Source organism: Callorhinus ursinus, unplaced genomic scaffold, assembly GCF_003265705.2.
Source record: "Callorhinus ursinus isolate GAN/ISIS: 27379988/994484 unplaced genomic scaffold, GSC_fseal_2.0 scaffold10, whole genome shotgun sequence".
In the NCBI taxonomy this organism is placed as follows: domain Eukaryota; kingdom Metazoa; phylum Chordata; class Mammalia; order Carnivora; family Otariidae; genus Callorhinus; species Callorhinus ursinus.
The window spans coordinates 76,660,565-76,730,548 of NW_027397072.1; the positions used below are offsets into that span (position 1 = coordinate 76,660,565).

The 69,984-nt window shown below is 53.8% G+C and overlaps 2 long non-coding RNA genes across 5 annotated transcripts; both read right to left on the minus strand.

Annotated features, from left to right (window-relative positions):
• Positions 1-23,951: 23,951 nt before the first annotated feature.
• On the minus strand, positions 23,952-39,501 carry LOC141373526 (uncharacterized). Its single transcript, XR_012379592.1, has 4 exons — positions 39,438-39,501; positions 38,833-38,921; positions 37,361-37,450; positions 23,952-24,311 (listed from the first exon to the last, which is right to left on the minus strand). It is a non-coding gene; the product is annotated as an uncharacterized lncRNA (long non-coding RNA).
• A 10,188-nt stretch (positions 39,502-49,689) lies between these two features.
• Positions 49,690-60,448, minus strand: LOC112821636 (uncharacterized). Of its 4 annotated transcripts, XR_003207501.2 has the most exons (5): positions 60,158-60,448; positions 58,181-58,367; positions 53,269-57,101; positions 52,474-52,598; positions 49,690-50,361 (listed from the first exon to the last, which is right to left on the minus strand). It is a non-coding gene; the product is annotated as an uncharacterized lncRNA (long non-coding RNA). The 4 variants fall into 4 exon arrangements; XR_003207500.2 differs by lacking the exon at positions 60,158-60,448 and having other exon boundaries at positions 58,181-58,387; XR_003207502.2 differs by lacking the exons at positions 58,181-58,367; positions 60,158-60,448 and having other exon boundaries at positions 53,273-58,095.
• Positions 60,449-69,984: the final 9,536 nt, after the last annotated feature.

Here is a 69,984-nt window from a genome sequence, read left to right on the forward strand (position 1 = left end):
CAAAGCAATCGCTGTTCACCTGCTATTCCCGAGCACAGCCTCTGGAGCCAGACTGACTCTCCCCAACCGTTTTCCCTCTTACCAGCTGTGTGACCTGGGGCAAGTCCCTCAATCCCTCTGTGCCTCTGTTTCCTTGTCTATTATTCTCCTGTCCCCTGGAGGTCCTAGGGGAAGTTTTGTCTCATCAAATAGCGCCCATATTCCAGAAGGGCCTATACGAAGCCCATTCTTCAGACCATACCACCTTTTAAAAATCTCCACCTCCACTTTAAGAGAGGGTCACCCCATGTTAGAGAGACAAAAATTGAGGTTCAGAGAAAGCACATGCCTTTCCCAGGGCCATTTGGCCTCCCTGTCTCCAGGAGCTTCTCTGCCTCCATTGGGTTCATTGCAACTCTGATTTCTGGGTTCTGAGACGGGCCACAGAGGTTCTGGCCCAGGGGTGATTAGGAAAGAGGTGAGTGAACATTCCAGATGCGCTAACAAGAAACTGGACACTGCATAGAGGCCTATTCACAGGGGAACTCCCCCCTACCCCCAGCTCATCTGTGGGGTGGTAAATTCCACATGGCCCAAGGATATGCCTGGTCTGCGGGTGCTGATCAGAGATGTTGAGCTGTGAAGTTAAGTTAAAAGAGCAAGTGAAGATCTGTGTTGACAGCTCAACCTTCTTTCCTGTACGTTCTCTTTAACGGACACACATGCTTATATGTGCTAGTGTGCACGTAACATTTTCATCTGTTACCTGGTTGCTATCAGACAGAGGTTGGGGAAAGGATGAAGGGAGGGCATGTTTTATTTTAAGTGTTTCTCTTTTGTTTGACTTTCCTACCATGTGCATATATTATTTTTTTAATTAGTTTTTTTAATTCAACAGATGCTTTCGGAGCACTTGGGATATGAGCCATTCTGCTCTTTTTCTGTAGTGTCAAAAAAAAATATGTAATTAAAGTTGGGAGAGGGGGTAAAGTTGTATGGGGTCTTGCTGTTGAGGGCAGGGCCTGGCTGGGAGCAAGAGGCTGAAGAGCCCATGGACCCCAGAAAGAGTAGAGGGGAGGGAGTTCTGCTTAGTGATTCTCCCTCCCCACTCCCAACTGGCTCAGGAGGACTTTGAGGGGCCCAGGCCAGCGCTTGAGGCTTTGGAGCCCTCTCTCCCATTGTTTGAGCTAAAGCTTGCAGAGCATAGGCTCCTTTTCCATGGGGACAAGAACCAGGACCTCTGTCTGTTTGCCTGAGTTTTGCCTGCAATTTGCATGACCCACCGCTGCCCGTCCTGCTTTCTGAACCTCTGCTCCTAGTTCCCCCACGCCGACCCCACCCCGAAGTTGCAGGGAGCATAGCCAGTGCAGAGTGCTCTGTGACCAGGGGCTCTCTGTCGAGCCCCGCCCTCCTGTGTTCTCGCTGGGAGCCTCCTAGGGCCCTGCTGCAGATGCCCCTGACCCCTCAGTCCTGGCCTGCAGGCCACCCTAGTTTGCAGTCACATTTGGCTCAGCACCTGGCTTCCCTCACCACTGACCACCATGCCAAGCCATTACCCACATCCTAGCGGACAGAGACCCCCCCCATACCTCCCTCAAGTGGGAAGAGTGCTGTGAGCTCCATTTCATAGCCTGAGAAACTGAGGTCCAGGTTGGTAAGTGACTTTCCAAGGCCGATGGCAAGCTAGTGACATAACAGAGCCTGGGATTCAGGCCTGTCTCCAGTCCTGGGTGCTCGACCCTTTAGGGTGAGCTGATAAAAAAATGAATTTAGGGGTGCCTGGGTGGCTCAGTTGTTAAGCGGCTGCCTTCAGCTCAGGTCATGATCCCAGGGTCCTGGGATCGAGCCCCACATCGGGCTCCCTGCTCAGCGGGAAGCCTGCTTCTCCCTCTCCCACTCCCCCTGCTTGTGTTCCCTCTCTCGCTGTCTCTCTCTCTCAAACAAATAAATAAAATCTTTTAAAAAAATGAATTTAGTATGAGCTCAGGATTATTTTTTAAAAAACCCATCTTCGGGGCACCTGGGTGGCTCAGTCGTTAAGCGTCTGCCTTCGGCTCAGGTCCGTCTGATCCCGGCGTCCTGGGATCGAGCCCCGCATTGGGCTCCCTGCTCCACGGGAAGCCTGCTTCTCCCTCTCCTGCTCCCCCTGCTTGTGTGCCCTCTCTCTCTATTTCTCTCTGTGTCAAATAAATAAAATCTTTAAAACAACAACAAAAAAAACCCATCTTTAAAGTAACCCATCTCAACATCGTATGTCATTAGAGAATTGTGGATTAAAACAAGACATCACTGCACACCTGTTAGAAGGGCGAAAATCCAAAATACTGACAACACCAAATGCTGGCGAGGATATAGAGAAACAATAACTCTCATTCATTGCTGGTGGGAATGCAAAATGGTACAGCCACTTTGGAACGCAGTTTGGCCGCTTTTTACCAAACTAAACAAACACACTGTTTATGATCTAGCAGTTGCATTCCTTGGTATTTACCCAAATGAGTTGAAAACTTATGTCCACACAAAAATCTGCACATGGATGTTTATAGCAGCTTGCCGCAACTTGGAAGCAACCGAGATGTCCTTCAGTAGGTGAATGGATAAATAAACTGTGGTACATCTAGACAATGACATATTTAGCCCTTAAAAGAAGATCTATCAAGCCATAAAAGGCATGGAGGAACCTTAAATGCATATTACTAAGTGACAGAAGCCCATCTGAAAAGCCCACATACCATTTAATTCCAACTATATGACATTCTGGAAAAGGCAAAACTATGGCAACAGTAAAAAAATCAGTGGTTGCCTGGGTATAAGGAAGACAGAAAGATGAATAGGCAGAGCACAGAGGATTGGGGTGGGGGGCAGCAAAACTACTCTGTATGACACTATTGTAGTGGATACATGTCATTATACATTTTCCCAAACAGATAGAATGTACAACACCAAGAATGAGCACTCATGTGTACTATGGACTCCGGGTGATAATGATGTGTCAGTCAGTGTACGTTCATGCCTTGTAACAAATGTACCACTCTGGTGGGGGATACTGATAGTGGGGGAGGCAGGGGTAGATGGGAAATCTCTGTACTTTCTGCTCAATTTTGCTGTGAACGTAAGACTGCTCTAAAAAAGTCTAGGGATGCCTGGGTGGCTCAGTAGGGTAAGCGTCTGCCTTCAGCTCAGGTCATGATCCCAGGGTCCTGGGATCGAGTCCCGCGGTGGGCTCCTTCCTCAGTGGGGAGTCTGCTTCTCCTTCTCCCTCTGCCGCTCCTCCTGCTTGTGCACGCTCTCTCTCTCTCTCTCTCTGACAAATAAATAAATAAAATATTTAAAAAATAATAAAAAATAAAGTCTATTAAAAAAGGAAAAAAGTGACCCAGGAGTGAGAGGTGCAAAAGACCCTCTGCACAGTGTCTCCCATAAGAGGATACTGAGGCAGGTGGATTGGGGGTGCTCAGGGCCTGTGGGGGGGCTCCAGCGCCAGGCTGTGGGGTGAGCTGGCCTGTCTCTGCCCCTCCCCCCTCCCCACATGTTTCCTGGAGGAGCCTCAGAGATCCCCGGCCGTTGGCCCTCTTCTCCTCAGCTTCCTGTTTGGGTTCCAGAGAGACGTTTGGGCCGTTTGTGCAGCTGAAGTGGGAGCTGGTTGGGCTGGTGGGAGGGAAGACATTTGTCTTTTGTCTTGCCAGGGTGCGGGTCAGGGGGCGGCGGGTTCTGGGTGGGGTGCTGCGTCGGTTGGAGCCTCAGCCTGTGGTCCCTTGGATACTAAAATCGTGACCCCAAGGCCCTTGAGAGGTCAATTAGTTCAGCCCCCTGCCTTGGTACAGGACATAGCTGGGCGAGACAGCTGAGGTCTCCAACATCACTGGGTCCAAATCCAGCCCACGCAGGCCGACCTTCTCACCGTGTGACTCAAGCAGGCCACTTACCTAGACGAGCCCCACCTTCGTCACCTGTGAATGCCTACTCCACAGGTACATTCGTTCAGAAGTTGCAACGCCCACGTTGGAAGGGAATAAATCCCACTTTGTCCCAAGCTCCCACCTGCCCCTCACCTTCTGCCCCAGGCTGGCTGCCCTGCCACATTCATGAGCGTGACTTCAGCGGCAGACCTGCCGGAGGCCACAGCCCTGTCCCCAGGAAGCCACCCACCCCCCCCCGCCCAGCAGGTCAAGCTAGAGGCAAGTACTTTCTGAGAGAACAGCATGGGAAAGACCAGGGGATCCTGTGGGTCAGGGATCCTGCGGTTTCCTGGGGAAAGACGCTCGAGAGCCAGATGTTCAAGGATGAATGGAGTTGCCAAGCAAAGAAAGGCGGGAAGGTGTTCCACGAGCAGAGGCCCAGATGCAGGCAGCTACCTGATGCGGGCAAGGCTGTGATTAAAGATGGTGCTGGGAGGAGAGGCCAGAGCCCACTCATGCCACCTCCCCTCCTCCAGTCTCTGGGGCCTAGGACTGCAGGGCCCACCTGCAAGGGCCTGGTGGCCCCACCTCCACACACATGACAATCAGGCTCCTCCTGGCCCTGCTGGGGGTGGGGGGGCCCAGGGTGGGGATGGGGCTTGACTCTTAAGGCCCTGGGGAGGTCAGACCACAGGTCCTTAGGCCAGGGAGAGGGAGCAGGGAGGACTGCCGGTCTAGGCCCCTTCAGCCAGAGGGTCCTGCCCACCCCATTCAGTGAGACGGCAGACGGAAAAGGCACAGCCCCAGGCCCCTCAGTGTAGGTAGAGGCTTCTCTTTGGAGATGCAAGGAGAGATGCCTTTGGAGAGGGAGCTCTGCAGGGTGGGGCCTGGGGGCCTGGGGGGGCCTTTGACCAGAGGAGAAGATGGGCACCCCTCCACCCCCCGAAGCATCCCACATCTCCTCCTCTCTTGTTCCCAGCAAGGGTCGAAAAAGTGAGATTCAAAATGTGGCCTTCCCCTCCCCCACTCTGCCCTGACAACCAGCTCCCCGGTGAGATTAAGGTCTTCCTGAGCCAGAGGCTTGGGCTTCCCCATCAGATTAGGGCCTTCTGAAATAGAAACCAGGTTTCCTTCTAAAACAGAGCCAAGGGCTCTGCCTCTTTCTGGTCTCTATGCTCCCAGCCAGTTCCTGAGCCACCTTCCCAGGCGACATAAGGCCTGGGCCCGTGAGGTGCCAGGGGTCTCCTCTGCTTCCTCAGGAGCCAGCAGTTCCCACCATCAGAGGCCAGACCTTCTCCAGGGTCAGAGAGGGCTCCCTGAGAGGCAGGAGGGAGGAGGGACCAGTGAGAGCACAGGAGGACAGGGCCGGGTACCTCACCTGGGAAACCCAGTGTAGAACGAAAATTCAGAGCTCCCTGCTTAAACGTTTAAGTTTCAGGATGACATTGACAGAGCATTCAAGCCCCCAAGCACGGGGCCCTTCTAAGTGCAGGGTCTTGCCCTGGACAGAACGTGTGTCCATGAAGCCGGCCTATGGGAGGACCGGATGTTCCAGGAGGGAGCACTTCGTGGGGAAAGGACAGGAGGCTGGAGCAAGCACCCAAGGGACAGGGAGGAACTGGGCCTGCTGGTGTGCTGAAAAACAGGGAAAGAGGAGGCTGATTAGATGAGATGGCCCCAGATCAGATCAAGAGGAGGCTGATTAGATGAGATAGTACCAGATCCAGAAGGATCCTGAATACTCGAATTTGAACTTGGTCCTAGAGGTAGATGTTTCCTGAGCCGCAGGGAACCAGGAGAGGCTGGGCCAGGGTGGAAGAGAATATTAGACCTGGGTGGGTCCCTGGAAATCATCTGCTCATGGATGACTTACTGAAGAGGAAAACTAAAGCCCAGAGAGGAGCGGAGGCTCGCCCAAGGTCACCCAGCCAGGGTTGCAGAGTCAGCCCAGAGCTCTGGCTCACCTAGAACCTTGTCTTGGGTTCCGTGGGGAGTACATCTGATGTGCAGGGTGGAAGGGCAGATCGTGGCAGGCCACCAAGGTCTGTTTCACCTAAAAGGCAGGACCCACCTTCCCCAACACCCTCCGTCCTGGGGCCATACTCTCCCGGGTACCCTTTTCCGCTGGTCCTGCCTCAGTATCTCTTACATACTTCCCCACTCTCAGGGCCCGTCCTCTCGTTTCCCCACTACCTACCATATCTGGCCCCCCGGAGTAGGCCTCACCACGCACGTGGACTTTTGTAAAACTCATACCTGCTACCCCCAGCCTGGCCAAGCAGCGCCTGCAAGTGGAAGGATGCAGAGAGCGGGGGGGGGGTTCCCCGCCACAGGAAAGCAGCCAAGGCCCATGAGGTCTTCTAGGCCCCCCCCCCACAGCTGCTGCTTCTCCCCTACTGCCTCTACGCTGCCCTCTCCCCACTCAACTCAGTGCTCTGCCCTCTCTCTACTCCCCTGCACTCAGGACCCAAACCCTGAGACCCACCCAAGGCATTTGGGAACCTCACTGAGGCCTTTGTGCTCCCTGGGCCCACAAATCCGTTACTTTTCTGTGTTCATTGGGAAAATGGAGACCTTCCAAAGCAGCCCATGCAAATATGTGCAAAAGAGATGCAAATAAAAATGGGGTGCCGCCCCCTTTAACACCAGGGTGGGCACTGGGTTCTGCTGGCCTCCTCCCTGCACTGCCTGATAGTCTACGTTTGTGAGTGTGTGTCTGTGATGGGGCTGTGTAGGTGAGAGAGAGAGTCAGAATGCAGAGCCAAAAGGCATTGTGGGAGGCGCAGCCTGGGGACCATGGGCTGGGGATCTGTGTCTCTGAGCCTGAGTGAAGGTGCAAGGCCTGGACTACACTCCCCTCCCCACAGGGAGGCCGGGATCAAAGGGTGGGTTTTTTTTATGGCTACGATGTGCATGTTCCCCGGGCTTCTGAGCCTTTGGGAAAACCTCAGGGTCACTGTCAAAGGTAGAGGAAGGCAGACTCTGAGGAGCAGTGGCCTAGGGAGGGGCACTACGGCAAAGGGGAAGAGCTTGCAGCTGCGGGGTGAGCCAGGGGTGGTTCTGCTCTGAGCCTAAGACAGAGGCTGCTGACCCCAAAGGAAACCTCCCAGGTGTTGGCCTGCAAGTCCCCATTGGTGCAAACTTGAGGCCATCCCGGCACTCAGCACCACCACTGTCCTGAGGAACTCATGTGGGAGCCACACGGCCAACAAGGCACTTGACCTCTGGGGGCCTGGGTTTCCTCATCTGTAAACACCAGTGATGGGGTGAGGAAACCATTGTGCAATGCTGATTCTAAGCAGTCCGGGTCTGGTAAGATGATTTATAACCTGCAGAAAGAAGGCAGGCTGTGGGTCCTTCTAGAAGTCTCTGCGAGAAGCATTAACAAAACAGCTTAAAGGGGTGAGCCCCGTTTTAGAACGGACTTGGAAATCCCCATCCAGAGCTCCTGAGTCCCCATGTGGAGGCTCCTTGGGCCACATCCTCAACACTGAGGAGCCCAGGAGCCCCTTTGCTTGGGAGAGTCCCACACAGAAGTGTCCCTGTGAGATTAAGAATATGAGTATTGATGTAGGTGAGAGAAAGTTAAAAGGAGAAAGGAAACACACCATCCGTAAATGGTTTGAAGAGCTGAATATGGGGTTCTGGCAGCTGTGAGAAGAGCAGCGTGTCAGGTTCTGTTAAATTTTATTTGGCTTTGGAGTCATGCAGGCCAGCCTCTGCCATTTTCTGGCGGTCTGAGCCTGGCCGAGTCGCTTCACCTTACCTGGCCTCAGTTTGGCCATCTGTATGTAAAATGGGGATGGTAATGCCTGTCCCCACGCTTGCAGTCGGAAAGCAGTTCCGCAGGACACACAGGGAGGGTAGTTCAAGCCCATGTGGGTGCTTGGCAGGCATGCTCGCTCAGGGCTTCCCCGTGAGCAGAAACTGAGAGCTTTTCAGTAGAGTTGTTACTTGAACCAAGAATTCAGTTTTTCTAGAAGACTGAGTGAGCTGTGTGTCATAGGTCTGTGGTTCTTGCAGTGGGGAAGCTGACCACGGGCTTGCTCACCAGAGGGCAGGCCTCAGGCTTGGGTGTGATAGAGCTGTCCCTGCCCCCAGCCCTGGGAGGGCCACACGGGCTACACGTTGAACTTCAAAGGATCGTTCTAACAGATGCAGCCAGCTTCCTGCAGCTGTGTAACAGCCCACACCAGTCTGAATCACCCAGGGCTGAGGGAAGCTAGCTCCGGGAGCAGGGCTGGGCAGTGCTTAGGGCCAGGTTAGTCTGAGAGGCTTCCTGGAGGCGGCACCCAGATCCTGACGGCTCAGAGAAAAAAAAATGGGTTGGCTGGGGAAGGTGCCACTCCTTTGTGATTCTTCCGTGAACTAAATCCCTGTAGCCCCGGGTGTTGGGGCCTGGTATCCGTAGATCCAGAGAAGTCTTTAGGTGGAGGAAGGAGTTGGGAGAGGAGATAAGAACACTGATAAACTAGATCACCTGTAGGAATGTAAACTACTGACCCAGGCCGTCCTCCAAGCCCCAGGAACACACAGCAGTTAGTGGCAGGCAGATCTTCCTCCTCCAGAAAGCCCACCAGGAGTGCTCCCAGTGGTGTGGTTTGCAGATGCCAAGCTACAGAAAAACTTCTTGGGTCCGTGCCGTGGGTATGGGAGGGTGTAATCGGGTGGGCACGGGTGGGGAAAAGGCGGGCTGGGGCCCAGGCAGGGGGCCGGGGCAGGGGTGGGTGCACGGGGAGGTGGAGGCCAGAAGCAAGGGGCTTAGAGGCCTGCACGGGGCTGGCCCACAGCAGGTGGGAGGTATTTTTAGGCCGGCTCCGGTGCAGACAGAGACATTACGCCATGGCCCGACAGGTGGTTAATATTTAATCCCTTCCTTAATCATTAACTCTGCGACTGGCTGAAGGGAACGAGACTGTTGTCAAATCAGTAACCATGGGCCGGGAACAATGTCCACAGATCTCCTGGCCTCCCCTCTGCTGGGAGTGCTGGCTGGGTGGGGTCACCCCTGGCCCTGGGGGCCCTGGTTCATCTCGTGCCCATGGTGACCTCAGGACACGGAGAGGGTATGAGAAGGTCAGGAGGAAGACCCCCTCCGGCCCAGAGCGCCCCCGGACCCTGAAGGCGCTTCCTGGTGGGGAGCGGTGTGCGTTCGTGCGTGAGGGTGGCAGGCCCCGCGTCCCGGCTGTGTGACCTTGAGTGCATCATGCCGCCGCGCTGAGCCTCAGTTTCCTCATCTGTGCCAGGAGGCAAAGTATTCTTATCTTGAAAAGATTAGAATGAGATACGGGTAGACAGGGAAGTGTTTTATAAGGGGAAGATTGGGAGCGCGAACAAATTGGGAAAGTACAGGCAGAAAGACGTAGAGTAAAAGAATTTAAAGGTGGGACCCTGGGTGGCTCAGTCCGGTAAGCGTCGGCCTCGGTCCTGGGATCGAGCCCCGCTTCGGACTCCCTGCTCAATGGGGAGCCTGCTTCTCCCTCTCCCTCTGCCTCTCCCCACCACCCATGCTCTCTCTTTCTCGCTCACACACTCTCTCTCTCAAATAAATAATAAGGTCTTTAAAAAATTTTTTTTAAAGACGACAGTGCTGTGGCTTCCGTGCACTTAAGTGCAGCTCCTTTCACCGCAGTGGTTTTAATCCAGGTCAGTGAATGTGTATCGGCAAAGCCTGGGGCCTCAGTCCCAACCTGGGCTGCTGGGGTGATTTGAAGAAGGAGTTAGCCTTGCCCTCAGGGAGCAAGGGTGACCAAACTCCAGGCCTGAACCAGAACAAGATGGGGAGTGTTTGCGATGTAGGTCAGCAGGTCAGGGTTGCAGGGCGCGCAGGGAGGGGCTGGGGAGAGGACAGTATGAGCTGGAGGGCCAGAGCAGGCTTTAGGAGTGAGGCAGGGCAGGGAGCACCCTGAGAGATGAGCAAGAGCCGGGGTTGCTGGGGGTTGGGGGCGCCACTGCATGGGTGCTCGCACGTAGCCAGGAGCGTTCAAGCACATTAGCAGACTGTGGGAGGGTGTACCTGAATCCCACTCACGCACACGTGCTCACACATGCATGCACAGTCCCCCACGGGCACGGGGACACGCACACGCGTGCACCCTCGGGCCGGAATGTGCCTCCTCTGCCCGCCCCAGCCCTGAGCCCAGCTGACACCCAGCTCGTCAAGAAGCCAGTGGGTCCTCTCCAAAGCAGAGCTGCTGTTCCCTGTTCCCTCCTTCAGCGGAGGCGCAGCGGTAGCCCCGTGTGTGTGTGTGTGTGTGTGTGTGTGTGTGTGTGTGTGTGTGTGTGTGAGTGAGGGTCGGCATGGGCATCTAGACGCTTCCCCCAGAGGGACAGGAAACAGGCGGGAAGGGGACAGAAGGGCCTGGGAGCAGGCAGGGCTTCTTAGGCGGGTGGGAATGGAGCTGGCCTTCAGGAGCGAGGGACTAGAGGGGTAGAGAGAGGTCCTGGGGGGGTCTCCCAGCACCCCCTCTGGCTGCCCCACCGTATCCCACACTCAGGCTGGGCCCAGGCCCCTGGAGCCAAAAATAAACCAGGCAGAGACTCCTGAGAAATTAGGCTGAGAGTTAACAGAAAGGGAATTCTGTCCATCCTTGTGCTTCTCCCGGAGCGGCCGCTAGGGCTGGGTAGGGGCCTGAGGTCAGGGTCCTATGTGCTCTCTAAGCACATAGTAAGACTTCCATAGGAAGCCAATCCTCATCCATGGTCTCTGCCCCAGTGTAGCTGGAACAGGACATAAAAGACTCCGTTACCACCCTGTGTAGGAGGGAACCCTAATGGAGGTACAAACACCACTAGGGGCAAGCCGTTGGTGGTGTAGAGCTCAGGCTGTGTATCCAAACCGCCACATCCTGCCTCTGTCCTTTCCCAGCTGTGTGACCTTGGGCCTGTTAGCCAACCTCTCTGTGCTTCAGCTTCTTGTCTATGGCAGGGGGATAATAATAGTAAAGTACTTGCTGCTTGTTGTTGTTGGGAGGGTTAAGTGAGACAGGGCCCGGTACAGTGGCTGGCACAGGGTAAACACTAAAGCCATTTGAAGAAGGAGAATGTGTTTTTGACTCACACGTTCAGGGAAGCTTCCTGGAGGAGGAGACAGGTAAGCAGGCTCTTGAAGGACCAGCTTCCACAGATCCAGGTGAAGGAGAGGTGTACGTTCCCCGCGGAGGCAAACATGTTTGGGGACTTCCACGTGGAAGGAGTTCCATGTGGCCCCAGCCACTGTCTGAGGAGGGAAATGGGGGTTGGGGTCCGGGAGTAGTGGGGGAAGGTTTGGAACGTCAGGACGCCGTGGAATGATGGGAACCGCTACACCAAGGCTGAGCTTTGTCAGGAAAGAGCCGGTCTCGGCGGTGAGGGAAGCCCAGGCAGAGGGCCTTCTGAGGGACAGGGGCCCTGTGGGAGGCAGGGCCCCGGACCCTGGGCTTGGATGGTCTGGGAGGCTGGCCTGAGGCCGGCCGGGAAGTAGAAGTGCTAAATCTTCATCCGCGGGTCTTTCTTCCCCCGGAAGAGACTCGAAACACAGCCTCCATGGGGTTGTAGCACAGGAGCCTTTGGGCATGCTCTCTGAGGCCTCTCCCAGCTCTTACATTCTGTGGGTCTGGCCCAGAGACCTTGCGCAGGTCACTTCATTTCTCTTGCCACCATTTTTTGTTCATCTGCAAGTGAGCCTGGGAACTCGTGCCCATGATAGAGTATGTGACCCCAAGGAGAGGCCTGCTGCTCTTCGGGCCAAGGTTAGGCCACAGATCAGGCAGGGAGGTTGGGCAGGGAAGGACCCAGGCCACGGCTTCACCTCTGTCTTTCTGGGGTGGCCCCTCGGTTTATCTGAGGCAGGGCAGGGCAGGGGTGGGCGAGGAGGAGATACTCCTTCAGTGTCCAGATAGTGTGAGGGAGTGATAGAGGGGGCAAGGCCAGCAACTGGCTTAGAGAGGGTGGGACAAGCAAGGCTGTCACTCGCCCGCCCTCTTCTCTCACCCCCATTGCTCCCTCCGGTCCAGTTGGGTTTGGCCCCGGCCTTCTGCCATCCCTACCACCACCCCAGTGGGGCGACAGGAGGGAGGAGAGGACACAGGAACTGGCGTTTGAAGGTCGGCGGTGGCCTTTGTACGTGTTTCATGGGACTGATGGGGACAGAGGGCAGGCTGTGGGGGGCGGGGGACAAGGTCGGGTGACTAACTTGTCCGGTCTGCCCAGGGCCTTTCCGGTGTTAGCACTGAAAGCCTGTCCTGGGAAATCCCTCAGTCTGGATGGTTTGCCTGGGACTGTCTTAAACTGAAAGTTCCTTATTCCGGGAAACCCCTGAGTCCCAGGGGCACCCTGGGAGAGAATGAGTGAGTCAGGTGAGTGGCTAGGATGGGAGAGCAGACAGCTCTTTCCCCGGTTCCCAGAGGCCTGTTTCTGAGCCGCGTCTCCTCATGCTCAGCACGCACCCCTGTGAGGACGCCGCTCGGGTTGGGCCTTGAGTCCACGAATCTGGAAGTTCAGGACCGCTTCACCTGACAGCTTCTTTGCCCGGCCGAGGGTGAACTGGGAAGAGAGTTCCCAGGACAGTCTTTGAGGTCTGCGGCTCTGCCAGGAGCTTCAGAGGTGGAGGCAGGGCTCGGAATGGGCTCTGGGCCCCACCACTCACTGCTCGGTGACTGAGCTGGTACAGGCGTCGGGTCTCTGAGATCAGAAATTGCTGAAAACCAAAGACGGTGCACCTACCTGGTTTTGGGGTCCAATTGGAAGGCTCTGCTCAGGGCCTCGGCCCTCTCCCCGCCCCACCCCCCTTAGTGCCCCGGCTAACTTGGCCTGCCCTGCATGGGCTTCCGAGGGACAGAGCACATTCTGGGCCCAGGACAGGAACACTGTCAGGTGTGGGGGGAATAGTTAGAGACACCCCCCACAGAGAGGTTTCAAAGCAGGACAGGGATATCCCGAAAGCATGCAGTTCAGGCCTAGGCCTCCCTGCCTCCTAGCCTCTGGGCTTGGTTTTATCCCACACTCACCCTGGAAAAAGGAAGAACTTTCCTCACCTGGGATATGGAAATCCCAAAGAACCTTAGGCCCAGCATTCCGGTCCTCAGAAGGGCTCTGGCCAGTCAAAATGGAAATGAGAGCAGAGCCTGGGGGGATGAAACAGAGCACCCTGAAGGGAAAGGCCTTGGACCTTGGGGGATGGGCCTAAAGGGGTAAGAGAGGAAAATGGCATACAAAGCATCCCTTAACACAGCTCCCTAAAGGTTGACTCAGCCAAAGAAGGCAATTGGGAGACTCCACTGGACTCCGGGGAAGTGTCTGTACCAGATGCCCACAGAGCAACTATTTCTAGACTTGAAGTAAAGTCTACCCCGCTTCCCCTTTCAAGGACCACTGGGTTGGTTGTGGGGCAAAGTCTGTTGGTGGAACCAGCTGTGTTCTCGCGATTAACATCAGGATAAATGGGCTAAATCAGCTGACCACGTTCTAACTCTAGGCTCCTGCCTCATTTTACCTCATATCACGCCAGATCGCTTTGGATGTTCACTTATGCAGTGCCCCCCCTGCCCCCCGCCCCACCGCATCCCTGTCGTGGTCCCTGTCTGTTCACCTCTAAACCACCGATGCTTCCCAGGTAGCGCACTGGGCAGATGTCTGGAAGATGAATGTGTGGTAGGCCCGGGAAACCCCCAACGGTGACAGTGAAGTTCCAGACAGGCGGGGGCCCTGGGGAGAGGGGCTGGTGAGGGAGCTCGAGGAGGGGCCCAGAGGCCAGTCTAGGTGTCCCAGGGGGAGAGACAGCAACGGTACACCGAGTGGGCCGATTCGGAGCCCTTTGTGTCTCTTAACTCAGCCCTCCCCACCCTCCCACATCAGACTCAGCCACGAGACCAAACTGTGTGAGCAAATGGTGCTGATGGTCCCGGGGCTGGGACGGAATCTTCCCAGACAGGCTGGCCAAAGGGGCCAGTCGCTGACTTGCCAGGTCTGCAGGGAGCCACAGGGAAGTGGGGGGCCGAGGCGGGGGAGGGAAGAGGCTGGGGCAGGGCTACCATGAGGGGGCGTGGCCAAGGGGAAAGGTGCTGAGGGCAGGGGAGCCAGGCCTGGTTGGCCTTTGAAGGGCAGGTCTTCCTGGGGAGGACACTTTAATCGCCCCCAATTAAACCATTGCCGGAAGCTTTTAACAGCCCCATACGGCCTTTCAAGGACCGCCCTTTTGTTAGGCAGCCAAGCTGTTATGCAAAAAGAGAGGGGGCTGGGGCCTCTGACCACTCACCCCAGGCCCCAAGGCCAGCCAGCCCCAAACTCCAGTCAGCCTCCAAAGAGGCTGCTTGTTTGCGAATCAAAGGCTGGAGAACCTGCTTTGATCTGGGGAAACTCAGCCCTTCCCGGCCTCCTCAGTTTCAGTCCCCCCGCTGAGGGTGTGGGGCCTTCAGTCCCACTTTCCAGATCTTTGGCTAGCCGAGCTGATCCCTGGGGTCCTGGGAGCCTGCCCTTGCCTCTCACTTCCAGAAGCAGGTCTGCTGGGATGGTAGAAACTCTCACTGCTCCCACTGCGCCCTTGGAGCAAAGAAACCTTGGCTCCACCTTTGCAGGATGCTCTAGGGTCTTCTAGGCCCTAGTGACCGAGTGTAGTCCCCAGATGGGCATCATCTGGGAGCTCGTTAGAGCTGCAGACTCTCGGGCCCCATCCCAGACCTACTGGATCAGAACCTGCTCTTTAACCTCCCAGGTGAAGTTTGAGAAGAACTGCTCTAGTATCTTCTCCTTTTCGGATCTCCCCTCCCCCCCAAAAAGCAAGATAAAGTGTAGAAATGATATTAACCATGGTAGCTTCTGGGCAATATAGCCCTCTGCTTTCCAAACTTTATACAACATACAATTTCTAAAAACGTCAACAAACAAAGCCCCTTCTGTAAATAGCAGCTTCTAGAGGACCCCAAATGGCAGGTTTCCATTTGGTCATTTGGTTAACATCAAAACCCTCCACCCTTGATTTCCACATCTGCTCCCTCATTTCATCCTCAGAATTGCCAGAGGAAGACAGGACAAGCATCCTCATTATACAAAAGAGGAAACTGAAGCCCAGGAGGGTTTGTGGAGGTAGTGACCACAGTTATGGGGGGAGGAGGAAGAATTCAGGAAACTCCATTCAGGGCCTCCCTACTCTAGGTCCGGCAGGGCTGTCACAGACAGTTGCAAAGTATGTGCACTGCATAAAGGCACCTGGCCTGAGGTGGGAGTGAGGGCTGAAGTGTAGCTCACTCCACTCACCAAGGGTGTCCTGGTGTGGGCAGAGCCCCATGCGCTGGAGGAAGGGGAGCCTTTTTCTAATTTACATGAAAGCCCCACACAGGACAGCAAAAGCTGGAAGCTTCCAGAATTCCCCATTTCCCTCCTCCTCCTCCTCCTCCTCCTCCTAAGAGCTGCAGATCATCAAGCACATGCCAGCCTTCAGGGTTAGTGGTTTCTTTCGTGATCCCACTTAGTCCCCAGGACAACTCTTGGACTCATTCTTCTGGGGATAAGACCCATTCCTTCTGCTTCTTTCCTTGAAGCTGGTTCCTTGAAAATCAAACAAGACTAGAGCATACTCCAGATGAGTCAGATCCTGTCGGAACAAAGGTCTCCTGCGGCCCACCCAGGGATAGACAGCCTGGCTCAGCCAGGGGGATACCAGTAGAGGTTCAATGAGGGGGATTTTCTGGATGTTCTCAGGTCTTGAAACTTGAATCCCATCTGGGGCAAGTCTTGGGTGCCTGGGGGTAGAGAGAGGGCTAAAACCCACCTTGTTTTCCCTCCAAGATTCCACTGCAGGCTCAACCTTACAGAAAGACGACAACCCCTAGAGGCAGGCAGGGCATTTAGGACTCCTGGAGCTGTAAGGTAAGGCAGGCTGATGGTGCCTTTTAGGGGCAGGGGTCGGCAAAACTTCTGCCAAGGGCCAAATAGTAAAAATTTTAGGCTGGTCTCGTTCACAGCTACTCAGCTCTGCAACTGCCTCAAGAAAACAGCCATAGACTGCCGTCTCCCCTAAACAAATGGGTGTGACGGTGTTCCAATAAAACTTTATTAATGGATGATGAAATTTTAATTTCGTGTGGTTTTCCCACGTGCCCAAATTTTCCCCTCTTCTTATTTTTTTTCCCCAGCCGTGTAAAAACCATCGTAGCCCTGGGGCTGCACAAAAGCAGACGGTTGGCAGAATTTGACCGGCGGGGGCCACAAGGTTGCTGGCCCCCGGTGTAGAGCAAAGGTTTTGAGGTGGGTCATCAGTGAGAGTCAAACCCTGGTTATCTCTCCAACCAACGGTGTAATTCGGGGCAAGTCACTGAATCTGGCTGAGCCTGCTTCCTCTGTATAATGGGGGTGGTGGTGCCTGTCATTCAGGGAGGAAGCGCGATGAAGCATCTAAGAGCACTTCCTAATCTCAGTGACTGGCAGGCGGCAGGCACTCTTGAAATGTCAGCAGTGAACACTGCAATAGGCCCCTGGAGGTCAGTGGGAGGGAGCACGAGGCTGGAGAGGTCAGGGACCCTTCCTGGAGGAGGTCTGGCATTAGCTGGGCCTTGGCTGATCCAAGAAATGTGGTCATAGAAGGAGGGGAAAGGTTGAGAGGTCAGGCCTGGGAAACTGGCCCCAACCCTAGGGTCCAGGATGGCCACTGAAGGCTCTAAAGAGGGGACCCCTCAAAGTGGGGTGGTCCACCTGCAAGGCCTGCCTAACTGGGGGGGACCTGTGGGCAAACACCTGGGCATGGGAGGCATGTGATGAGGTGACTGGTGAGTGGGTGTGGAGTGTGGGTGTGGGCAGGGAGAGGGGTGCTTATCAAGGGAATGTCAGATCAATAGGTGGAAACATAGCCAGGTGTTGTGTTTTGTTTTTAATCACCTGTAGGAATCAAATTAGCCCCTTTCTTTTTCTTTTTTTTTAAGCTTTTATTTATTTGAGAGAGAGAGAGAGAGAGAGAGCACAAGCAGGGGGAGGGGCAGAGGGAGAGGGAGAAGCAGACTCCCTGCCGAGCAGGGAGCCTGACATGGCGCTTGATCCAAGGACCCCAAAATCATGACCCGAGCCAAAGGCAGACGCTTAATCGACTGAGCCACCAGGTGCCCCCAATTAGTCCCTTTCTTGACTCCAAGTGCATTTCCAGGTTAATTTGAGGGGGCGACCTACTGATTTGCTGGTAGCAGGCCCCCCCCATACGGCCCCCTCATATCACTGTAGGTGCCAGTCCTTTGCTGCCTCATGCTGAGTGGTGTGGGGAGGTTCCCCAACAAAGCTGAGCAGCTGAGGGCTCTCCCCTGAGATGCTGTTAATTTGGGATCACAGAGAAGATGAGTAAGTCCCTCTGTGGTGGAGGGAACATCTGGACGTGGGGCGCAGAGCTGTGTCCCCTGTCACGTCCGGGAAGTCAGAGGATCCGTGAAAAAAGAAGTTATCTTAACAGGAAGCCGAGAGGAGAGGCTCAGTGAGTCCCCCAAAGGACTGCATCCTGGGCTTTTGTGCGGGGCTGAGGGCGGCGGAGATATCCTGAATCCTTTTGAATAAACTCCTCTTTTTCTAAGCCTGGTCTGAGTTTCTATCACTTGCAAATGAAGAAAATCGCCACTGAATGTGTCCTCACAGCTTTCCCACCCATCATTTATTGTGCGCTTACTGTGTGCGGGTGCTGGCTGTTAAGCGCGGCCATCCATTGCTTATTATAATCCTCAGCCCCGCTGCGAGCCACGGCCGCTGTTAACTCCATGTTGGAAGTGATAAAACTGAGTTTCCCGTGACACTTAAATGGGGTGCTCCTCAGGCCTTGGGCTTGGTCCTCTTTGATTAGCATAGACAGATTCCTCTCCCCTAGGCAATCCTGTCCATTCCTGTGTTGGAATGATTCCATGTCCACAACTTCCAATTCTCAGTCTAGACCTCTTTTTGGAACTTAAGACTGACATATCCAGCTGCCTACTGGATATCGATATTTCTATTTTTTCTTTTTTTAAGTAATCTCTACACCCAACGTGGGGCTCGAATTCATAACCCCGAGTTTAAGAGTCGCACGTTCTACTGACTGACTCAGTCAGGCGCCCCTTTTAAAAATTTTTTACATTTAGGGGTGCCTGGGTGTCACACAAGCATGTGACCTTGGCTCAAGTCATGATCTCAGAATCCTGGGATAGATGGAGCCCAGTGTCGGGCTCCCCTCAGCAAGGAGTCTGCTTCTCCCTCTCCCTCTGCCCTTACCCCCACTCATGCTCGCGTGCTCTCTCTCTCAAATAAATAAAAACTTAAAAATCTTAAAAAAGTTTTTAATTAAAAAAACTTAAATGTATTTTAGACATAGATGTCTAAAATTAAACTCCTGCTATCTTCCCTCCCATCAAATCTACCTCTCCCCTGGGGTCTCCTCTCTCTGGAACTAGCCCTATCTTCCACCCAGCTTCCCACAGCAGAAACCTGAGTGTCCTTTTTGACACATTTTCCTTCAACCTCCACACCTCCCCTATCACCAATTCCTTTCGTACCTACTCCATAAGCATGGGCTGTGCCCCCTTCTCTCCGCCTCTGCTGTCTCTCATGCAGCTCTTCCTTGAAAGACAGCCTCCTCCTTGATCTCCCAGAATCCACCCCAGCCATTATCCATTCAGCTGCTGGAGACATTTTTGAAGGAGCTCTTACCACATTCCCCCACTCCTTAAAACTACTCAGTGGTTCTAGTCCAAAACCTTCCCCAAGGTCTATGTGGTCCCATCAGACCTGGTTGTTTCTACCCTCCAACCTCAGCTTGAGTCTCTCTTTTGCTCACTCACTAGACTCCTTTCAGGTACCAAAGTCTTGTGACCTCAGGGCCTTTGTATGTGCTATTTGTTGTCTACACTGTTCCCTCCCTCTACTTCCCCAGCTCTTTTCATTCTTAGGTATCCTTCATGTCCTGGCTTAAATCTCAGGAATACCTTCTCTTGAGCCCTCCAGAAAATATTAGCTCATAGCGCCCTTCACTCTCTGTAGCACTCAATAAGTATGTTTTGGATATACATTTAATAGTTGTCTCCCTTGCTAGACTATGACTCTCTATTCCATTAACTGTTGTACCTGTGGCACCCTCTACAGTGTCAGGCACAGAGCAGGTGCTCAGGGGTATTTGCCGAGTGAGTGACCGAACGACAGAGGCTTGGAGAAGACCCATGACTTGTGACCAAGGGTCCTAGTGCTGGTGAGGGAGGAGAGTGGACGTCAGCCCCAATCTCTTGGGCACTATTAACACTGTGCAACATTGGCAGCGCTGGGGAACCAGGAAGGAAGAGGCTGAGAAGCCAGCCTCAGGCCCTCAGACTCATGGGAAAGGATGCAGGAAGCAGGGTGGGGTCGAGGGTGGAGATGGGCATCCACTGCCAAATGGAGTCGGGCTGGAGGTGAGGAGATTCCCAGGTCCCAGAGAAGGACAGGGGTGGGTTACAGGTTCTCCACTGATGGGGCCCTGGTCCTGCACCCAGGCACCTCACTCTGAGCTTGGCCTGTGTTGCCTGGTTCGATCTCCTGCTGGCTATACAAGGCGGGATCATTATCTCTTGTTATAGACAAGGAAATGAAGCTTTAGAGAGAGGAAGTAACTTGTCCAGTCTCCCAGCCAGTAAGTGTCAGAATCAAGATCTGAATCTGGAACCTGAGCCTAAGAAGTCAGCTCTTGGGGAAAATCAGCCCAGAAAAGAAAATGCCAGGACAAATCCCACTGCTGGATTTCAGGGAGAGCTTGCAGCCCTGCCCCCCACCCCCATCGCTTCACCCCTGTGGGCTCTCCATCCTGGCAGGTATCTTTATGAAATTCCAAAAGCTCTTGCAGGAAGCCAAAAAGCCTCTCTGTGCAACCCCTCAGGTGGTCAGACCCTCCCAGGCTGGCGCCTACCTCCCTCGAGGATTTCCACCCCCGCACAACTTCCATTTGAAAAGGAGCTTGGGGCCTCAGTGCCTATCCTGCTGGGGCCCATCAATGCCCTCAGCTCAGGGATGCAGAGCGAAGGAAGTGGGGCTGGGGTTGGGAAATTCCCGCAGAGCCTGGCCTTGGGTGTTGGGCTTATTTTATGTCACATTACTTATAGATTACCCCCCAACCCATTTAACACTTCTTATATATAACTCTTAAAAAATTAACATTATTTCATATATATGAACTCATCAGTGCTCACAACTCTATGAGGTAGATGCTATTATCCTGTCATTTTGCAGATAGGGAGGTGGAAGCAGATAGGGTTGGTGTCCAAGGTCACCAGCAGTAAGTGGCGGGGCTGGGATTTGAGCCCAGGCACTGGGCTCTAGATGTCGTGCTCTGAAGCCCCTCCCCTCCACTGGGGAGCTTCTCTGGGGATGGGGTATCTCTAGGAGTCCTGCTCCGAAGCCCGCCAGGACTCCGTGGCCTCAGGAGATAAACGGGTGCCTCCTTTTCGCACTTGCCCAGACTTTGTTTACCTTGGGGGAGCAAGTGGCCGCCCCCAAACAAAGGGGATGCGGGCGGAGATAACCCAATCGTTTCGGCCCGGCTGGGCCGTTGGGAGGGCCGGGATTGAACCCAGCCTGGACTTCGAGAAACTGCCAGGGCTTGGCTGCCTGCTGTTTGTTGCAAAACAATGAGTCAGCCCTGCGGGGAGGAGAGTGGGAGGGAGGGGGAATGGGGGTGAGGGGCCTCTCCCCCTCCAGGCCTGCCTCCGGCCTTTCCCATCGTGGGTTCTGCCCACCCCCACTCTCCCAGCCCTTAGAAGACTCACCAATTTCCTTTTTTGTTGTTTGGCTGTGATAGGAAAAGTATTGAAAAATAGAAAGTGCCCTAGACAGGAAAACACTCTGAAAGCTGAAACCTGAAACCCGCCGGCCTGGGCCAACACCCCAGTGTGGGGTGGTCAGCCAGCCAGGATTCCATCCGTGGGCTTCTTCCCAGGCACCTGGCCGTGGTGGTACCTTAAGCCCTGGTGGGTAGAGAGGAGAACTTGAAAGACCAGGGGGGAGTGGTGACCGATTCAAGGTCACAGCTGGTGCTGACGGCCAGGAGGGTGGGACGACGGATCCTGTGGGAAGGCTCGGGAACCAGGTTACCTGATGGGAAGAGCTTGGAGACACAGAACTCCTTTTCAAAATGGGCTCTGCCAAGGGCCCACGCCCTTCCACCCATCCCCATGTGGGAAGATTCCCCCCTCACCCGGGGCACATCTGGGTGTGGGGCCATTCTCTGCCTTGGCTCTCACTGGAGGAGCCCCTTTCCGATTCCATCTGGCCATGGTGGGTGTCACAAGCCACTCCATTCTCTCCCAGGCCCTGCCTGGCCCTCCTCCACCTCCAGACACTTCCTCCCACTTACCCAAGACAGTGTTTTCCCCTTGTTAGAATGGGACAGAGGGAATTTGCTCAAGGTCACAGAGCAAATTCATTAATTCATTCATCAAAATCTTGCTGGGCTGCTGTTGAGCCAGACTCCACAGAGACCCCGGGAAGGGGGGTGCATTCTCCTGGGAGCGGGTTGCCGAAACCGGAAATGGCTCTATAATAGCACATGGATCCAGACTTAGGTGCCATGCATGCAGCAGGGTGGCGGAGGGGTCTGACCTATGCTCAGTGATGGGGAAGGCAGATAGAGTAGGTCTTAGAGATAGTAAAATTGTGCTGGGGCTGGGGATGGCAGAGGAGGGTGCTGGGCTGGGGAGAAACCAAATCCATCAGCGCTGGTCTGCGAGCATTACTGAGCTCCCCCAGTGGCACAACTGCTGACCTGGGACCTGGGAGAGGATGCAGGGCAGCTATCACATGTGCCCACCCTCGAGAAGCTTCCTGGGCCAGTGAGAAGACAAACCTATCATCATCATAATGCTGAGGAAAGCCAGCAAGTGCTGTGCATCCCTACGCACGATGCACCTCATTTAACCCGCACCAAACCTGCTCATCCAACAGCCGCCAACTGAACACCTACTAAGTGCAGGACCTGTTGACCCTGGGTTACAAGGGGGAGCCCAGAGGCGCAGGAACCCCCAGTCAGCAACATCACCCCTGCATTTCTCCCTCTGACCTCCTGCAGCTCCAAGAAGGGAGGAGTTCCCATTTAGAGTCTCCTGTAAATGTTTAGAACAATCCTCTGCCATCACCATCTCTCCCAGGTCCCTGGGAGACTCTGAGACTCATCTGTCTTCACACATCCCCCCCAGGACCAGGTACGGTACTGAGTACATGACAAGGTACTCACTTAGTATTTGCTGAGAGTGGTCTCCATGGTTTCTCCCCAGCTACAGTCGGACCTTGAACCTAGACCACAAATTCCTTAATCTACCCAGGCAGTGTTCCCAAGGTCCTGCGGGCTCCAGAGTCCTTGTGCAAGTGTGAGGCCGGCTGACGGGCCGTTTCTGTGAGGCCAAAGCCTGTTAGGGCAAGGCCTGTTACTGATGCATTGCTGAGCCTTTAAGGCCGCGCAGGGGGCGGATCTCTGAAGCTGTCAGTCACCCCACGTGAGCCAATCAGCACAAGACATCTGGAACTGTAATCTGCGCTAGGCGGTGAATGGGAGGGCCCTCGGTCAGGGTCGGGGTGGGCATCCTGCAGGACCTCCAACCGCGGACTACTCCCGATTTTGACTGTTGTGGCTGCCAAGGTACAGAGGATCCTGACTCTGGGAAGGGAGGGACCCCATGAGGCTAACACCGCTTCAGTGGGGACTGCCGGGCAGGTAGCTCAGGAGGGGGAAATGGGGCAGGGCCTGGGGGCCCTACGTGGGAACTGACCGTGGGAGTCGACAGTGCCAGTGGGCACTCTGGGAGCTGTTTTTTATTTCTTGGACTTGTGTGTTTTTATTTCCTCTTTGTCCTTCCTTGGGATTTACTGAAGCCCTCTGGAAAGTTTCAGCTGCCTCAGCTGTGTGTGTCAGAATGGGGTGGTGAGGCCACGGGTGGGGAAGGGGTGTAGGGGTGAGGCAGAGGCACGCCGAGCAGGACCAGGAGGTGGGGACGCTGAAGCTTTTAGTTTCTCGAGGGGTGGGGGCTCTCTTTTCCCCTTCCAGGCCCTGTCCTAGCAGCAGGGCTGCCCAGAGCATGACTGGGACTGTTTCTTCCTTTTATTTCTGGCAAAAGCTACAGGAGGGGAGTTCCCCTTCTCTGTTTGTTTTGATTCTGTTGTTTTCTTAAAGAGAGGAAGGAAAACCATCATCACTTTTTCGGTTTTGTGAACAAAGGCGGCAGAGAGGATGTTCGCGGGGGCCGGAACTGTGGGGGCCGGGCCTCACCCCCCTTCCTCCGCCCCCCCCAAGTCCTCTCTGCAGCAGCTCTGAGCCCCTAGAACCACGTGGGGTCAAGTTTAGGTGCTGGCTCTGCCTTTTAATAGCCTTTAACCTCTTTGAAGTGCAACTGTAGAAATGGGAGTTGTCAGATCCACTTTACAGGATTGTTGAGATTAAAAACAAAAGAAAAATACTAACGTGCAAAAACACAGTGCCAGGCACACGGTAAATGCCCCAGAAATGTCTTTCCTTTGCTTCCTTCCACAGTGGCAGTTGAAGGGGTCTTTCCCTTTGGCCCGGTTGTGTGGAAAACTGGGACCTTCCCCACTGAAAAAGGCCCCCCACTTCCTGCTTGTCCATACGTAGCTGGCTTCTTCCCCAGCCCGATGTGCAAATGTGAGAAGCAAATGACTGGTAAGGCTGGGGCTCTTTCCACATTGCTGGGAGACAGGGGAGCCGCCTGAGTTTCTCCTACCCCTTAGTCCCCCAAGCCTGGTGGCCTCACTGCGTTGGATCCTTAGGGTCCCACCCCTGCAGCCCTGGGTCAGCCCCCCTTCTCTGATGAGATGTGGGGGGCTGCCTTGACCAGATAAAAGGAGAGCCTCACCGCACTTAGTAGGGCCCTGGGCCCCAGCTTGCTCTGAAACTTACTTGCCCAGGATGTGCCACCTCTCAGGGCACTGGTGTCTTAGTCTGAAAAGTGGTTTCTAAACTTTTTGAACACAAGCGTTCTTTCACAGAATTGAAACATTCTGCAGACCCACTCCCTGCTCCCCGTGACGGCAGGGGTACTTTTAAAATCCTCGGACTGAGGAAAAAAAGTATAAATGACCAGGAGCAAGTATACATTCAGTCACGCTTTTAAATGAATGTGGGTTTTAGTCAACAGCTTCTACACACATTCAAAAACGTGGCCCCCTATGTGGGACATGTCAGCATACAGATGATGCTGACATCTAAGGGAGCTTGAGGCTCTAGTGTGTGAGGGTACAGACAGCCCCAGGATTGAATGCTTCCTCCTTGGCCCTCTTGAGGCTGACCCAGGGACTCCGGGACACCTAGCAGGCAGTCCCAGGCCCAGATACAAAAGCCCAACAGTGTCCGACAAGAAGGCCCATAGTGTAGTGGCTTTTCTTCAACACACGGATGCTGCCTGGGCTTGAATCCTCCCTCTGCCACTAGCCAGCTCTGTGACTTGGGCACATGTTCCTTCACCTCTCTGGGCCCCAGTGAGTCACCTGTAAAATGGGGGTGATGGTACTGGTGAGTTTCTGTGAGAATGAAATGAGATCGTCACGTCGCAGGGCTTCCTTAGCCCCGGACACAATTGGTGCTGAAGGAATGTTCCATTTAAAAACAAATAAAAACAAAGCCCACAAGTACCCCTGCTCACCTTCTTGCCACTGTTTGGGCTGGTGCTGTCCCCTTCGGGGATGGTCTCCCTGTCCTCTCCGGGGACCACTCCTGGCTCTGGCAGCTGCCTTGCCCACCTCCCTACCCGCCCCCCGCCCCATTCAGCACAGAGCTCATCCCTCCTGTGTTGTTGCCTGGCCAGGCCTCGTCCGAGGCAAGAATCCCGGCCTCCCCTTGGGTTGCTTTGCCAGGCGCAGGCCCCGAGGCCAGCCCCAGCCCCCTCCAGCCCAGGCCGGGCCTCCGCTCTGGGGACGGGGAGCGTTGGTTCCCGACCACATGAAGGAGGGCGCGCGGAAAAGCCATAAACCCGAAGCCTGAGAGGGATGTTTGTTAAAGCCGGACAGGTCTGTGGCCAGGGACGTGGAGGGGGTGTACAGAGACTGAGCGGAAGCGGGCGTTTCTGGGGAGAGGGATGAGCACCGAGGAGCTGGCATGGGCCGGGCAGGAAGGAGGCCCATTAACACTTCCTCCGGCACCTCGGCCAGGGTGCACACAGGCGCGTTTGTCCCGCTTTCACTGTGGGGCTGTGTTCGAAGCAGCCCCTGGCCCCCAACCCCAGGTGGGCGGTGTAGCCTGGGCACAAATGCCCTTTATGGGATGGGCAGTGCTAGAGGAAGACAGCACCTCCTTGGACCCGGACCACCCCCCAGAGTTCAGAATTGACCCTGGAGCCGCCTCCCTCCTGCTGAGGCAGGCACGCGGGGAGCCTGGTCACAGAGGACAGAGGGGCATGGCTTTGGTGGGGGGACATCCCAGGAGAAGGCAGCCAGGTTTGGAAGGCCAGGGTCCCCCAGGGACGCTTCCCTCCAGGGCCCATCCTGGGGGACGGTCCCCTCCCCTCCTGCCTGCTGCTGAAGTAAGGGATTTCCATCTCCTTGAGGGGCTCTAGAGGGAGAGTGTGCCCTGGGGGGGCCTGCAGAGGAGAGGGAAAGCAGGCACACCCCAGTTATCCCTCATTACCATCCCTCCTCCATCCCAGGAGGAGCGAGGACTTCCATCAAGCGTCCAAGGACAACCTGGCCACCCCCTCCAAAGAGCCCAGTCCATGTGAGCCTGGGATCAAATTCTCCGAGGTGCCCTGGTGCTCTTCCTACCGCCAGTGGGTAACAGAAGTCACACATCCCACAGACAAACCCTTCCGTCAGGCCCCACTGAACTTCTGTCCGCCATTCACGCAGCTCCCCAAACCCCCTCCCCTGGCCTGCCCAGTCTTTTTTGCTCATTTAATCCACTGACAGGTGCAGGCACGTGCTGCCTGCCTGTCAGCGCCCCCTAGAGACGGCCCAGGGATCTTCACACCCGCCCCATGCCCCCATCCCAGGGGAGGATCCAACTGAACTTTCTCCCAGGGTAGGAGATGTGACAAGGGAGCATGGATGCTGAGCTCTATTTCCTGTGGCCACAACTCCAGGCTCACCTGGGGTGCAGATAACCCTTTCCGTAGATACCGTTGTCCCTCTTTTATGCATGGGGGCCCTGTGGGGTTTGAGGTCGGCTTGGGAGCAGGGTCAGATGGGAGGGACTCCTAGGTGGGGGGCAGAGCCGCATGCCAGTGGAGGGGCACCCGAGCTGAGTCCTGCCTGCTGGTGGCCGGTGGACCCTGTGCTCCTGGTGCCCCTTCTCCCTGGCTGGGCTCTGCATCTAAGGGAGACATCTAAGGGAGCCTGAGGCTCTAGTGTGTGAGGGTACTAGTGTGGGTGGACTCAGGTGAGGCACGGCCAGAGGGAGTGAGGGGGCAAGGCCCTGCCTTCCTTCTTCTAGGCCGAGTGCTCAGGCTGATGAGCTTCCTTCCCCCCCCTGAGCACCCCCTGTGAATGTGACCTCGCCATCACCATGGCCACCAGGACTGACTTGGGTTTATCTCTGGCCCTCTGGCCCGGCTGAGGGAAATGTAACTGAAGGATGTGACACCAGCCTCAGTTACAAACCCAAGTCCTAAAGTCCTTTCATGTCCTGCAGAGCCAGAGGCAAGGCAGGCTGTCCCAAGCCAGACACCCTCAACGCCCACACAAACACAGAGGCAGAAACACTTCCTCCACGCCTAGCACCCACCTCTTCACAACACGGATATCCATGCGGACACACCTCGGGCACAAATACACTCTTACCACCCACGTCCTACCCCTCGGTGGTAGAGACCTACAACACACACACCTGTGCCCGGCCCACAGCCCAGGAGCCCAGAGTCCTGCCCCCATGGAAATTTCCTCCAACCGCAACCTCACAGACACAGGTATGCTGTGTTCTCTCACAGATACCCCTTCCTGACCTCAACCACACAGACAAGCTCACAAATTCAGACACCCGGCGCATCAGAGTCTCCGCAACACCTGTGCGCTCACACACCCAGGCACGTGCTCTGTAGATACACGTGGACCGGAACCCTGAGCCAAGCCCCTCACCTCCCCCAGCGCTGGAGCGCTGGATCGAGGGGTTTGTGCAGATGGACACCTTACTTATAGTTCATGGGTTTTAAAAGGTGTGTGTGTGTGTGTGCGAGAGAAAGAGAGAGAATGAATGCACAAGGTGTCGGGCGAGCCAAGTGGAGAGGAAGAGAAGGAAGGAAAAACTCTGACTCACTTCCAGCCTAACAATGCCACATCTCAGCCCCTCCAGTCAGGGGGGAGGGCCCGTTTGTCAACCCAGGCTGGGCCTGGCTGTGGGGCAGCAAAGTGAGGGCCTGTCCCTTTGGACAGAGGAAGTGGGAACCCCATCCAGAGAGACTTGCTCTTCCTCTGTCTGCACCTGGGGGGCGGGGCATGAACTTAGCATCCCACATCCCCAACCAACAGCCTGGTCTACTGCTCCTGTCACTAGGATCCCGCCTTCGCCACCCAACTGCACCCCACGAGCCCCTCCAGACCTTTCTTCCAGGTGTGTCTGCTGCCTGCCATGCCCCTCCGTGCCCCCATACTCATCCCCTCCATCCTTGAGGCTCCAGATCCTTCCCTGATGCTGCCTCCTGGCCCCGAGCTCTTCTGCCCCAAACCATGGGTTCTAGTCCTCATTCTCTGGGTAGTGAGCCACCTCCTCCTCCCAGTTAGGTTATGAGTTCCTAAAGATCAGGCTCTGGAATTTCTTCTTCTGCCTCCAGAACCCTGCCCCCCCACCCCCACCCTCACCAGCAGGGCCCTGGACAGCAGCAGGGGGCCAGGGAGGCCTTGAGGGATGACAGTAAGGGGTGGAAGAAGGGTTGAAAGACAAGGACCTCTTCCTAACAAGGTAAATAGTTTCCCTCTGGACTTGATTCTCCTGGCCAGGGCTCCATTCTGCTGGGACAGTGAGGGAGGGAGAATTTCTCACTGGGTACCCCACTCCCCCCCCCCCCCACTGAGGGCCCAGAGAGCAGGGCAGGGCCTCATCTGCAGACCTATTTAGCACTCTGTGACATGGGGGCTCTCATTAGCCTCAGTTAATTGAGGCTTCTAGGGGCTGGGGAGTTGCCCAGGCCACCCAGCTGGTAAACAGCAGAGCCCTAGAGCCTCTGCAACACCCCCCTCACAATACCATCCTGCCCCTCAGCAGTCCCGCCTCTGTCCCCAGTTTGCCCTCTGAATGTTACCGGTCTCTGACCTTGAACTTTTGCTCTGCTTTGTCTGCCTGAAACTCTGCCTGTTTCTGCCCTTATCTTTCCCCTGAGCCCCCACCCCTACGCCTGAGTGCATCTCCTTTAACTTGCCTGGGGCAGAGTGAAGTCCGCCCGAGGTTGAGGGCATTTCTTTACGACCGCATAGGGAGCCGGGCTTATGACACACTTTTCATTGAGGAAGGCTTTTCTGAAGCTAGACAGAGACCTGTCCTTTCTCGCCACCAGCAGGGATCGTGCTCATAAGAGACGCGCCTTGTCTGCTTGTAGCTTCCTTTCTGGCTTGCTGTCTTGCACACTCACACACACACACACACACCCCATAGCAGACTTGCCTCCCCAGAGCCTACACAATCCCTGTTGCAAATGATGTTGGAAAAAACAGGTAATGGGCTCTGGGAAATGCATGGGGCTGACTCCTTATGGCACAAACTCAAGTGTGTGATCGCAGCCCGCAGATAGCATGTAATTATTTGGTAAGAAATTGAATTCCAACCCCAAGCCAACAGCTGTCCCTGTGTTTTTTTTCCCCCCTCTCTCCTGTGCTGCTTGCCAGACCCACAGTGCCTCAGTATCAGACGTGAAATGTGGTTGTGATTTTCGTGCCTAACCAAAGTCAAAGCTGATTCCTCAATGAGTTCACTTTAGCTGGAACATAAAGACTGACCCAGATTCTTGTGTGTTGATGTTATGGGGAGGGGGGTGGGGGTTCCAGAGTAGAGGGGAGGTGGATAGTCTTTGGATGGGGGGATCGACTCTGCCACAAGGGGGCTTTGAGTCACCCTGTTGGGAGTGGCTGTTAGCACAGCTAGGGATGGACATGACCCGCCTATGTGGCCTTCGGTGACACAGAATTGGGAACAGGCCTGGCAGGATTGCACTTCACTAACCCCTGGGGGTGGGTGTGGCTGCCTGACTTGCTCTGGCCAATGAAATGTGAGTAGAATTGACATGCCGCCTGCCACTTCCGGGGGACAACAATGAAAGCTAAGGTGTGAACTCTCCTATCCCTTTCTCACCCGCTGTGGTTAACGGCGAATAGCGAATAGCGGTGTTGCCGGGTGGCAGGGAGCTTCCTTCAGCCTGGGTCCTGAAGTGAGGAAAACGTACTAAAGAACGCCTCAGGTGACCTGCAGTGCTCATTTGGCGGGACAGAGAAATAAATCTTTATTGTTTTAAACCACTGAAATGTTGGGATGTTGGTTACTGCAGCACAAACCAGCCTATCCCGCCTGATATCCCTGCCTTATGGGGTCGATGAGGGGATTCAGAAGATAATGCTCACCAAGAGCTTAGCAGAGTGCTCCTCAACCTGCTACTTCCTCCTCTTCCTCTTCCGTGTTATTTCACTTTTTATGCTTTGAACCAAGTCACAGCAATTTACCCAGGCCCACTATGTGTCTGGTACAGGGGGTGACAGATGTATATGCAGGTAACTGTCACCTGATGGGCTAATGCTGCATTGCCAGTATGTGTCCAGAGCTAGGTGAGTGCAAGGGAGGGAGTAGTAAGTTTACCGGGGTTCTCAAAAGTAAAGTCTAGACTAGATTCTGGGGTGGGGGATGTTGGTTTGACTTCTTTGGGCAGAGCAAAGGGAATGGTGGGTTCTAATGATGAGAGGAGCTGCCCTTTCTTGAGCATCTGTGATGCACCAGACACTGAATCAGGCACGTCGGCCTTACTGGCAGAGTGACAATAACATCCATGGTGTGTGTGCTAGTATATTTCCATTTTACAGATTAGAAAATCAAGGCCCGCGAGGGTGCCCAAGTCACCCCAAGTTGGGCAGAGTATGTGCAAAGTTAAAGAGGTGTGGCAACTCTTTTTTTTTTTTTAAAGATTTTATTTATTTATTTGAGAGAGCGAGAGAGCACATGAGAGGGGGGAGGGTCAGAGGGAGAAGCAGACTCCCCGCTGAGCAGGGAGCCTGATGCGGGACTCGATCCCGGGCCTCCAGGATCATGACCTGAGCCGAAGGCAGTCGCTTAACCAACTGAGCCACCCAGGCGCTCGAGGTGTGGCAACTCTTAACTGGCCTTCAGTCTAGTGCTTCTCAAAGGGCCACATGCTACAACTCCAAGGACAGCTTCTAAGAATGTAATCCATACTCCACCCTGTAGCCTGGGAGACATTTCCAAAACACGGCTCTGGCAAAGTCACACTGCTGCTCATGAACCCACTGTGGCTCCCTACTGCCTTCTACACAAGGGCTGGCGGTGTGGCCAGCTGCTTCGAGCCCCTCCTGACCTTTCCAGCATTGTCTCTGGCTATCCCCATTCACGTTCCCAGAGTTCTTCTCTGGGTCCAAACACTTCCTGCCATTTTCTGCCTCTTGGATTTTGCTCAAGCATTAGTCTGGAGTGTACTTCCCTTAATATATTCGCCTGGAGTGTCCTTCCCTTAATATATTCGCCTGCCCGAGGCCTACTTTTCTTTTCCAGTTCAGCCCACTCCCCACCTTCTCTCTCTGCCCCAGGGGCTCTTGCTAGAATCAAGCCTTGGGGAGCATCCCTGAAGTTGACTGGATCTGGTTTGAATGATAGGATGAGAAAAGGTTGTTCCATTCGGGTGCAGGCATTTGCTACTATTTAACATGTAGATTTTTAGTAGTACATGTATACGATGTACGGATGTGTATAAATATCTCAGAGGTGTGTGCTTAGAGTTGTTTTTTACTCATAGCAGTAGGCGCTCAAACAGGCCTGGAGACCACTGCCGCAGAGGCTATGAGAAATTGTGGAGGTTTGCCATGTACCTGCTGTGTGACTTAGGAAAGTTACTTTACTTCTCTGAGCCCAAGTGATCCTGTCTATAAGATGGGGATTATCTCTGTTCCTACCCTATGGGGTTGAGGAGGGCTCCATGAAATAAAACCTGTAGAGGAAACAAGGCCTCCCAGCTGAGTCCTGAATTCTTAGCCTGGGGAGGGGTGCCCCCAGGCTGCTGCTGGCTGCATCCAAGCTGTTGGTGGGTCCTGATAGGAGAGGTGGAGAAGAGAGGGGTGTGGGGGGGTCACCCCTGTTGATGGTGACTGTGGTGTAGGCAGGATGGGCCGAGACAATCCCAGTAGTGTTTGATAAAAGGCGGAGGCTCTTCTCTGGCCAAGTAAATGTTGTAAGAAAAGGCCGTCTCCAGGGAAGGGCTCCCTCCCGTACCTCGCTTAAGGGCCAAAGTCCCCAGAGGCCAGTCTGGAGGCTCCTTTTATGTGACTGTAAAGTAATCCAGGGCCTGGCAGGGTCGAGCCTGGGCGGACACTGACGCGCAGGGCGGCATTGATGTGGTCAATGATTACCTTTTATGCCTGGCCATAAAGGCAACCGCCCAGCCCCCGGACAATGCCCCCTCCAGACAATGCCCGGGGAGCGTGGTTGTACACACACACACACCCCTGCTGGGCAGGCACCTGTCTCTGCCTGAGATCTCTGTGGACGTCCATGCAGGGCATCTTCATCTTCCCTGGGTAGTCTTTGGAGACTTGGCCCAATAGCAAAAGGGGTTTGGGTGGCCGTAAGTGGGGCCCAGTGAGCTTCACGACACCAAGGAGCTGCCTTCAGGGCCTTGGAGCTTGTTCCAGGTGGGTGTATGCAAGAGGGGTGGCGTGGTCAGACTTAGGGACCAGGTGCCGGTGGGAATGAGGGTATTCTAGGACAGATTAAAGTCCATTACCATTTCACAGGTAATGCAGTTGAAGTCTGGGTGTGCAGTGCCTTGCCCTGGGTCCTGAGGAAGGAGACAGCAGCTGAGTCGGGGGTAGGACCTAGGTCGTCTCTGCCATCACCAGACCAAGGGATTACAGGTGTGAATGTCAGGTGTCAGAAAAGAATTGGGGTCACTTCTCAGAGAAGATATCTCCCCTGAGGCCAAGGATGAGCCCTTCCAGGGGCCGTGCAGGGCCTGCTGTCCTGGTGGGTACACACCCCCACCCACCTGGATGGGGAGGCCAGCTGTGAGGGGGCAGGGCTAGAGCATAGGTGGCCAGATTAACATTCTGCCTCTTGGGCTGATAAGGCTCAGGAACTTTGTCCCAGCAAGAGAGGCTGGAGGGGAAGGGGTTTCGGCCTCTGGTAGGGGTTTCTGGCACGGTCAGGTGGCTGGGGCATCTCTGCAGGTGCCTGAGGCTGGAGATCTGGAGGTCTGGGTTCCTGGGGCCTTCCTGGTCCTTCCTCACCCGGCCAAGGGGAGGACCCTGCACTGTCTTCTTGGTGGGCATGGTAGAGATCAAACCAAGATTCCAGAGGGCAGCTCTCAGACAAGCTGACATTTGGGTTGCTATCTGGAGGAAAAAGGGCTGTTATTCCTAACAGTGGTCATAAATGCTTCGTGGAATCAGAGTGGAGTTGCTTTGAGCCCTAGCCAGAATGCTCCAATCAACCTTTGGCTCTGATAAAGATAAGCAGACCCAAGGTGATAACACACAAACCAGAAACTGTCAACAGGTGCTAATTAGGGCGCTGGGAGCTGAGCCACACCCACTACACCTGACGTGGGGAGAAAGCTCAGGTAGGGGAGCTCCATCTGGGTCAGGGAGGATATGGGCCCCCTGCCTGTACCTCAGCCTAATTCCCTTTTTTGTCACCTCCTCCTTCCAACGACTCCCCATTCCCACCCCTGCTTACATGACATTACATAACATAACACAAAAGAACAAAATCTATTCGAACATTGTGCAATATAACATGATCAGCATGATGTAACAGTGGACAGAGTCTTGAATTGGGAGCTAAGAGACCTAATTCAAGCCTTGCTCTGCATAAGCTTGAGTGTCTTTTTTTTTTTTTTAAGATTTTATTTTTTAAAGTAATCTCAGGGTGCCTGGGTGGTTCAGTCGGTTGAGCATCCAACTCTTGATTTCAGCTCAGGTCATGATCTTAGAGTCGTGAGATAGAGACTGGCGCTGGGCTCCGTGCTGGGCTTGGAGCCTGCCTGAGATTCTATCTCTCCCTCTCCCTCTGCCCCTACCCTCCCGCCACTTGTTCTCTTTCTCAAAAAAAATTTTTTTAGGGCGCCTGGGTGGCTCAGTTGGTTAAGCGACTGCCTTCGGCTCAGGTCATGATCCTGGAGTCCCGGGATCGAGTCCCACATCGGGCTCCCTGCTCAGCGGGGAGTCTGCTTCTCCCTCTGACCCTCCTCCCTCTCATGCTCTCTGTCTCTCATTCTCTCTCTCGCAAATAAATAAAATCTTAAAAAAATTTTTTTTAATAGAATAAAATAATCTCTATACCCAACATAGGGTTTGAACTCACAACGCTGAGGCCAAGAGTCACACTCTCTATCGGCTGAGTCAGCCAGGTGCCCCGAGTGTCATTTCTCTTGAAACTTCAGTCAGTCCCCTCTGTAAAATGGCGAGTATGAAGGGGGCAGCTATACAGTAATCCCCCGCTGGGGTCCCCTCTTGGTCTAAAGTTCATTCTCTTCTGCTACAAACCCTGTAATCTGCAAAGCGCACAAAACGTCACCGGTGCCACCCAGCAACGCCAGGGTGTGCGTGACACTTGACAGAATCGCAAATCCATCTGCAGGCCAGGGAGTCGTGCGGAGGGCTGCAAGTTGTGGACAGTTCTCAGGGCTCCTGGAATCCCTCTCCCTATCGGAGCCAGAGGTCAGCGTGCCTGCTGCCTGTGCTGGGGGCACGTGGGGTCTATTTTTAACTTGGTGCCCCTTAAATAAATGTGGCATTGGGCCCAATGCTTCATTTCACTCCCTCCCCTCCCCTCATAGTGCGCGCGCGTGCACACACACACACACACACACGGAAGTGGCCAGCCGGAGATAACACGGGGTGCTGAGCTCCCCTCCAGCTGGGGGAGTTGCGGGGGTCCCACCGCTCTCCCAGGCTCAGCCCAGCACAGGTTCTGCTTTCTGCTTTTCTTCTGCTTTCCCACCAGCAAAGCCCAGCCTGAGAGTGGGGCAGGAACCCGCCATTTTCTCTAGAAACCAGTGGGAGAGGTGCAGACGGGGTTGCACAGGGAAAGATGCAGGGGTGAGGAGAGGGGGAGGACAGTGGCTGTGGAATGGGTGAGTTGGAGGGAGATGAGGAGGGGGATGGGTCCTGACCCTCCGTCCTCAGGCCCACTTCTCCAGGAAGAGAAGAGTTGCCCGTGCTCGTCAGGCTCAGGGCTGGGCGGCGAGGCAGGGGGCTGACTGAGACCCTCACCGAGACCCAGGGCAGAGGAGAAGGGCACACGTCAACGCCTGGGGGGCTAAAACAACAGCCCCCCACAGAAGTCAGCGTAGGGGCAGTGGCTCTCGGCTGGGAGCGGCTTCTCCTGCCCTGGGCTGTGGTAGGGAGGACAGGGGAAGTTACCCAAGGTGAACCTTGAAAGGTGGGTGGGGATGCAGTATTCCTCAACCCCTCTCAGCCTCAGTTTTCTCGTTTGAACAATGGGTATAACTAATGGCACTGTGGCACTGTCCTGTGAGCGTCAAGTAAATGAACGGACAGGAAGCTCTTACAACAGGGCCTGACCAGGACTTAAGTGTTGACTGCTGACTTTATGGTCAGGAGGGTAAGCAGGGAGGGCGTGTGGGGCTGGCCACTGCAGCAATTGCTTTAGTCCAGCCAGGGGACAGTGGGGCCCAAAGGGGCAGACCCAGAAGGGGAAATCCCCAGAGACTGGACCACCAGGCCTGGTCTCAGCTTCCAGGGCTTGAGTCAGGGGCCCATGGCTTTGTGGGGCTTGGATACTCTCTCTTTGAGGCTAGGTTTGCAGAGGAGGAGGAAGGGGGAGAGAGAGAGAGAGAGGTAGAGCTGTAGGGTTGGGGGCATATGCTATGGAGCAAGGCCCCCAGGCAGCAAGAATCTGTGCCCATACTGGGGAGGGATCAAGAAGCGTGGGCCTCTCTCCCGTGCTGGGCCGCTTGGCTCTCCAGTACCAGGAGGTGCTCAGGCCTCTGCTGTGCTGGCCTAGCCCAGTGCTCACTGGCCTGCCTTGGCCTCACACCTCACTTTTCACCTTCGGTCACAGTGTGGCTGAGTGTGTGTGCGCGTGTGTGCGTGTGTGTGTGCATGTGGGATTTCTCAGTCAAAGAATGCTTAGAAGGTCCTGCTAAAAGGTCAGGTCAGCGAGGATTGAGGGCCTGGCCCATCTCCTCAGACCTTGGCATCCAGGCAGCTCCTTCCCACCCAAATCGGCTGGGCCTTGGGGGCAGCCTGAGCTGACAGGCCTCTGACTCAGGCTGGCGAGGAGGAGGAGGGGCTGGGAGCGCTGGGCCGAGGAAGAGCGGGTGTAGTCATATGCTGAGTGGCAGGCCCCATGCAGCCCCAGGCTGGGGACAGCATTCTCGGGCTTTCCTGCCCCTGAAACAATAGGCAGGGCTGAGGGCTGGGGCCAGGGGTCAGGACACAGGCTAGGACATGATCCAGGGGGGCCCTGAGCAGCAGCAGGATGTCCTGGAAGTGAATCCGAGGCTGACGGCCGACCGTGTTGCTGACTGCGCATGGGAAGGCTGTGGCTGCCCATCAGCGGCAGGCTCCACAGCACCCCGGCCCCGGGCTGGGCGCACAGTAGCACACTCTCTGCTAATGGGGTGAGACCGAGTAGAGTTAGTGAATACAAAGTGCTGGAGGCCCGAGCTCCTCTGAGAGTCCAAAAGAGCAAGCCCAGTAGACACACAGGGACGGGGAGGGCACTCTGTATCTCACATCTGCTGAAGCCCCTGCCCCAGGGATGGAATGAAGAGTAGCCCTGATGCGCCAGGGCCACTCCAAGCTTTCTGGCCCTAAGATGCAGCCTCTGTCGGCTGCGGGTGGGCCCCTTCTCAGCTTATCCCAACTGCAGCCGCAGAAGCCCCATGGAAAAATCTCCCCTGAAAGAAGCAGTCTTGGAGCTTTCCAGGAATGCTGGCCTGGGGTGGAACTGGGGTGGCGGGGAGGAGGAGGGGCGTGGGGTGGTATGTTCCAGAATAGACTTGGACCCAAACCCAAGAGCATAGTGTTCTCACGGGCCTGAAGCCTGGCCATGGAGGAAACAGGAGGTCAACAGGGATGTGCCTGGTGGCACCAGGACAAGGCAGGCTGTGTGTGTGTGTGTGTGTGTGTGTGTGTGTGTGTGTGTGTGTGTGTGTAGGGGAGGGGGAAAGGGGAGAGAGAGAAAGACAGACAGGGCTGGGAATGACCTGGAATGTCCCATGTTCATGCCCCTAATGCCAAAGGCAGCCTGGACCAAGTAATCTCATCTTTTTTCTTTTCTAAAAAAATTTATTTTATTTATTTTTTTAAGTAAATTCTACCCCTAATGTAGGGCTCAAACTCATGACTCCGAGATCAAGAGCTCCATGTTCTACTGACTGAGTCAGCCAGGCACCCCATCATCTCTTATTTTTTACTTATTTATTTTTTAAAAGATTTTATTTATTTATTTGACACACAGAGAGAGTACAAGCAGGGGGAGCAGCAGAGGGAGAGGGAGAAGCAGACTCCCCGCTCAGCGGGAAGCCCAGTGCAGATGCGGGACTTGATCCCAGGACCCTGGGATCACAACTTGAGCTGAAGGCAGATGCTTAATTGACTGAACCCAGGCGCCCCTCATCTTTTATTTTTTAAAAATAAGTTTAGGGGCGCCTGGGTGGCTCAGTCGTTAAATGTCTGCCTTCAGCTCAGTTCATGATCCCGGGGTCCTGGGATTGAGCCCCGCATCGGGCTCCCTGCTCAGCGGGAAGCCTGCTTCTCCCTCTCCCACTCCCCCTGCTTGTGTTCCCTCCCTCGCCGTGTCTCTCTCTGTCAAATAAAGAAAATCTTTAATAATAATAATAATAATAAATGCCTTTAAAAGGAGACATAGTATAGCACAGTGGTGAAAAGCGTGGCCTGGGCTACTCTAGGGGTTTGAACCTGGACTACTCTACCCACTCTGAGCTGCTGTGACTTCAGGTAAGTTGGTTTATCCACCTCTGTGCCTCTGTTTCCACAACTGTAAAATGGGTGTCTGAATTATAGCTTACCCCAGAGGGTCATTGCAGACATGAAGTGAGCAAATATCAATAAAGTGCTTAGAAATGGGCCTTATACAGAGTGCACACGTACCCAGGTTTGGTCCTTGCCTAGGGAGTGAAACCCTATGCCAATCCATCAATGCCAGGCCCAGACCCAGGCCAGGGCTGAGCTCTGACCAGCTGGACCCACACAGGGTGGGGCAGGGCTGTCAGCGTCAGCACATCCAAAGTCCCTAGCCCTGCTGAGCCGGCAGAGAGCCCGCCCTGACACTCCCCGGCCCTGAAGAAAGACCTAGAAAAGCGCCTGGGCTTCTCAAGGTGTCAGTGGGTAGAGGGGACAGAGGACTGAGTCCTGACCTTGGCTGAAGACTCCTTCCATGGATTGCCGACCTGTCGTGGCCTCGCTGTAGGGTTGGGCCTCCAGGATGGGTCAGTCGTGCGTCTCGTCTTCGGGACGGAGGAGGTCCAAGGGTTCAGAACTCACTCCATGGGGGCTCTGGTGACAAATATGTGCTTAGAGGGGCTCACAGCCCTCCAGCCCCTGGGTGCTTCCCTGCTCTGACTGGAATTCCATACCAGCAAGTCCACAGCAGCCCATCTGGCAATTATTCTTAGCTGCCTTATATTCCTGATGATTTCATCCAGCTACTCAGTTGGGCCGTCCACCAACAACACTTACCAGGACCCTCTTGTGTGTCACATAGTAAACTTCAGGGATACAGATATCTCTGTCTTGGATGCTAGGACCTGTACGTGGGGTCCAGGATTGAGTGGGAAAAGGGGTTCCCAGTTGCGGGAGTAGTGTGGACCGAGGTGTATGGGAAGGAGAGAGCCCACCTGAGGTGTGCAGTGTGGCTGCAGGGAGGGCAAAGGGGAGGAGGCGGCAGCAGGCTGGGTGGAGGGGGAGAACAGGAAGGGGCCTGGGGTCCCTGCTGTCTCTGGAAAGAGCCGTTGAAGGTGAGACTTCAAATGTCTGGAGGGTGAGGAGATATTCCTGACATCGCCCCCAAGGTTGGGTCCGGGAGCTGTTCAAGGAGCCTTTGTGGGTTAACGACACTGTAGCATCGGGGTGTAAGGGAGGGTCCAGGTTGCCCTGCACGTTGTAGACCACATGAGTGGCTCATTCCGGAGTTGTGCAATGCAGTGGCCCTGTGACATTTGGGGGCCTGGTGTTTGGGTGTCAGCGAATGGGTGCTCACCTGTGTCTGTAGCAGTGTGTATCTGTGGGATGTGATATAGCCAGTGGCAGTGAGTGTGTGTGTGTGTGTGTGTGTGTCTGTGTGTGCGCCATGATTGGGGCACTATCCAGCAGCTGGGGGGCTCTTTTTGGAGGTGTTAACCGGTAGATATGGCCTCCACCCCCACCTCATGCACACCTGCTCAGGTGAGAACACCTGGAGGTGATCCCACATCTGGGCTTGAGCCTGGCTGGAAGGTGTGTCTCTGGGCATCAAGCCAAGCAGGTGTTGGCCTGCCTAGGAGCCTGGCCTGGGGAGGAGCTAGGGAAGGGGGCAATGGGGTGGGGGGGGGTCTGGGGTGGGAGTAGCTGGGTCTTCAGACTGTTTGGGGGCTTCAGAGAGAGACTGAGTGAGAGATGTCCAGTGGCCACCTGCCCATTGCTGTCTTTCCATTAGTCCATCAGTCCTCCCGTGTCTTTCAGTCCATCAGCTAAGCTGTCCATTTGTCCATCCATTGGCCACTGGTGTGTTCTTGGTTCTCCCCTCAAATTGGCCTGCCTCCCTCAGTCACCTCATGCTCAATTCCTCTGATGCAGGCAAGCCTCGCCTTGACCTTTGCTAGCTCATGAGTTCACAGCACACCCTCCTCACCCCGGGTGCGCAGCTTGCTCAGTTGGCCTCCACTTCACCCCGTGGGTGTCACGAGGTCCCAGCACAGACGTGGCACTCCCTCACCAGTCCTAGAATCAAAGATGCACAGACGCCCCCTCCAGCCCTCTTCCCAGAAGGTTCTCCCGTCTCTGGCCCATATAAGCCTCCTCTCCTCCAGGGAGTCTTCCTTGCATACCCTGCTCTGCTCCTGGTTCCTCAAGCCTCCCTCTGCTACAGCCATGTGCAGGCCGTGGGAAGCCTGGCTGGAGCCCTGCGGGAGCAGAGCCGAGCGCTCCCAGGTCGAGAGGGGTCACCTAAAACGGGGAGCTCCCTTGGAGCAGGGGGCCAGGGGAGGGCCATGGGGCAGGTCACATGTCCCCGCCCCAGGGATTTCCCTGGATGTGGTTTAGCCAGTCCTTCCCCCACCCAGAACCCCAGCACAGTGCTAGGGCTCCCCCAGGGAGGTCTTGCCTGTAGAAAATGGGGACTCTCACACCCTCTCCCTAAACAGGGGCTTTAGACTGCTGCTTCCCTGGTTCCACCGCCCCCCTCAGCCCTGAGCTCTCCCCCTGGCCTGGACTGTGGCTGAGGGACATTGGCCAGACCTGGGAAGGACCAGCTTCTAGGTGCTGCTCTCTCCAGGACCTTAGTAGAACTAGAACACTGGAGGAGGGTGGGGTGAAGGCGGGGTTTATCCGTTATAGAATGTGTGTGTGTGTGTGTGTGTGTGTGTGTGTGCGCGCGCGCACATTCATAGAGAGCAAACGTTCCCTGGGCTCCTGGTGTGTGCTGGCCCCTGTTGCAGGCATTGAAGAAAGAGCTGTGGACAAGACCAACAGGGGCACTGCCCTCAGGAGGCTGGTGTTCTAGAAGGGGAGACCCCGGGGCTGCCGGGGGGGTGTCAGAGAGTGCTGGGGCTGTGAGTGTGGCGAGAGTGTGTGTGTGGCTGAGGGGCCTATATGGGACCGGGGTCAGGCCCAAGCAAGTACGTGTGTGTGAACTTGAGTGTGTGCCTTTGGGGGGATCCATGGGGCCCCTGGGGTCTGGGCTAGGCAGCTGGCATGTGTCCATGCACGCCCGGAACTGGCGTGCACATGCACACCAGCCAGCCTGGGAGGCTCTGTGGCAGCCACACCTGGCTGACTCCTGGGCTGCAGGGCTCTAATTTTTCAAGTGACAGCCTATAGATCCCTCTCCACACCTGCTCAGGTGCCCAGCCGCTGGGGAGGGCCCCACTGGCCTGCTGGGGAGTGAACCTGTCTCAGCCAGCACCGCCGGCTCTCTGCCACACTGGCCCACGCTTCAAACTGAGCAGCCTCTAGCCTCTAGTTCAACACGCTGGGCTGGGCCTAGGGCCCTGACAATCGATGGGGAATGGCATCCCCCAAGCCCTACACCTGCGGCCCCACCTCCCAGCTCCCAGGAACGCCCCACCCCTGCCCCCCTTTGCAGGAGGCCCCAGCTCTGGAACCCTTCAGGACGCTGCTGGCCCATCACGCCCTGCCCAGTCACCCTGAGAGGTGGGCCAGGCTGGGCTGGACATGGCGGGGGGAGGAGGGAAGTCAGCTGGGCCCCTCTAACACCTCTTCCTCCAAGGGGCTTCTTTCCTGGCTGCAGGTGGAAGGTCCAGAGAGGCAGAGCTGGTCGGCCTCTGTGCCCCTCCCCCTGCCTCTGACTACTCTTCATTCTCCCCTTGGTGCCACCTCCCATGCATGCGCTGGGCCCTCCCCTGCTGCAGAACCTTCAGTGGCTCCCTACAGGCATTTACCAGGGCAAGCTCGAAGTTTCTCAGCCTGGTGTGCTGTCTTTCCCACACTACGACCATCTCCGACTCCCCAGCAATACCCTCTCAACTAGGCTCCGGCTCGGCCTCGGCGTCTGTGCCTGCTGCTTTCCCTCCAGGGCAACTAAAGGGCATGAAGGAAAAGGCCATGTCCAGCACTAAGTGCCTTACTGACTTCATTTCATCCCATCTGCGTAACGTCCCTGCGAACTAGGTTTTCCTGTGCTCTTTGTACAAAGGAGGACATGGAGCTCAGAGGAGGGCAGCTCTTTGCTCAAGGCCACAGAGCAGGCAAAGAGCACAAGTGGGATTCACAACTGCTCCTCTGTCTCCACTGGGCTGGATGGACTGGATGGAAGAGAGAGATCCTCACTGAGTGTAGCAGCACGGAATCCTATGCCAGCAACTGGAGATAGTATCAGGGGAGGGGGACACACAAACACACACACAGGGTGCAGACGGGGAGGAGGGGAAAGGTGTTGAATTGCTCACCTCCCAGTCTTCAAACCTTCACACCTGTGACTTAGACCCCCAGTTGGTCCCTTTCAAGGAATGAGCTCTATTTCCCTTTAAAAGGGGCAAGAGTACAAAAGAGAAAAACACATTTTGTTCTGATGTCTCAAGATGTCATTTGGGGACAATTTGTCCTTTTTTCTCCCCATCTCTGTCCTCCCATTCCTCCACCCCCCACCCCAGGCTGGTCCTGGGACCACAGATAGCATTGCCTTCATCCCTGTCGTTCCCTCCCCGAGTCCACGACACCCTAAGGTTTCTAAAATCCCGGGTCTAGTGCTGAGCCCCTAGCCTGGGGGCGGGGGTGACCAGGAGATAGTTTCTTTGGGACAGTCAGGGATTTGGGGGAGAGGCCAGGGGATTTTAGCTAGCCCAAGACTCAGATCTGATCCCCTCTACTGTCTCTGATTTTTGCTGAGAAGTCCAGCTTGTTCTTGCACCATAGGCTCCGTGAGGACAGAGACTTTGTCTAGTTCACAGGCTTACAGGCTTTTTAAATAACAAACCACCCATCGCTTACTTCTGGAGACCCCACCCAATTCACAGGAAACATACTAAGACTCACTCTGATCCCACACCAAACGTCATTTTATGGGCATTTTTTAAAAAGATTTTATTTATTTGAGAGAGAGAGGGTTGGGGAGAGCAAGAGAGAGAAAGCAAAAGCAGGGGGAGCAGCAGGCGGAGGGAGAGGGAGAAGCAGACTCCCTGCTGAGCAGGGAGCCCGATGCAGGACTCCATCCCAGGACCCTGGGATCATGACCTGAGCCAAAGGCAGACACTTAAATGACTGAGCCACCCAGGCGCCCTATGGGCATTTTTTGAAAAAGGATATTCAAATAATTACAGTTGTGAAATTATCCAACCAGAGTTAATGCATTTAATTTAAAACCGACTCTAATTTCTTCAAAAGTATCACGCATACTTGGAAATACTTTGTCATGAGAACATCTAAACCAACGAATTGCTTTCAAATGTCATGAAATGTTCCTGTGTTCCCAGGTTTTCCAACTAATGAGCTTGCCATAAGATTTTGTTTGGGTGACATTAAATAATATCATTAGAGTTTCCGTTTTCTTGCCTTTTTAAAAAAAACTGTCTTGAAGCCAGGCGCCTGGGTGGCTCAGTCAGTTAAGCGTCTGCCTTCAGCTCAGGTCATGATCCGGGAGTCCCAGGATGGAGTCCTGCACTGGGCTCCCTGCTTAGCGGGGGGTCTGCTTCTCCCTCTGACCCTTCCCCGTCTTGTGCTTTCTCTCTCTCACATAAATAAATAAAATCATAAAAAAAAAAATACTTTAAAGCCAATACATGCCCCCACCCCGGATCTCAGATCTTTTTGTAGGCCCTTAAATTATTTAGGTCCAGGCACTTTGCTTATGTGACTGCAAAGGGCAGTCTGGTGCACATTGGCTCCTTAAATACTATTGGAGAGAAGTAAGAGGAAGGAATACAATGGTTTGGAAACATAATGAAGACAGCAAATTAAATAGAGATACTATTGGGTGCCTGGGTGGCTCAGTTGGTGCTATCTCTCATTCTCTCTCTCTCAAATAAATGAATAAAATCTTTAAAAAAAAAAGAGAGACATACTATTTTCATCTTTTAGATTGGCACAGACCAAAAAGCAGTGTTTTGTTTTGTTTTTAAGATTTTATTTTTAAGTAATCTCTATACCCAACGTGGGGCTTAAACCTACAACCCTGAGATCAAGAGCCAGCTAGGCACCCCATCAACAAGTGTTTTTTTTTTTAAGATTTTATTTATATACTTGACAGAGACGGAGCACAAGGAGGCAGAGAGGCAGGCAGAGGGAGAGGGAGAAGCAGGCTCCCTGCTGAGCAGGGAACCCTACGTGGGGCTCGATCCCAGGACCCTGAGATCATGACCTGAGCAGAAGGCAGACGCCCAACCAACTAAGCCCCCAGGCATCCCGAAAAAGAGTGTTTATTTGTGTCTCTGAGAAGGGAACTGGGAGGATGGAGGGAGAATTGTTTTCCGATTTTGCTAGGTTTATTTATTTATTTATTTATTTTTAAGATTTTATTTATTTATTTGACAGAGAGAGACACAGCAAGAGAGGGAACACAAGCAGGGGGAGTGGGAGAGGGAGAAGCAGGCTTCCCGCTGAGCAGGGAGCCCGATGTGGGGCTCGATCCCAGGACCCTGGGACCATGACCTGAGCCGAAGGCAAACGCTTGTTTTAACGACTGAGCCACCCAGGCGCCCCTCAATATTTTTTTAAATAATCGGTACATATTTCTTTTTTTTTTTCATTAAAATAAATCTCATTTACAGACAAATGCCTGTGGAATAAATGAAGTAAAACAAACAAATGCATGAATGAATCAATTCTAGGTCACGTGGAGGAAGGAATTGCACTGCAGCCTGGAGCCCAAGGGGCTTTGGCCACCCAGTGGAGGGGATCCACAGAAAAGGCAGAAAGCCCCAGTCTATTCTGCTGAGGGAGGTGGGGGAGGGGAGGGGTCTGGAGATTTCTTCCAGGAGGGCCTGAAGCATGGAGAAGGTTAGACAGATGATGGGGAGGAGGTGGGGGTAGGTTGGCTTTTGTCCTGGGAGGGCTGCCTCTCCATCCCTGTCACTCCCCCCAGCTCCTCCCTAGAGAGTACATCTGTTTCAAGCTTGGAAGTCCCAGCCCTTAGCATGATGCCTGGCATGTAATCTGTGGCAATAAATAGTGGTTAACTGAATGGATGGAATCACTCTTTGGTTAATCTCTAGACTACAGTGTTAGTCATTCCTGTCTCTTCCCCAAACACCTCTTTGCCGCCAAACAACAACAATAGCAAATGACTCTCTCAGGGCTGCCGTGTACAGCTGTGCAGGGTGTCTACTGCACAACTCCAGGAGGAGCCATTTTCATAGACTGGCATGTGAGTAATGCCTTCTGAAGTTGTAGGACAGGGCATACCTGCAAAACACTGTTTCTTTTTTCAAACTCAGGGGAACTGAAACCACGCTGAGAAGAGAGGAAAGAGATGGGGCCTCTTCTAATCGGACCCTACAGGGTTTCCTCCTCCTTTTCCCCCCTCCAATTCTTAAGGCCCCTCCCTTTCTTTGTTCCTCTCTTCTTTGAGTTTAAGGTGATTTAGCTAAATCTGGCCAATTACTCTCTCCCTCAACTACAGAGTAATTAAGCCAGATCAGTGAGTGTCAAAATGCTAGATGGAGTCTGTCATGGCCTTTCCTTTTTCTCTTTAATTTCTGTCATTTGTGTTTTATTCTTTCTGATAGCAAACATCACATGTTTCACGCAAGTTCAAACAGTACCAAAATAGGTAATACACCAAGAGAAACCAATGCTTCTGGAAAATCACTGCTAACTTTTTTTTGGGGGGGGGCGCTTTTAATTCTGAAAATTTCAAATGTATAGTCACAAGAAGAGCACAAAGATTCTGGTAGACCTTTTGCTCAGATGTATCACTTGTTTACATTTTATCCCTTTATTACTCTTTCTCTGTCTGAATCCCTGTGTTGTGTGTGTGCGTGTGTGTGTCTACAGTTTTTTTCCCAAACTATATGAGAGAAAAGTGTAAGCCTTATGCTCTTTTACCTCTCAAGGTTTCAGGGTGTATTTCCCAAGAACAAGGACGCTCTCTACCAGTGTAGGATGTACGTATCCCCTGCAGTTAACAAAATCAAGAAACTCAGCCTTGATAAACATGGCTCTCCTCATCCACGCAGTCCATGTTCAAACTCAGTTGTGTCAGATCTTTTCATTTGTGTCCAGCCAAACTAGAAAAATCTGGACCAGTTTTTCTTAAAGCCAACATGTATTTAGCTTTAAGGATTATGCTTAACTCTAAAATCAGGCTCTCCTCTGCCGTTTTGTTTTTACTGGTGCTTAGACTGTCCCCTTTGAATGATGGTGACAGCAGAGAGTAGGTTGTTATTTGCTTTTGAGATTCTTACTTGGCAAAATAAGAAGCGGGCGATCTTCTGCTAGTCCTTCAACTTCTTTTGCAGGGATCCCAAGGTGTGGTTCCCCCATCAAGGCTAACGGTCCCTGGTTCCAGGTGGGTCAGATCACCAGAGACGTCCCCTGAAGCCCAGCGGACAGCACAGCCACTCCCAACGCTGGGAACGGCCGTGGGATAGGCAGCCACAGGCCCTGTCCCTCTGGAGCAAACGGTCGCTCACCCAGCAGAGTGCACCTTTACCCTTTCTGTGGCTCTCCAGCATCTGTTTGGAGTATCTCCTACCTTGGGAGCCTCGTGCGGACGTAGAGCCCTCCTCCCAACCCAGAAACCAGACCTCGCCCTCCCAGCCTCCTTTGCGGCTGCACTGCAGGCATGTGACCTGGCTCAGCCAATCAGATACACCCTCCCATGAATTCTGACTCCCGAGCAGGTGGTGCAAAGGCAGCGGAGATGGGAGGTATCTGACAGAATTGGGGGCAACAGCGGCAGCAGGAAGAGTTTTCAGGGGGCAGTGGAGCCGCAGAGCCTTGTGGTCCTCCCTGCTCTGGCCTGGAGCTGTGATTTGGGCTGAGGTTCTGGCTGCAGTCTGGTCGTCCCGGGCTCCTGCACCTGGCTCTGCAGTGGGCTCGAGGAGTCCGTGAGCTTTCCGTTGCTTGCAACCAGGAGACCCTGACCAGTAAATGCAGAGAAGTCGTATCATGGGAACGGAGAGGCGCTGGGGCTTGGAGTGTGGATACATCGGGACTTGGGCCGTGATTCCGTGTTGGTGGGCAGCCACGGAGGAATCCAGTTTCCTGATCAGGAATGTGGACGGGACACCCCATTTAGGTATCAGGTCCGGCAGCCCAGGCAGGAAGTGCCGTGGGTGAGGGGCAGTAGGGATGTGAGAGCAGAGAGCCTGGAGCCTGAGGGTGGGGCTGGGAGGAGGGAGATGAGCTCAAGGAGGGAGGGGGGTGCCTTTGTAGGAGGAGGCAGGCCAAGCTGGGTCACATGGTTCCATCTGCCCACAATATTTTTTTACCTTCTTGGATATGTCACACAGTGTATTGGTTAATAAGACAGTCTGGGGGTGGCTATTGTTTTCCTGATTGTACATATAGAGAACGATGAAGTAATTGGTACAAGATCAGAAAAGCAGAAGGGGACAGGGCCAGAATTTATACCTGGGCCTAACTCCAACAATGAGGCCCTTAACCTAAAGAGATGCTCAGATGAGGGACCCATGTCCCCGCCTCGATCCCTGAGTTTTTATATGCTTCTGGTGTGTACTTTAAGTGACATATACTCCTTGTAAGTACTTTGTGAGGCAGTTTGGTCAAGCAATAGAATCTGGGGGGGGCTGGCTCACTTTGTAAATACCGATCCTCCCCTCCTCCCACACCAGGAAAAAAATTCAGGTCCAAATAAATGAGCTGCAGCGCTCAGGCTTGGTTGCGGTTGCCTCCCCACTGGCCCTTCTCCTCCCACTACCCCTCCCCTCAGTACCTGCTGAGCTCCGGTTTGTTCTAGGTGTTTGTCCATCTCCTTCTGGACTCAGGATTAGTACTGTGGAACTAATAGTGGAAATATCCCCCTTGCTTGGGATAGATTCAGGCATGGGATATGGCTCAATTCTGGTCAATGAGCAGTGAGGAACAGTCTCTTAGGAGCTTCAGGGAAAAATTGTCCTTGATCTTAAAAGGGGACACAGGATGAGGTGTTTCCTGGGTTTGTTTGTTTTGTTTTACTGTTATGGACATTGTTGTGTAGCAATGTGATGTCTGGGGTAGCAGCAGCCATCTTGTGACCATGAAGAGAGCTAGCGAAGGACAAGGCAATATGCTGAGAATGGCAGAGGGGAAGGAAAAGAGGAAATAGCCTGAGTCCTTGATGATGATGGTGAACTGCAGGATTAACCTCTGCCGAAGCTACCCTTCCTCTGGACTTTTTGTTCTGTGAGATAATACACTTCCCTTATTGTCTAAGCCAACTGAATAGAAATTCTGTGTTTCTGGCCACTGAAACACAGAATTTTTTTTTTTTAAAAGATTTATTTATTTATTTGACAGAGACAGAGAGAGCAGGAACACAAGCAGGGGAGTGGGAGAGGGAGATGCAGGCCCCTCGCCGAGCAGAGAGCCCAACGCCGGGCTCGATCCCAGGACCCTGGGATCATGACCTGAGCCGAAGGCAGACGCCCAATGACTGAGCCACCCAGGCGCCCCTGAAAACATCTTTACTAGCGCAGGAACCATGGGACCAAAAGATAAACACCTGACATAATAATCTGATATGCTAATAGCTGACAGCAGGGACAATAGCCATTGGTTAAATGAGGAAAATCTGATTCCTTAACCACAAGAGGCCCTAAGAATTTCTTTCTTTCTCTGCAACATGAATTGCATGGGCCCTACATTCTGCATCTTGTCCAGGCATGTGGGAGGGCTTCTATCAGAGGAGAGGTCCATTCCTGGCCAGCTGAACTTCTGACTCCCATTTCCTGTAGGGTCAGCAGAGGAAAGCAGCTTTATTTACTGAATCAGGATGGAAAACAGATGTCCAAACACCCCACTGGGCCCAGGCTCACTCTGGACAGAGGCTGGGCCTGTTCTCAGTCCTGACCCACTCACCAGTCCCCTGTTCCCCATATCGAGTCCAGATGTGGCTTCTTCCAAGCTCTAATAATAATTTTGATTTGTTGCGGTTAAGTAACCTTTGCCCCCAGCTCAACCCTAAACTCTCCAAGGAGAAAAATAGGAGTTATATTATGAAACTTTTGTAAGCAAGCCTGGGTGGGACACAGAGGAATATGGACTTGAGAAGCAAACCAACGTGGGTTCAACCACAGCGTGGTCTCACCCTAATGGTGTGATCTCAACTATTGTATCAGTCAACAGCAGCTGTGTAACAAGCCACCGCAAAACTCAGTGGCTTAAAACGGTAACTGTTTATTTGCTCATAGTTCTAAATTTGGGCTGGGCTTGGTAGGACAGTTCATTTGTTCTCCACATAGTGTTGTGTTTTGGAAGTGAAGTCAGATGGGACGTTGGAGCATGTGCACGAGCTGAGGAGACCTGTACAGTTCATCTGCCCTGTTCTTTGCTTCCCTGTCCCTATGTAGACCCTTTTCCTTTTGGTCCTTCCTTACTCCTCAGCAAGCTGAAGGTAGAAAATGTTGGTAGCATGTGTGCTGCCACGAAGAGAAGCTCTTCCCATCAGCAGCCCGAGGTGATCTCTGAAAATGGTTCGCTATTCACTTGACCCAGAAAACCCCATGACATCACTTAAATGGAGAAAGTCAAATCCTCGTGTTCCCTTTAAGAATACCCAAGAAACTGCCCAGGCCATCCTGGATATTCATTTGTGAAAAGTCATCAAGTCTATGAAAGATGGCACCTACAGAAACAGTGTGTTTCTGTTCCGCAAATAAATGGTGGAGCCTTGCTCACGCCAAACAGTGGGGGCTGGGTATGCGGTCAGGAGCCCAAAAAAGAGTACTAAATTTTTGCTGCATGTGCTTAAAAATGTCAAGTGTAATGCTGACCTTAAGGGTTTAGCTGTAGATTTTTCTGGTCAGGGAGCACATCCAAGCGAACAAAGCCCCTGACCTTATAGAGCTCATGGGCAGACAAACCCCTAACGTGAGCTCTCCTTGCCACATTGAGATGACCCTTACTGAAAATGAGCAGGTTCTTCCCAAAGTAGGAGAGGAGGTTGCACAGGAGAAAAAGCTATCCCAGAAGAAACTGAAGAAACAGAGACTTATGACTGGGAATGAATTCAGCATAAAATAAATGCAAATAAAAGTAAAGACATAGGGTGACTGGGTGGCTCAGTCTTTAGACGTCTGCCTTCGGCTCAGGTCATGATCCCGGGGTCCTGGGATCGAGCCCCGCATCGGGGCCCTGCTCATCGGGAAGGCTGTTTCTCCCTCTCCCGCTCCCCCTGCTTGTGCTCTGTCTCTCTGTCAAATAAATAAAATCTTTGAGAGACACAGAGCGAGAGGGAACACAAGCAGGGGGAGTGGAAGAGGGAGAAGCAGGTTTCCAGTGGAGCAGGGAGCCCGATGCGGGGCTCGATCCCAGGACCCGGGATCATGACCTGAGCCGAAGGCAGACGTTTAACGACTGAGCCACCCAGGCGTCCAAAATCTTAAAAAAAAAAAAAAAAAGACAAGACAAGACATAAAAAAAAAGCAGAAATAAAACTGAGTTAGTTTTGTGCAGTGTTTCCACTGTTCTTGTAACAATGAAGTACATATGCATATATGAGCTATGGAATATTAATTGCATAATTTTCGTGAGTCCACATACGTGGTAAATGCTCTCATTTGAAACTGACAGTAATGTAAAGCTGAACAGTAAAATTCACGCTAGTATTTAAATTAAAAATTTTTTTCTTACTTAGAACAACATTAAGTAGCAAATAAAAAACACCATGATGTTGGGAGGGGGTAGGGGGCTGGGCTAACAGGGTGATGGGCATTAAGGAGGGCACGTGATGTAATGAGCACCGGGTGTTTTATAAGACTGATGAATCACTGACCTCTATCTCTGAAAGTAATAATATACTACATATTAATTAAATTGAATTTAAATAAAAAATTTTATTTATTTATTTTTAAGATTTTATTTATTTGACAGAGAGAGCACAAGCAGAGGGAGAGAGAGGGAGAAGCAGGCTCCCTGCTGAGCAAGGAGCCCCATGTGGGACTCGATCCCAGGACCCTGGGATCATGACCTGGGCCGAGGGCAGCTGCTTAACCGACTGAGCCACCCAGGCGTCCCTTAAATTAAAAATTTTAAAAAACACAGCACGATGACTTGAGAGAGAGACTATGGAAGAAAGGAGAGCTTTATAGTTTAGTATCTTTAATGACTTTTTTTTTTTTTAACTTTTTCAACAAGGAGCCCCACATTTTCATTTTCTCTGGATTCTGCAAATGTAACTGACCCAGGGGGCCAGGTCTCTTAAGTTAAGGCAGGCTTAGGTCTTCACTTTGGTCACATTCTATTGGCCAAAGTGAATCACAAGGCCAGTTCAGAGTCAAGGGGGTGGGGGAGGGAAACAGACACTGAGGTGTTTTTTTTTTTTTTAATTTAAGTAATGTCTACTCCCGGCCTGGAGCTCAAACGCACAGCAGTGAGATCCAGAGTCACATGTTCCACCGACTGAGCCTGCCAATCAGGCACCCCCAGACTCCAAGTCTTGAAGGAAGCATTTGATACAGCAATGAGAGGAACTGTTGGTGGCCATCTTTGAGGGCAATATTCAACAACCATTGGTCAAAACTTCTCTCCTCCTCAGGCTTCTGATCTGTAATACAGGAATAATTCTATTTACTTCCCAGGGTCATTTGAGAATAAAAGCATATTGTGGTTGCAATTCTCGGAACATGGCGGACAGCACATTCAGGATTGGCTGCTCCCCTTTAACCTTGCTTTTTAAAATGCTTACCTATTTGCTATCTCATTCCATCCATCCATTCATTCATTCAGTATCTCTTGAGTCCTGTGACCCAGGTACTGCCCTAGATGCAGAGAACACAACAGACAAAAGTCCCTGTCCCCACGGAGTTTACATTTTGATAAGAGAGACAGGCAAAAGTTATCCTCAACTATGTGGTGTTCGGATGGTGAGCGATGCTAAGAAGAAAAAGCCAGAGAAGGGGATAGAGAGTGCTGAGGAGGGGCTGCCCTGTGTGGCCAGGTCCTCTGAGTCAATCCTGAAGGCAGAGCCATGAGGATATTCCGGGCAGAGGGAAGGGCCAGCGCAAAGGCTCGGGGAGAGGGGATGGCCGGGGTGTTTGGGGAACAGTCAGGGGCCCGGGGTGCCTGGAGCTGAGAGCCACAGGAGAGAGAGGGCAGCTCTTCGCGAGCCATTGGCAGGATTTTGCCTTTTACTGCGGAGGAGATAAAAACACAGGGGCAGGTTTGGAGGAGGGGTTAGTGGTTGCAGTGGGGAGCAAAGAAGGGGGTGGGAGGCCAGTGGGATGGTGGCCTGGCCAGGGTGGTCATGGTGGAGGTGGGAGAAGTGGCCGGATTCTGAATGGTTTCTTGGAGGTCAGCAGGCGGGATTTACCTATCAACTCTCAGTAAATCAATCTGGTATGGAAAGCAGGTATTATTCAATTCTCATTTTATAGAAGAGGACATCTGAGTGATTTGCGCAATGCCATACAGCTTCTAAGTGGTGTCCCTGGGCAGGCAGGAAGGCTATGGGATCTGTCTGAGGCTGACTAGTAATGGGATGTGTGTGGTCTGCCTGTGGGTGTGTCTATGACATGCCTTCTCTGGGTCATCTTTTTTTTAAAGAGAGAAAGAGAGCACATTAGGGCATGAGAGGGGGGCGGGGCAGAAGGAGAGGGAGAGAGAGAATTTTATTTATTTATTTATTCATGAGAGACAGAGAGACAGAGAGGCAGAGGGAGAAGCAGGCTCCCCACTGAGCAGGGAGCCTGATGTGGGACTCGATCCCAGGACCCTGGGATCATGACCTGAGCCGAAGGCAAACGCTTAACCATCTGAGCCACCCAGGCGCCAGAGAGAGAGAATTTTAAAGATTTTATTTATTTATTTGACAGAGAGGGAGAGTTAGAGCAGGAACATAAGCAGGGGGAGTGGGAGAGGGAGAGGCAGGCTTCCTGCCGAGCAGGGAGCCTGACACGGGACTCGATCTCACGACCCTGGGATCATGACCTGAGCCGAAGAGTCGATCTCTTAACCAACTGAGCCACCCAGGCGCCCCTCTCTGAGTCTTATTTGTCCCCTGATCTCCATCTGTGACCAACTTCCACCTTCTCTCCTCTTTCCCCTCCTGTCTTGTAGACACAAATTCGTCCTGCCCCCCAGGCCCATTTCCAAAGGGCCTATGTACTTCCGGTGCCCAGGGGAACCAAGCTGTGTCAATGAGAGTGTTTAAGTTTGTGCGTGACTCTTGTCATGCTCCCGTGCCTTATGTGAGTGTGCATGTCCCCCGTGTCTGAGTGTTACTTTGGCCATGTGAGGGTGTCCATGCATGTCCCTAGTTCTGAGAACCTACGTGTGTGGGGGCTTCAGGACCCGAGTGTGTGTGAGCCTGTGTGGTGTGCCTGTGTGTGCAAATGCGTGAGTGCATGGAGGTGTTCTCTCTCCCCTCCACCCACTCAGATTTGCTCCCATCCTAAAACACGCAGGCCAAGCCTACCTCTTCCCCTTTCTGATTCCTGACCTTCCACTGCCCCATCCGTCAGAACCACACAGGCTAGCCTCCCGTCCTTTGCCGGTGGTCCGGCTGGTTTCGAGGGGAATCCATTTCCTAGACTGCAGGGCAAGGTGGGCCTGCGTGCACACCCCACCCTTGGTCAACCTTCAGCTACATCTCTTGAGGTCAATGGCCCCTCCCTCCGCCTCCCCTGCGGGTTTCTTTAATGGAGGGAGGGACACTGACCTCAGAAGGGTCTGGCAGGCGGGTCTGGTGGCCTCCAGCAGGCTGAGGCAGGTGGGCCAGAAAGTGGTTGCACCCCGGGCTTCCTTCCTCCCTGAGGGTGGCCAGGAGACTCTCCAGGCAGCAGGCTGGAAGTCCACACTACATTGTCTCAGTGAGCTCCCAGGGGCCCGTTGTCGGGGCCTTGGGACCCCAGAGACTTGTCCCCACTTAGGGAGGCCTGTGGGTCCCAGGGCAGCTTGGCCCTACTCTTTGCCTCCTTCCCCCACTCTCCCTTTAGGAGGCCTCAGGCCTCCTCCCCAGCTCTAGCCCCAGAGCATTCCATGTGCTCCTTCTGGTCTAAACCCTTTTCCTTCTCCGTCCCCTTCTTCTCCAGACATTGGTTCCTCTGAGAACCCGTTGGCCTCTCCTACAGGTACCAGAGGATCCGTTTTCTTTAACGCACTGGACATTGGACCCTTGCTTGGAGCAAGGTGAGGAGGTGCCTGGAGGCATGGGGTCACTTGAGTCCATCCCCCAGGTCAGCCTGCCCTTCCCTCAGTCCTGACCAGGCACACTCGAGCCTCAGGGCCTTTGTTCTAGTCCTTTCCTCTGTCTGGAATGTTCTTCCCCAGACCCTGCTTGGCTTCTCCCTCTCCAAGCGTTTGTCAACCTATCATCTTGCCAATGGAGCCTACTTGGTCTACCCAATTTAATACTGTGGCCTGACTGCATGCACACACGCCTCGCACCCTCCTGCCCATCTCCTGGCCCTGGCTCCGCCTCCCTGATGTCTCATTACATCCGTCATCTCCTTACATACAACAGAGTGTGTTCTGTCTACTGTGTCGTCCCTCTGAGAGCGTTGGCCCCAGGAGGGCAGGGATCTCTCTGGCACTCCCCAATATTTCCCAGGTGCCTGGAACCGTGTGGGGCCATTTGAGCTGCTCCAGAGACATTTGTTGTGGTTGTTGGCACGGCTGCTGAGAGAAGAGAGAACCTGTGGGAGAAATGGCTGTTCCTTCCCCTGGCCTGTGGTCAGAGGGCTGGACTCTGTGCCCACCTGGCGGGGGAGGTCCGGCTCCCTCTACCCCATCCGCCTTCCTGGGGGGGGGGGGCGGACACCGGGCCAGGGAGCCACACCCCCCGTGCTGGCCCCGCACATGCATGTTGGCATACACCTGCGCACCCGGCCTCTGTGGCCCCACCACCCACCACCTGCTGACGTGGCTGTGGTTTTGAGGCCCCAGAGGTGCAGATTAGAGACAGAGTGTCCTGTTTTCTGCGGCTGCAGAGGCAGGTGGGGGTGGCGGACGGGCTCCCCTGCAAACAAGTGCACGCAGAGGCCCCTTGGCCTCCCCTTCTTATACGCCCATGCACACGCAGTTACGCACACACAGACAGACAGCCGGGTGGCCCAGCAGACATGCTGCTCTTAGGTCTCAGCACAGGAGCTGTGCCCCTGTCTGTACCAGGCCCCGCCGCAGCTGGGGAGAGGGGGCAGAGAAAGAGGCTGGGAGCTCCCTCCCCTGCACTGGAGCTGCCACCTTCAGTGCTTCATGCCCACCCAGCGTGGCCACATAGCTACATTCGCCAGTTCTTTCCTCTGGGGGAAGCAGTGCCCTCTTTTGCCTTCTCCTGTCAAAACCACATCCCCGGAGGAGGGGGCCTGCATTCAGCCCTTGGTGGGATGTCGCTCCTGCGCTCCATGGCGCCCATGGTGGCTGGCTGGACTGCCACGCAACCCCCCCCCCCCCGCCGCGCCCCAGGTGCCTGCCAGGTCCAGCCTGACCCCCTGTGCCCGTGCCTTCGCTGCTCCAGGAATCCCCGCTTGGAGGGGAGATGAGTGTGGCCCCCGGAACCAGGCCTCCTGGGTTGAATGTCAGCCCTGCATGACCTTAGGCAAGTCACTTCACCTCTCTGTGACCCAGTTTCCTCCCTGGCAGAGCTGTTGTAAAGAAGAAATAGGTTCATATATGCCAAGTGCTTAGCCCAGCACGTGCTGCGCAGGGAGGTTGTCAGTAAATGTGAGCTGTTGCTATGATGGTTTCCTGCCTCAGAGCCAGGAGGACCTGAGAAATGGCCTGGGTTGGGGCTTGCGGCCCACGGCTGGCCTCCCAGACCGAGCCAGCAGGTTCCAGACCCACCAGGAGCTTGTTGGAGACTCAAGAGGGCCAGGCAGCAGGTGGGCCTGGGGCAGGGGCTCACACCTCAGCCTGCAGCCACCTGTAAGACAGGAATCCCCCAATCTCCCAGCCTCAGGCTTGTCCCCCGCAGCCTCCCCGTTCTCCACGCCCCCGGGCCTTGCAAGGCACCCCTCGGGCCATCTCCCGCAGTAGGAATGCCTGTCGACCCTGCTTCCTGAGCACGCACAGTTCCTACTTCCCAGGGCCTCAGGCTCCTCAAGTAGGAGAGGGAATAAAGGTTCCTACATCACAGGATTAATGTCAGGGGAGGTCATGGATGAAAAGTGTACGGCCCTGGCAGCCAGTCATGGCCACCTCCCATGACTGCCTGCACCCCAAGGCTGGCGGGTCCTGCTTGCTGCTCCAGGGCTCCCAGCGGTGTCCAGGAACCCAGACTCATGGCAGGCCTCGAGATACAGCTCTTGCTGATGGGGGACTGGAAAGAACTGGGAGTCCTGGGAACTGACAAGGGGGCGTGATGACTGAAGCTTGAGGGTAGACAGTGCTCACCCCAAACAGAGCTCGAATGAAGGAGGAAGGAAGAGAGGACCAGCTGAGCACACCCTGGGCCCCAGAGGAAGTTGAAAGCTGGCCCTGGCGGTATGACAGTTCAAGGGACCGCACCACACCACAGCTCCCCACCCTGCCCTCCCTCGCCTGCTGACTGACGTCAATGGGGAGTGCATGACCCTGCCTGCCCCCCCCAACGCCGTGAGCCCCTGGCTCTGTGAGGTGGGGTCCCAGCCCAGGGGCTCCCACAGCTACTCTCCACACAGCGGGGCGGCCAGCAGAGCCTTGTGTCTGTGTCCGCATTGCCCTCTCCAGGTTCCTTTAATGAAAGGCACCCAGTCAACAGCACCTCTTTACTTCCCCACACCGCCTCCCATCTCTCAGGTGTGGCCCTGGAAGGTATCTATTAAGCACCCACTATATACAAGGTGGTTTCGTATCCATGAGCTCATTTAATCCTTCACAATAGCCTGAAGTGAATAGTTTAAGGATAAGGGAAACAGCTCAGAGAGGCTAAGTAAACTGCTTGAGGTCACACAGCTTGTAGGTGACCCAGCTGGCCTTCCAAGGCAGGCTCCTGTCATGAAGTTTGTTATGCCTACAGGTGAGTGACTTCATGCTGGAGGAGCCCTTGGAGAGTCAGTGCAGCTAGGCCTCTTGTTTGTCAAGGAGGAAATGGACACCCAGTGCTGGGAAGTGAGTGCCCTAGGCGGTGCCGAAGGCCGCTGTCAGAACCAGGCAGGATTAGGGAACTTTCTTCTGGCATTGGGTGCCTGGCAGGAGGGGCTCTGCCAGGAAGCCTTCTTCCTTCACCGCCTCCAGCTCTCCACTCAGAGGCCAACTCCTCAGAGAAGTCTTTCTGGCTAGTCCTAGCTGAAGTAGGGTTCTATCATCCTCCACCTCCTGGCCTGGCTTTATTTTTCTTCATGGCACTTACTGTCCCTTGAAGTTTTATGCATCATGTTATTTATTTCTTGTTCCCTCACCCCTACCCCAGTTAGAATGTGAGCTCCATGAGCTCGGGGCAGATCTATCTTGTACCTGGCACAAACTCAACAATTTTTGTGTGGAATGAATGAATGAATGGAGTCAGATGGTCAAGAAAGAAACTTATGCTTTATGGGGGAAAGTTTGGTGTGAAGGTGAACTTATTAAGGGCAAACTAAATAGATAATTCTAGGTGGAAGAGGGGAGTGAGAAGTAATTTAGAAAAGAGAAGGGGCGGGGCCAGCATGTACAGACATGAGGTCTGGCACACAGACTGTAAAGTGGTAAGCCCCCCCACTTGTTCAGTTCTCAACTTGGACAACCATACATGACCACCCTGGGGGTGGGAAGAACACAGCAGTTTTGACCCCCTCAGCAGACCCAAGGGTGTGAGGGAGTGATGAATCGAGGCAGCTCTACAGGTGCCTGCAGCAGGAGGAACAGGCTGTACCCACCATGAGGACACCACGTGGTCTGGTCGTGGTTAGCAGTTTGCCATCCGGTGGCATTGTCTCTGCAGAAGGTCATCCAGCCAGGGAGGCGAGGGGAGCAACTGTTCTGCTGTAAGCAATCTCTAGTACCTGGAGGGATGCGGGTGGGGAAATCACCCCAACACACCCCCCACACACCAAATGCTGTGGACAGAGATGATCACAGCAGCGCAGCGGGGAGGGCTGTTTCCTGAGCCAGCAGTGAACTTTGGAAGCGGAGGACACTGTGTTCTGAGACTTCACTGAGCAGAGGACGCGGTGAAGAACCTGTCCTGGCCTCCTCCTTCCTCTCCAGTCCTTCAGACCGGGCACAAAAACGATCACCCTGTGATTGTGGGGCCTGTCTCCGATGAGTCACCTTGCCCACAGCAAGCCTTTCGGGGTGATGTTATCGGCCCCTCTGCTTACTTAATTCCCTGGTTGACATCACCACCGCCTGGTCTCCTTCTCGGCACTGCAGCCTGCAGGCTGGCATATCCTGGAAGGGAAGGTGGTGTAGGCCTCTTGCCAGAAGCCACCAGGGCGGGTAAATGGGGACCCTCAGTCACGTGGCCGTTAGCCTCAAGGTGCTTGGCCTAGTTTCTTGACTTGCTGGACAGAGGTCTCCGTTTACCTCCCAGCAAATGCTCTCTGGAGTCTGCATTCTTGGGGTGCAGTCCCCAAGTCCAGTCTTCTGCTGGCTCAGGCATGTGTTTCTAAGTTCTGTCTCATGCAGGCCTATCTGCCTCCAAGCCTCTGTGATGGGCCTTTGGGTTCCCAGGCTCTCCCAGGCTCAGACTGGGCTGCCCTGCCGGCCTTCTCCCCGCCTCCCTGTCCAGCCAATTTTCCCCGGGGACCCAGCTCCCTCGGAGGCCCCAGCTCCTTCCTTGCTGCTGCCCTAACCCCAACCTGGAGGGCTGCCTCCTGGGAGCCGAAGCCTGTCCTCCCCCCACCTTCCTCCTCCGCCGCCACCTAGCATTCCCTCTGGCCGCCCTTCTCAGTGCCGCCCTGTGGTCAGTGGCACATGGTAGGGGCCATGGAGTCAGCGGAGCAGGGATGACCAGAGACACATGCCGTTCCACGTCAGCCTCAGCCCGGTCTCTTCTGCGGCCAGGTGCCATGAGGAGGGAAGGGTTCGGTCCCCCGCCCACCATCTAAGGTGGATAGCAGAGGGGGGAGGCTGGGAGGTGCACGAGGCCCTCCGCTCAGGCCACAGGGGCAGGACCTCAGTCCTTGATGGGAGGCTGCCCAGGCTTGGCACGTCAGGGAGGCCCTGAAGGGAAGTGGGTGGGGCCAGGCAGGGAGAAGAGCCAACCCTTTGAACAGCCCAAGCAGCATCCTCTGTGGCCCCTGGAGACAGCACCTCAAATGTCACTCCCTGAGGCCAGGGCAGGGGGAGGGGGAGGTTGCTCAACACCATTCACGATGAAATGAACTGTTCTTAGAAGGAAAAAGAAAAAACAAACAGAAAACCCCCAAACCCACCACTGAGGTCCCTCCTCTTACCCCCAGCAGCTCCTGAGCGGCTCCTGAGAGCAGATAGCATACCTGGGCCATGGCCAGCTCTCCCCGACTCACCCTCGTGGCCAGAAGGCCATCAACTGGCCTGGCCACTCTGCACCCAAACACTGGCTGCCTCAGCATCCTGGAACGTCGTCGAATGCTGTTCCAAGTAAGACGGGGGTGAGTCCAGAGAGAGGCATGGAGGAGCAAGCCTGGGCTCAGCCCTACACACCCCAGTCTTTTTGAGCTTCTCTTTCTCCACCTGTCAAATGGAGGAAACCATCGAGGACTCAATGAGATAATAAATGTGGAAGTGCTTAGCAGTGTTCACTAGCCAGCCAGGAGGCGGGGGTGGGGGAGGGAGGTCCTGCAGAGAAGGGAAAAGGGAGTCAGGAAGAGTTTCAAAGACGAGGCCATACCTCAGTGATTTAAGAACTTTAAATCAGTTGACTCCGTCTGCTCTGGAATCTTTTAGCTTCCCTTTAAGCCCTGAGTTGAGTTCTTATTCATGCTGTCAGGGAGGTGCACACCTTGAGAGTGATGGGCACCACTGCTGAACTTAGCTTGTGGTCAGCTCAGACCCCTGGATCCCTTTTCAAGTTTGAGAACACAGGATCCTCAGGGTAGTCTAGTGGGTGTTCTACTGTAGTACTTCCCTTCTAGGCCACAGACTGAGCTCAAATTCTAGTCAACCCAGACTGCTTTACCTCAGTGAGTATAGCCTGATTCTGGCTGTAGCTTGAGCCTGTATCCCTCTTTAATCCTGAGCCCAAAGCTCACCTCCACTTACATAGCTAGGCCCCACATACCTCAAACTCATTTATTCCAGACAACCTGTCTTTCTCAGTAGCCCCTCCCTCCGCTTGGGTGCTAGATTGTAGTTCATGGTAAGACTCGCCATCACGCAAGCCAGAGGCTGAGTCATCCTTGACCACTGCCTTCTGTCCATCACATCTGATTAGCCATCTCATTTAGTGGATTCTAACACTTTGGTATTTTGAGTTTTTACCCTTCCCCTCTCCCTGCCCCCATTTCTGTAATAGTTTAGATACTCATCTCTTTCCTTAAGAACAGTAGAACCAATCTCACCTCCTGGGCCATCCTCCATATAGCTGCCGGGGGCGGGGGGCGGTCTCTGCTGATGCAATGAAACCCTCCCCTTCCGGTAGCTCCTGCCAGCCCCCCTTCCCCACTGCCCCCCCTACCCCCCTCCCCGGCCTCAGGCCCCAGCACTGTAGGACACGGACAGGCCATGTGCATGTTGGGAAAAGCTGGGCTGAAACTGCTCGCTTAGGTTTGCTCAGGCTGCTGAGAATGCCCATCCCCTCCTTGTCAGCCTAGAGAGTAGTAACCTCCTCCTCCAGGAAGCCTCCCAGACTGCATATGTATGTGTGGGTTGCTCCTTCCCCAGTGCCCTGGCTGTACTCTGTTCATTGCATAGTGAGTGCGCACTGCCCTGTGGTGCCTCCCCGGCTGTAGACTCATCTTTATTCTCTCTCCTCCTGGACCCTGATTCCACCAAGAGAGCAGTGGGCGCGTGCCAGGCAGGCCTGGGGGGTATTCAGCTTTGCCCCCTTCCCACTGGGGACTTCAGACAGTTATCTCCGAACTTTCCTTCCCTTGTCTATGGGTTGATACCATTACCTGCTTCTCAGGATGGGTCACTGAGTCAGTCAAATGCTTGGCACAGAGCCTGGCACACCACAACCGTGGTAGCAAATGGCACCGACGGTTTCCACTGTTGTTACTAATTACCAGGACCTGGGAAAAAGTGCTGACACCTCAGCCCCCCTGTCCCTTCCCTAGAGCTCTCCTTCAGCTCAGCCCCTTTGGTCTCTGCCTCTGCTACTCCGCTTTCTGGTTGTCTGCTCTCCCCACCTGGACAAGGTTTTGGGCAAGGTTGCCTGTTCCCCTTTTACACACTGTTCCTCCCAGGACAGGCCCTCCCCCCACCCCCGCCCCCGCCCCCAGCCCAGTGCTGTCCACACAGGGCTGCAATACTCAGTGTCAGACTATTCTCAGCTGGGGCTCAGTTTGGGCTGCCTCGTTTACCTCCCATACTGCAGTTGAGGTGGTTTGTTCAACAAAGCCCCGAAGTGTGCCCCCAGCCACACAGGGAATGCAATGCCGAACCCGCAGGCTAGTACACCGGGTCTTCTGAGGCTCCAAAGCCAAGACTCTGTCCACTCTGCCCTGCCGCCATCCCTTCCAGTCTTTTTTGCATCTATATAGCTCAGCCTCCTCATCTGCAAAATGGGCATAATAGTTCCTTCTCCTTCTTCCTCATCCGGAGGAAGGGAGAACAATGGGGTCAGTCTGCGAAGATGTGAGGAGCTGGAGACCCTGCCGTGTTCCAGGCAGGGAAGTCTGGCTGAGGTATGTGGGGGGTGGGGCACAGAACAGGACAGAACAGGAGGTGAGGGAGGCTAGTCCTGCCTGCACCCGCCCAGCGGCCCAAGCCCTGTGCCTGAGTCCACAGTGCCCCCTGCTGGTGAGTCGTCCCTGAAGCTCCCTGTGGGCAGCACCAGCTCCACGCTTCGCTTTTCCCCAAGGTGACCACCGGGAAGGCGTGGCCCCTGCCCTCAGGGAGCTCGGTCTGAGGGTGGACGTGCACCCATGGCTCAGGAAGCCCAGACTGGGGCGGGGGGGAGCCAGCGCCTCTGTCTGAGAAGGGAGCTTCTTAGGCCAATGAATTCACCATTCTTCTCCCATAAATCCACTGAAATCAGTGGTTCTCAGCCGGGCATGGTTTTGCCCCCAGGGAACATTTGGCAATGTCGAGATAATTCTGGTTGTCGTGACTAGAGGAGGTGCCACTGGTGTCTGGCAGGTAGAGATCAGGGATGCTGCAAACCATCCTACAATGCAGCCCCATGACAAAGAAATACCCAGCCTAAAATGTCAATAGTGTCAAGGTTGAGAAACCCTGATTTAAATGAATTCACAGATTGGGTGTTAAAATAGTGGCCGGGAAGGGGGTAATGGCTCATGCAGGGGATGGGGACAGAGCAGCCTCCCCTCCATGTGGCCTTTTCAATCTCCCGTGCCTCACCCACGGCTGCCTGGTCAAGACTTATGTAAGTGGAGGCTGATTTTAGCCAGAGGAGGAGGAACAGGGCCTCTCTAGAGGACCCATGGGGAAGTGGGTGCTGTGTGGGGGAACCCTCTGGGAGCAGGGGCTAGCTTGGCCTCAGCTTAGTCATCTGTAAAATGGGGATGGGTGTTCCCTTCCAGTCCCAATGGTCAAAGGCCCTAAACTGTGACTCTCTGCGTGCACGGGTCCTTTCCCCCCATGCTGCGGGGCGGGAGACCTCCCTCAGGGCTGAGGGTGGAGTGCCAGCCATCAGCCCCTTAAACAGATGCAGGGGGTGGGGGGGTATTGTGACTTTAATTGCCCTCCCAGGAAACAGCTGTAAGCACAAGAATGCTTTGATAGGCTTCATCAAAGCTTCTCCATGTCCCCTGGGGACTGACTGGGTGGGGGGCATGCAGAGTCTTCAGCTGGGAACAGCTGTTCGCCAGGCCCTCATGCAGAGGTGGAGGCTGTGAAGGGTGCCCCCCCCCCACTTTGGCTGGGGTTAAGAATGTCCCAAGACTGGTTACCCTGAGACAGGCCTCTCTAGGGGCTCTTTGGGGTCCTTCTCTGCACCCTTCCTGGGTGGGCTTGGGTGACTCAGGGCCCTTGGCAGTTGAGCAGAGGCAGCTTGCCTTTTGTGAAGAGATTTTTCATGGGGAGCAGTCTGACTCCGATTCCCTGGGGCAGGGGTCTGCAGGGCGGGGGGCGGGCGAAATCAGCCCTTCCAGCCCCCTTAACCCCACAGGGCCTCTGGGTCTCTGGTTAGTGGGGAGAGAGGGCCCCTGAGCGTGTCTCACCGCAGAGCTCACAGATCTGCCTCAGAGGGATCCAAACCTGTCAGGAAAAGCTTTGGTCTTTGAGGAGAACAAACAGGAACCAAAACTAATTTTGAAGCCTCTCTGCCAGACAGCACCCCTTCAGGACTTTCCACGATGAAAGTGTTGCACTCAGCACCCACCTGGCACCCCCATCCAGCGTATACATAACACCCAACTGAGTGCGAATCATGCACACGGGCGGAAGGCAGTGGGCGTGCAGCCAATTTCAGCTGCATCCCCAGCTGTGCTATATATCTGGGTGCTCATCCTGAACCCCAAATGTCCAAGGCAGTTCTGCTAAACCTTCTCCCAACTGTGCCTCCTCCCGCCGCTGAAAAAACCCAAAAACAACCCTGAGCGTGTTCCCAAAGACTTTTGTTTTTCACATCTGGCTAACACAAGAGATTACCCAACGGCTGGATTCAGGAAAGCTGTTACCCCAAGGGTGATGGTCACGACGGTGGTGGTAGTGACAGCCGGAGTCGCCAGCACTGAGTGAGCACTAGCTGTCCCCCAGGCACGGTGCGATGTGCTTTGCTGACATCACCTCATTCAACCCTCGCCGCCACCCATCAGGTAGCAACTGTTATTATGCCCATTTACAGGTCAGAAAACTGAGGCGCCAAGGAGCTTAAGGAACGTCTGTTGAGACGCCGGTGTCAGAACCGGGGAGAAAGCAGGTGGAAACGTGATGGGCAACGTGGGGCTGTGGGTCAGTGCGTGGGTGGTCTGGGTCTAACATGGGACCCCTTGGGAAGACCCCCCGAGCGTGCTCCCACCCACACTGCCTGAGCCACCTTGTAGTTCTTGGGTTAAGTATTACCCTCTGACGTCCTTCTCTGCTAGTGTGGAGTGTGTGGTCAGACCCCGGGGCCGGGGGGCCTGGGTTTTGGAGAGAAGGTCCTGAGGGGAGGTCTGCAGGCAGAGCTGGGGACTGGTGAGCTGGAGGCCCTGGTTTGTTTTTTTTTTTTTTAAGTGTGGGAAGGACTCACCCAATACAAACACAAACGCAGATGTGAAGGTACATAAGCAACTTGATAAGAGTATTGTCACAGGAATTAGGACATGATCATGAGGACAGTTTGGAATTCATAAATAAGGCCTTCTTAGAGGATATCAACTCTAGCCCCAGTTTGACTGATTGTTAAAGCATAAGGCTGAGCTAATCCAGAATATCTGCATTCCAAATATTTGACACTAGAATTAACCCTGAACACCCTGTGAATCAACGCTTTCATTTTTTTATTTTTCTTTTTCCCAGTTTGAGTGAGATAGAATTGTATTAGTTTCACACTGTGTAAGTTTAACATGCCCACAGTGATTGGATATATGGATGTATTGCAAAATGACTATGACAATAGGTTTAGTTAATATCCATCACCTTGTATAGCTGCATATTTATTTTCTTGTGGTGAGAACTTTCGAGTTACTCCCTTACTAACTTTCAAATACACAATTGGGTCGTAGTAACTGCAGTTACCATGCTGTACATTATATCCCCAGGGCTTATTTATTTTATAACTGGAAGTTTGCCCCTTTTGACCACCTTCGCCCAAACCTCCCCTGACCCCACCCCAGCCTCTGGTACCCACGATCTTTCCCATGTTTCTATGAGTTCTGTTTTTTCTCTCTTTCTTTCCTATTTTCCCCCCAGATTCCACCTATAAGTGAGACCATGCAGTATTTGTCTTTCTCTGTGTGACTTTCTCCACTGGGCCCTAGTTCTGAGAGGAGCTGTGGGCAACTTTGGAGTGAGGCCGGGAAGGAGGAGGGTGTATCCAAGCCAGAGCCGGGTTTTTTCTTAGATTGGGTAGGAGTGCATAGGAAAAAAATGCAGGGGTGGTGGAGGGGGAAGCATGAGGAACTTTCTGGAAATCTGTGCCTTTTGCCTTCTTTCTGAACTTCCCTTCTCCTCCCGTCACCCCTCCTCCCACCCAGAACCAGGATCTAATTTCCTCTTTTTTCAAAATACAACTCAAAACAGATTTAATCTCTGGGGATTGTTCTGAGAAGGAAACCTGTAGGGGCAAGTTGTCTCTGAACTTGCAAGAGAAATATATGTATCTCAAGCGTCTGAAAATAACAAGTCCATTTAGCATGTGAAGCCACTTGACTCTCTGGCTGCTGGCCCCCTGTGTCCTGCTTGCAGGAGACATCAGCGAGGGCCCTATCTCGGAGTTGGTGGATCTCTCTTGCCCCCACCCCATGGGGACTTTTCAGAAAAAGCCACAGGGCAACTCTAAATCTGGTGAGGGACCAGCCCCTGTGACCCCTGGTGGAGGCTAAGATTACAGATTCCTGGGCCTCCTTCCAGCACAATATGCTGGAATCTTCTAGAAGCCCCTGGGTATTCTGCTGCAGACAACCAGAGCAAGTCCTCTCTGAGCAACCTTGGTCGGCTAGCCAGTGGCCCTGCTCGCTCTGGTCCGTGCTGGGGGCCTCTCTTACATACTGCTTCAGAGACTGGCCTCTGCTATGGAACTTTTGAGCTCTTGAGAACTGCCACCTGCTCACGTTTCAGTCATTCTGAAGTGAGGACACATGTGATGGGATGGGTGTTGTTCAGTGTGTGAAACATGTGACTCCCTCTGGTGCCAGGTGTAGTGAGGGCACAGGGTGACACAGTAGGACATCCTGGGGTCACATGACATGTGTTGTCCCAGCCCGTACTTGAGTGGTATGGGAATGATGCTCCCTGAACTCTTTCCTCCCATCCCTAATGGCACAGATGTGAAACAGATGGTCCCCACAGAAAACCTGGGCCTTCTAGCCCTCTGGGACACACCGTCTCCAATCCACCATGGGCCCCCTACCTGTGTCTGTGGGCCACCCTACTAGAAGTCACCAGGCCGGTATTTCCAAAACTGTCTTCTAGCAACATTAGTATGTCAAGGAATGTAATAGAGCATCCTCCCACAAACATACAAAACTAGCAATATTTTCTTTTAAGATGTATTTGGAAAAAAATATGCATATGAAGAGTGATAAAATTATGAATGCACTTATCATCATATGATACTGACCAGTACATTGGGGTGCTCTCACCAGAGCACTGATGCATTGACCAGTACAAAATGGGGTACTCTACTCAGAGATGCCGGGAACTCACACTGGGGCTTGCTCATCACAGTACGCTGTGCTGGATGGGGAGACTTCTGAGGACAAGAGTCAGGATGGGCGTCCTCTCCTATGTTGGTGGACTGTTACACTGCCCGCCCGCCCCACATGGAATTGGGCATGTGGCTGGCTTTGGCCCATGTGACATTAGAAACATGATGCAAACATAGATCTGACCAGTGTTTGCTTCTCCTCTTGGGGCTTGTTCTCTTGGAACACTCTTGGGGAAGCTAGCCACCCAGTTGTAAAGAAGCATGGGTAGACAGGTGAATGATGGGACAGCACTTGGCAAGAGAGCAGCCTCGTGGAGAAGCTAAGGCACCAGATGCTTTCGTAGGTCTTCTTGAATTTTCCAGCCTAGCCCAGCTGAGAAGAACCACCCCACTGAGCCCGGCCCAAATTCCTGACCCACAGAATCATGAGAAATAAATAAACTGTCGCAGTTTTAAGCCACTAAGTTTTGGGGTAGTTTGTTACATGGCAATAGATAACTGAGATGCTTATAGTAGGTGCGTAATAAATGGGTATGGAATGAGTGAATGGCAGATCACAGTGTTGGCTCTGGGGCTAATCCCTTACGCTGGTCCCCCTCATGAAACCTGGATCACACGTACCAGCTGGTGCAATTCCTGGGATGATTAATTATATGTGTCAACTTGACCGGGGGGCCATGGAGTCCCCCGATGGTTGGTCAAACGTTATTCTGGGTGTTTCTGTGAAAGTATTTTTGAATGAAATGAACATTTAAATTGGTAGACCAGTAAAGTAGATTGCCCTCCATAGTGTGGGGGTGGGCCTCATCCAATCAGTGGAAGACCTGCAGAGAACCAAAAGCTGACTTTCCCCAGAGGAGGAGAGAATTCTGCCTGACAGCTTTGGGACTGGGACATTGGCTTTTCCTGCTTCTACACCAGCCTGCCGGCCTTCAGACTTGAACTAGGACATCAGCGCTGCAGATTCTGGACTTGCTAGTCTCTCTATAAGTGGATTCCTTATAATAAATCTCTTTATCTATCTATCTATCTATCTATCTATAGCCTATTGGTTTGGGGTTTTTTTGGAGAATCGTGAAAAGTACAGATGATGGTAGCAAGAAAGGTTTTGCTGCTATAACAAATAGCTAAACATGTGGACATGGCTTTGGGACTGGATAATAAGGACAGGCTGAAAGAGTTTTGAGGTGCATGCTAGAAAAATCCTAATCACCTCGAAGGGACTTTTGGTGGGAATATGGACATCAAAGGCCGTACTGGCGAGGGCTTAGGAAGGGGAAAAACTGCAGAGAACACAGCATTGTGGTAACTAGCATGTTGGTGGAATATGAATAGCAGAGGTGCTTCCAGTAGGATCTCAAGTGGGAATGACCAAGGTGCTATGGGAAGTGGAAGGAAAGGCAATCCTTGTTATAAAGTAGCAAAGGATTTGGCTGACTTGTGTTCTAGTGTTTTGTAGAAGGCAGATCTTGTGAGTGTCAGCGTTGGCTATTTAGCAGAGCATTTTTTCTAAGCAAAGTGTTAGAAGGGCGGCCTGGTCCCTCTTTATTGCTTATAGTAAAATGTGAGAGATGAGAGCTGGGGAGTGGGGGGGCACGGTGGAGGAATTGAAGGAATTTTTTCAGCGAAAGGAAACCAGAACTTGAAGATTTGGAAAATCCTCATATTTCAAAACACAAAAAAAGTGTGTTCTGGAGAAAACACCAAGGATGTGGCTGGATGGTCATTCTGTAAAGATGACCTATGAATTAATCAGCCTCCCCTGAAGCCAGGAATAGAGTTGGGACTATAGCAGCAGAGGCACCACCAGTGGGGACCGAAGGGACCAGAGAAAATGGAATGAAGGAAGCCTCTCGGATTTCTGGATCTACAGGTCAGGGCACTAGAGGATCCAGCTTCAAATACGGTTGTCCTTCAAGAAGAGGGAAAAGTGAGCACGAAGGTGATTCAGAGATCCTCAGAGCTGTCACTCCCACCATAGGCTCAGGGGATGCCACTGTCTCTCCTGGCCCCTTCTCAGGGTCAGGGGGCCAGGATGCCAGCCCAGAGCTGAGGGGGCAGGGCCACCGCGGAGGGTCATGGGGGTGATCCTGCCGCCCCAGTGGGCACAGAGGGCAGAACACTGAGCTAAACAAGATTGACCTGGAGCCTTTGGATCAAATGGAATTTGCCTTGTTGTTTCGGACTTGCTTGGAAATCTTACCCCTTCCTTCTTCCCAATTTCTCCCTTCTGGATGGGAACGTCTGTCTACTACGCTCATCCCGCATTGTGATCTGGAAGCACGGAACATGTCTGGTCTCACAGGCCTGCCGCTGGAGAAGAATTCTGCTTCAGGATGAATCATACCTCTAGCCTCACCCATACCTGATTTAAATGACATTCAGGGGGACTTTGGACTTGATGATGGATGGGTTGACTTTGGGGCTGTTGGAATGGGGTGAATGTATTTTGCCTGTGAGAATGATGTGAATTTGGGGGGCTAGATGGCAGAATGTTATGGACCGAATTGTGTCCCCCTAAATGTTGAAGGGGGAGGCCCAGGAATCTGTAATCTTAGCCTCCACCAGGGGTCACAGGGGCTGGTCCCTCACCAGATTTAACTGACCATGGGACTGTATCTGAGATGGGGCCTTGAAGGAGGTAATAAGGGTTAAACGGGGTCACAAGGGTGGGCCTTCTCTAACAGTACTGGTGTCTTTATAAGAAAAGGCAACAGAGTTCTTCCTCTATCCTTGGGTGTACACAGACAAGGCCACGTGAGGGCCCAGCAAGAAGGTGCGTCTGCAAGCCAAGGAGATAGGTCTCACCAGAAACCATAACTTCCAGCACCTTGACTTGGGCCTTCCAGCCTCTAGAACTACGACAAAATACATTTCTGTTGGCTAAGCCACCCAGTCTGCGGTCTTTCGCTATGGCAGTCTGAGCAAATGAATACAATTCCTCACAACGTCGGTGAGCCAGGAGCACACCAATCCAAGGCACACTTGGATTTCAAGTTCAGCTTTCACGGATTGACTCACTGGGCCAATATTGAAGTTCTACTATGGGTCAGGCACGGTGCAGGCACCGGTTTCAATGGTGAGCAAAATGGTGACAGTTCCTGTCCTCATGGAGCATAAGTCATGGAAGGGAGACCCATGTTCACCAAATAACGACTCAAATGGACAGAAAATAATAACGTTGTTGAGGGCTATAGGGGGATGTCATCTTGTCAAGGAGGTCAGGGACAAGTTTTCAAAGAAGTGACACCAGACCTGAGATATGAAGGGTGATCAGGAGTAAACTAGGTGAAGTGGGGAAGGAAGGGTGTTGCATGCAGAAGGAACAGCATGTGCAAAGGTGGCTCCCCCCAAGGAGGGAGTTGGTGAGCATTGCGGGAACTAGGACAAGTCTGCCCTGACTGGAATGGAGAGGAGATGGGCAGGGGGACGGTGTTCAAGATGAGGCTGGATCTCTCAAGCTCGCTGGACCATGGCAAGGCTTTGTCATAAGAGCAGTAGGCAGCCACTGAGTTCTCTTAACCTGGGATTTGGCATGGTCAGATTTGCATTTCAAGAAGATGCCGGTGGCTGCCCCATGGAGGATGAGCTGCATGGAGACCACTGAGGGGGTTAACGCAGGAGTCCAGGAGAGGCATGCAGAGGTCTTGGACCAGACTGATGGCTACAGACACGGAGGGAAGGGCTGGACTGGGCAGCTCTCTAGAGGGGGTAAAATAACGGGGCTTTGGGAGATGTGGGCGAGGGAAGAGTCAGCCAGGACCTGAGTTCTCGGAATTGAGCTCCTCGGTGGGTAGTGTTGCTACCCACGAGGGAGAGAAGATGGGGAGGACCAAGCCAGGAGTGGGGGCAACCACCTAACTAATCGGGTGAACTTGGGGAGGTTACTTTGAAACCTCTGCATGCCTCAGTTTCCCTGCTTCAGTACTAAACGTGAGGTGATGTATGTAGAACCAGCTCAGAGTAGCTGCTCCTGCGGATCAGGGCTTCCCGCCTTTTCCTCTGTGAGGTGGCATGGCCAGATGCTATTGTTCCCATTCTAAGGATGCGGAAGCTGAATCTCTGTAAGGCTGGAGTCTCACCCAAAGTCACACACCGTTGGAACCAGGCTCACAGAGAGGTCATGGGAAGAGCCTTCCCTCTGCCAGCCTGCCTTTACCAGGAGGGCGCAGATCCCCAGAGCAGAAGGCGTTCACTCCCCAGCCACTCAGTCATCACTGGAGGCCTGGGACTAAGTTCAGGTGGGAAATGCCATGGGGGGTGGGGACAAGGGAGCGCTGGCATGAGGGCAGGCCCCCAGTCCCTAGAGAGACAGGCAGTTAAACACTAAATTCATACAGGAGCCAACTTCTAACACGCAGGATGTTCACAAGGTTTAGTTTTTACTCACATGAAGTCCAAGATGGGTGCTCTGATTGGCAGGCAGCCTCAGTCCAAGGGGAAATCTGGGCACCCAGCCTCCTTCTAATCCCAGGGCTCTGCCATCTCCTAGGCCACGTGGTCACGGCAGCAGGGGAAAGAGGTGGGTGAGGCACATCTGCTTCTTACTGTCCTCAGCCCAGAAGAGAGACACATTGCTTCTGCTCACACTCATTGGCCACCCTTGATGACAAAGGAGGTGGAAATGTAGTCCAGCTGGATGCCCAGGAAGAGGAGGAGATGAGTTTGGTGACCAGCTACTCAGGCCTGTGATAGTCGGTCAGGGCTAAGCTTGGTCGGGAGCACCCAGGCTCTGCTGGAATTTCCCCCCACAGGACAGGAGGGGACCGGCCCCGGGGGTAAGTAAGTTGAAGGAGCCAGGCTTGATCCGAGTGCACTGGCTGACCGTTGGCAAGGTCAAGGGCTATGGAAACAGCCTCTAGCCAAGGCCAATGG